This window comes from Notechis scutatus, chromosome 1 (genome assembly GCF_049901735.1).
Source record: "Notechis scutatus isolate UNSWTSFEM ecotype Mainland chromosome 1, rNotScu1.2, whole genome shotgun sequence".
In the NCBI taxonomy this organism is placed as follows: domain Eukaryota; kingdom Metazoa; phylum Chordata; class Lepidosauria; order Squamata; family Elapidae; genus Notechis; species Notechis scutatus.
Window position 1 is genome coordinate 190420779 of NC_142009.1, and position 72089 is coordinate 190492867.

A 72089-nucleotide genomic window follows, 5' to 3' on the forward strand; every position below is an offset into this window, starting at 1 on the left:
AAGAAATACATCTGCCTGCAAGCAAGAACTGGTGGGACCACAATATAGATAAGAATAATAGAAAATGGAGGACGCGGTGGCTCAGTGGTTAAGACGCTGAGCTTGCCGATCACAAAGATCGGCAGTTCGGCGGTTTGAATCCCTAGCACCATGTAGCAGAGTGAGCTCCCGTTACTTGTTCCAGCTGCTACCAAATTAGCAGTTCGAAAGCATGTAAAAATGCAAGTAGAAAAATAAGGACCACATTTGGTGGGAAGATAATAGCGTTCTGTGAACCTTCAGAATTTAGTCATGCCGGCCACATGACCACAGAAAAATCTTCGGACAGAGCTGGCTCTTCGGTTTTGTAATGAAGATGAGCACCGCCCCCTGCAGCCGGAAACAACTAGCAAATATGTGCGAGAGGAACCTTTACCTTTAATAGAAAATGAAGAAACTGAAGTTCTCTGGGACTTTAAAATTCAAACTTATCATGTATCTCCCCAGACTTAATGGCTATTGATAAGAAAAACAAAAAAAGTCCAGTTAGTGGACATTACTGTACCTGGAGACAGCAGAATGGAAGAGAAAGAATCAGAGAAAATAACAAAATATAGTCAATTGCCCAAATAAGTCTCGATACCAACAGAAAGAAATGCTCAACGTGAATAGAAGAGTCTCCCTTGCTAATAAAGTAAAAGTGAGAGGATTTGGATTCAGTAAACATAATATTGTAACAGGTTTATTGATTATTTTTTTTGCAAACAGTCTTCTTTGTTTATTGCCAACATTATTTCAAGCAACATAAATGCAGATTCTTCACAGACATCAGAATTACAACACTGTAATCAAATACATTGTATAATAAGAAATGGCAAATAAAATATCCAGTAAAGTATTTAAAACTGCAGGAGAAGAAGCAATTTTAAGTGTGAACAGCTCCATCTCAACAAATATGGAAAATTTGGAACAGGTCTGCGTGGCTTAGAGCTCTGAAAAAAATGTAAACAAGTATTCCCTTTTCCAGAAAGCCTTTCCTGGTCCCAAAGCTAGAAAATTGTTTTTTATGTAAGTCACAGTCTAAATATGTGCTTGTCAGCCTCTGTTCCCAGCCAGCCATGTTGAGGAAATACTGTTTTGAACTGGAATTTCCATCGGCCATTGTCAAGGCTGTACTGCTATCCCTTTGCTCTATTAAGCATGCTGCCCACCTCATCTAAAACACCAAACAGCTATCCTCTTCCTAAGATGTTGTCCTTTATGCAAAAATAAATAAATAAATAAAACCCACACAGTCAAGTTTAAATCAGCTCTTATGTAATCTACATAGCATCAATATCAGAAGGGAGATGTAAGTGCACGTACACATTTTTGAATCAAGACACTAATTTGCTCAGACAAGCAAACTTTTGTTTAAGATCTCACAAATAATAGAGCCATTTATGGAAAGAGAAATGTCACATAAACAAGATCAGACACAAGATCAGATAGCTAACATATTATGGATAAAGTAGGGCACAAATAATGCAACAAGGAAGTTTTATCTTTGCTTTTCTATCTCAGTAAAGTATTTGACTGGTTAGATAATTCCAGAATGTGGAATCTATTAAGGTTAATGATTTACCATAAAAGAAACTCTGTTAGGAAGAAATATTTAAGAAACAGAGTGATTCAAAATATGAAGGTAAAGAGATAAAAATGCATTTTGTTCCCATTAATCTATAGTGAATATATTATAAAATTGGAAAGATTGGAAGAGGTGACAGTTGGAATAAAACTGCTTGAGATAAACAAGCAACATCACTTTGTTAGCCAGAAGTAAACAAGACCTAGAAAAGCTCATTACAAAAATAAAACTGAAAACTTAAAATGCTGGGTTTACGTTAAATATTAAGGAAAAATTTGAACCAGCATTATGAACATTAGAGCTAACGTTGAAGAATTAAAGTAGTTTATTTCCTAGGGTTCAAAATAAATATGGACACTGTGCTGAAAAAATAGAAGACGAATCCTAAAGAAGAAGGCATTGAGAAATAGATAAGAATACAAAGGATAATTCATTGCTATGCACAGAAGATCAGCTCTTTAGGGAAAGCTTTAATACGAAAGACCACCAAATTAAGAATGGTGTCTTCTAATTAAGGATCTGAAGCAGAGGTGGTATTCAGCAGGTTCTGACCAGTTCTGGAGAACCAGTAGCGGAAATTTTGAGTAGTTTGGAGAACCGGCAAATCCCACCTCTGACTGGAGATTTTACAATATCCTTCCCCTGCCACGCCCACCAAGCCACGCCCACAGGACCGGTAGTAAAAAAAAAAATGAATCCCACCACTGATCAGAAGATAGTTATTCAGAATACTATCTTCTATAAGACGAAAAGAGTTAGTAAAGATTGTTACCAAATAAAGACTGATTGCTTTCTTGAAGTGATGATCAACAAGCAGGAAGTCACATATATGAGTGGACATGGATTAGAAAAAATTTGGCATGGTTAAGGGAACTAGAAGGGAAGAAATAAAGCAAATAAAGTGAGCAGGCTGTAAGAAATTACAGATCTGTCCCTGGAATAGCTACAAATTATTGTTAAAGGCAGGCTGAAGTAGTCAGCATTATTTCATTCCAAGAGCTGATTTGATGGCATCTAACTGTGGAAGACATGTTGAATAGTTTTTTGGAGGATAGCAAAGAAATAAATCAAGGAATTTCCTCTTATCACAAAGAATGGGAAGTGCAAAACAGGGTTTTCATCAAGCTATGGAAAATTAATGAAGAGGAGACAAAATTAAACTTTAGAAATAATAGAAGAACAACTAGAAGAAATCAAGTATAGAAAATATCCAAATCAACTAAGGGAGCTTAACTATTAAAATTTCCAAACTGGGACAGTTTCTAGGTCTGAATGTTGGAGAAGTTAGCAGGCCACAGATCCTATGATTCTAACCACAGCTGTCAAGTGTGGGAAAATCAGAAGCCCAGGGAATTCAAATGAATATAAAGGCTTATTCTCTCTACAAGAATATGAACAATAGTCAAAGCAAATTGACAATAAGATAATCAATGGAATTCAGGGTGAGCTGGACTTAGATCTCTACTTGGTACGAAGGGACTCAAGACTGATGATGCGTTTGACCCCTCCCTTGGCCTCAGCCTGGTCATCTCCTATATCAGCTCTATCACATCCACAGAATGCTACAGATATTGTTTCAGAATCATTAAATCCAATACACAAGGTGGAAAATCCCACCTGATTCTTCCAATGCCGTAGTCACAAATTATGTGAATATTTGCTAGTAAACATCAGCTTTTTTGAATATTGTGGAGAAGCGAATCTAGAATCAGGGTTGTGGTTACAATAGTCTTACCCTTTGATATTCACAGCTTTAGCAAGGTTTTAAACTGTTTGTTATTTCCTTGATTTCATAATCATATTCCAAGGACTCTCTCCATGGGAGAGAAGAACTGGCAGAGGATCAGACCCTACCATTTCTGTCTTCACTGTGTCAGCCTTCCCTGGTAAACTAGACAAGAAACCAGACCATATGACCTAATTCTACTTTCTTGTAAAGCTATATTAAAAGAACCTTGCGTGCCTGAAAGCACAAATCACCCGCCATCTCTTTTTGTAGCCTGAGAAGTTAGGGAGGATCTTTTCTGAATTTCTTTCTCTGCCTGTTATGCAGTTATGGGCTTCCCGCCCTCTTTTAATTGATTGTTTCCCAAGTAGCATCTCTCAATGGATGTGGATCCTTGATATACCCATTGCTTACCTGGGCCAGTTCTAAAATGGGGTTTGCCACCTTCTTCTAGCACAAGACCTGCTATACAGTCTGTCTGGTCCTCAAATGGCAACTTCTGGCACAGAATAGGTTCCTGGCCCTAAAATTATCACAGATATTAAGGACCAGAGACTGACTGTCCAGCAGGGCTTGCGCTAGAAGGTGACAAACTCCATTTTGAAGGTAAGCAATGGGTATAGATAGAAGGATTAGGGTCAAGTGAAAGGCAGTGCCATTCCTTTATGTTCTTGAAATATATGACTGGGGGCATCTTTTCTCCCCAGTTAGCAGGTTGCCTGGAGAAGTCTGCAGAAGCAGAAGCAGCAGATATGTGTAGTCCTTTTTCACTCACCAGATCAATACCAGATCTTTCCTGACTGGCTGTCAAGATAGCTTTGACTTTTTAAGAAAAACACCTGTGTGTAAAAAGGGGGGGGAGGGGAAAAATTCATTTACCTGGTAAACTAGTCAGCCTCCTGCCCTTTTTATTTTTATGCCAATTGTGCAGCTGGGATGAACGAAACATCCTTCCGATGCTTAGGAACTAATCATTCCATAAGACAGAGAAGATTTCAACTGCCTGTTTATATAAATACCACAGCATGGCAAACCTGTTAAATTATTCTAATTAGCAGCTTTTGCGCTTTTAGTCCTTTTGTTGCATTGCATGAGGCATTTTAATCCATTATTTGTTTGTGGAGCAGCTGCGCTTGACATGAAATTCCGGGGAAAAAACAGTGCATTAGTGACGGCACAAAGCAGCAGGTGAAGAGTCAGTCCCTGCTCTCCACCGCAAATCCCCAACTCTTTGTTAAAGCATCTTCTTTTGTGCCATTCTGTGGGGGGGAGGGGAGACTAAACCATCTCTTTCTGCTTCCTTTTGGGCCCCCTCGAAATGTAACAGTTGCTTTTTGAGATGAGAAAATTATGGAGGTCTTCCTGCTTAAGGGAACAAATGGCAATTGACCGTGCGTTACTAACACTTCTTTTTTTTTTCTAATAAATTTTTTATTAATTTTCAATAAACAAACATACACAAACAAAACACAAAACATGTAAACATAAAACTTCTTTTTGGAAAGTGGCTTAGTCCCGGGTTACATCTTTTTTATACAGACATAAATCAAATTCATGCTCACATTATATACCATTTCATATCTTATTTATCATTCTACATTTTCTATATAGCTTCTCTCCTCTTTTCACTCTCTTAATTCTATCTTATTTATTTCATCTCAGTTTAAATCATTATGCTTGTATCATTTGTCTGTTCTATTTCAATTATCTATTATCTTTTCTCATTAACACAAAATTTCTCCTGTAATCACTGATTGAAGTATGACGCCTTTATATCTTTCCCCTAAATTTAACACTTAAAGAGTTTATAGTTTTCATTCTGATTCTGTTTAGTACATTCTAAAGCTACGTACTATATTTTAAAATAGAAAAATGATAATTTTATAATATAGTTAAAACAATAATCCATAGCAAATTAAACTCTATCATTAAATCTTAAGCATTTTACACATTCCTTTTAATATTTTATCCCATTTTATAATCATATAGTGTTCCAGTTTTCTAACATTATTTCAAATACAAATACAGCAATACAGTCTTATGTACTTTTGCAGAATCTCTTTTAAAATTATATTTTTACCCATTATCTCTGAATAAATCCTGTTTCTTTACATCTTGTTTCAAACCTTTGTAACTTCTCTTCCTTTTCCCCCCTCCTTTCTTCTCCAATCTAGCCTTTTTACCACCCCCATCTCTTGATCTCCACCCTCTTAATCTCCACCCTCTTCTGTATTCCTCTTTTCTGTTGCTTTCTGACATTGTATCGATTTTTCACCTTATTTTTCCCTTTTTTGGTTGTTTTTTTTAAGTCTTAAATTCTCCATTCTCTTTCCCCTCTTTCCCTTTTCTTCCCCAGCTAAAGTGGTTTGTTCCTTAAAGATGGCTTCTTCTTCTTCATCCCGGCCTTCTTGTTCTTGTAATTGCTGATAGGTAGAAATCACCATTTCTAAAAAATGAAAAACAGATCCAGAAGAGCCCTTCCCTTCTTGTTCTTCTTCTTTCAGCTTTTTAAATTCCATTTTCAGTTCATCAACAAGTAATGCCATAGTGAAAAAGTTTTTAAAACAACCCAAAAGTTTTTAGTCTTTCAAATAATAATTTCCAAAGGTCCCAAAGTCACAAAGCAGTCCAGATACACACAGTCTGTTTCATTTAGCACTTTCTTCTTTTTATACTTTCTCTTCCTGGGGTACAGTTCAATTGCAAAGTTCCAAAATGTATCTTTTAGAAGTCTTGTTACAATTTAACTAACTAGTCTTATAAGTTCCAAGCAGCCTCCTCCAGCAAAAATCTTAATGATTAATTATTTTCCTCTCCCTTCCCACTTATAGCAAAGAGTAAAAAAAATTTTTTTTCTTTTTCAATGTTCAGAAATCTTTAATGTCCCCTTGGCTTTAACTTTCAAATTTAATTACCTGCTGATGCCAGAATGGGTTTTTCCGATTTCCATCTGCTATCACTGAAAGGAAGGAGAGTGAAAAAAAACAAACTTTCCCTTTTAACTTTCATCCGCCGCTTTTCCCAATCTTCTTAGGGACTGATGTATCTTTGACGAAATTGAAATTCCAGGGTATTTAAATGCTACTTATTATCCTGGTCAGCCAGAACTTTCACTTTTTCAGCTTCCTCCTGCACATTCTTATCCGTATGCAAGCTTCTTTGTGGCGGCCATTACTGACCGCCGCTCCACCGCCTTCGGAAAAGGGAGTTAAGCCAGCTGAGGAGGGGGGTTGCGATTCCCCCAGACCCCTGCTGGCTCTCCCCTATCTTCAGTTACCTTTACGGGGTAACTATTAGCCCCCAAATCCGACTGGATCGGGGGCACTCCAGCGGCGACCGCAGCAGAAACCGCGCACGATCGCGGATTCCTGCTGCCGCCGAAGCCTTACAAACCGGAAGTCCGTTACTAACACTTCTGAGTGAGGCCTTGTGGTGGTAGTAGGGACACTGGCCCAGCAGAAGAGGAATCACAAAAGTTGAACCACATCTGAGGCACATCTTCTTTTCTTATTTTTCCACCATCTTTTTACCCAATCATTTGGAATCATCTTTAGCTCTTAGTACTTCCAAGATTCATTATTTATTAAAATATTGTTTATATACCAGAGGGCCCCTAGTGGCGCAGTGGTTAAATATTGCACTATTGCAGGTAAACTCTGCCCACAGTCTGGAGTTCGATCTTGACAGGGCTGAAGGTTGACTCAGCCTTCCATACTTGCAAGATCGGTAAAATGAAGTTTCAGATTGTTGGGGGCAATGTGAAAACAATGCTTACATTGTAAACACCAAGGGAACAATGGAAAATATGTGTCTGAAAGGACTGATATTCCTATTACGCTACAATTTAAAATATAACTTTTATTAAATGATGTACCCTTTGTATATGATATTAGAAAAACTATCTAGAATATATAAAGGTATTTCAAATTTATGTTCAAAACGTGTAAAAAGAGAAGGGTAATTTTATTATGCTTGGAGAAGCTTGGTTTAAAAAAAAGCTAAAGGTAAATTTTTGAGTTCAAACATATCTAGTGATATTCTTAAGATTAATATTCAGCTGAAAAGATTTTTTTCTTGTTGGGACTATCGTAATATACAGCATTTGTAGTGAGGACTCTCTCTCTCTCTCTCTCTATCTATCTATCTATCTATCTATCTATCTATCTATCATCTCATATCTATCTCATATCATATATGTCTGTCTATCTGTCTGTCTATCTATCTATCTATCTATCTATCTATCATCTCATATCTATCTCATATCATATATGTCTGTCTATCTGTCTATCTATCTACCTACCTACCTATCTATCTATATCTATCTATCTATCTATCTATCTATCTATCTATCTATCTATCTATCTATCTATCATCTATCTATCTATCTATCTATCATCTATCATCTCATATCTATCTCATATCATATATGTCTGTCTGTCTATCTATCTATCATCTATCTATCTATCTATCTATCTATCTATCTATCTATCTATCTATCTATCTATCTATCTCTATCACCTATCTCACTGTCAAGCTACCCTGGGCATCCATCTTTCTTAGTGACTGGAAATCCCTTATGGAGTTTTTGCTGAAAATGGGGTGGGAGGAACAAAGTGATGATTTATGAATTTGATGATTAGAAAAAGTAGAATCTGGAAAGAAGGGAGCCCTGACGTAACCTTAGAAAGAAAAGATAAAATATAATTTATGTATAACTGCCATAAAGAAGATAAGAAGCCACTCTTGGTTTCTTTCTTTCTCTTTCTTTTCTGTCTTTTTTTCTTTTCTTTCTTTCTTATTTGCTTATCATGTTACTTTCACTTTGCTTTATTCTTTCTTCTTTAAATATCTGTCTTGTTTTTATATTGTAAAAATATATATTAAATAAAAAATAATTTTAAGAAAATTAATTAAAAAAATACCCAGGATAGGGTATACCTAGCACTCCTTCTTTTTCTTCTTCCTGGGACTGAGAATGTGTGTCAGGTCTGCCATCGTAAACGCTTCAGCCTGCTTCACTTTGCTGACATCCTGCCATTAAGCATGGGGAGGGGGGAGAATGGGGATGAAGCAGAGGTGGTATTCAGCAGGTTCTGGCCAGTTCTGGAGAACCGGTAGCAGAAATTTTGAGTAGTTTGGAGAACCAGCAAATCCCACCTCTGACTGGAGATTTTACAGTATCCTTTCCCCTGCCACGCCCGCCAAGCCACGCCCACAGAACCGGTAGTAAAAAAAAATTGAATCCCACCACTGGGATGAAGGGAGGAGAGTTAACAAGATGACAGGAACAGGAGGTCCCAATCTGGAACAGAGCAGTGGATCCAAGCATGAGAATGGAATGCAAAACTCCACCAAAGAAGCGCCAAAACTTAAAGCTGTTACCAAAACACTACATTTTGAATACTATTGGACACTTATGTCAAGGAGGGAGGGCCTGGGAGAAGGGGGAAAAGGCAGGCATTTGTGTGGGAATATTCTGATCCAGCTTTGCTTATGCTGTAACCCCTTGGCTTTAATAAAAATATACCTTAACTACACATAGTTGTTAAGTGAATCTGGCTGTCATGCCCTGGTGGAGACTGACTCTGAGGGAGAGGAGGAACAGCCGACCGGGAGTGGAAGTGTGGCTCCGGAGGTTGTGGAGGAGGCTGGGGAAGGGCAGAGGCCGCTGGGCAGTCAGAGGAGGACCCAGGCCCATCCCCTCTCCATCCTAGGGCACGCAGGGAGGAGAGGATAAAGGAAAGACATGGTCTACTGGGGAGGAGAGGGCCTTGATCCTCTTCATGGGCTGCAGCTGTGACAACTGGATAAGAGGACGGACATGTGTCTGGGCGAGTGCTGGAAACAAAGCGTGGAAATATTTCTAGTTTATTGTTCCTCTCTGAGTTTGGCGTCCTTCCCAGTGTGTGTTCTGATATCTGTGGATGTCTTCAAGCCCTTATCTTGCCTAGTTTGTGTTGTTTTTTACTCTTCATAATTTATAGGAATTTTGAGTTTAAATGGCATTTCCTCCTTCTTTTAACTGCTCGTGTGGGAGTTTTTTTGTCTCCAGTCAAGGATATTTGGAGCTTGGAAGCAATGTGAAGGAATAAAAGGGGCTTCACCTGTTTTTTGTGACTGTGTTTAGTTTGTATCCCACTCTGGGTCATCACACTGACTTTGCTGGTCAGAGAGGGACTTATATTACAATTTTGCAAAAGATAATCACATGACCGCAAGACACTGTGATCAATGAATCAGGGGAAAGCGGCTTGACATTAAAAAAGGGAAAAGGGAAAGGTTTCAATCATATTTGAGACTCTGTGTGTGTGTGCGTATGCGTGTGTGCGTGTGTGTGTATGTTCATCTCCATTTCCTAGCCAGGGGAGCCATGTTGTCTGAAGATGTTTCTGTGGTCATGTAGCCGGCATAACTATAGGCTAAGGGCAGTAGTGGGATTCAATTTTTTTTTATTACCAGTTCTGTGGGTGTGGCTTGGCGTGGCATGGCTTGGTGGGTGTAGCAGAGGAAGGATATTGTAAATTCTCCATGGCTTGGTGGGTGTGGCAGGGGAAGGATATTGTAAACTCTCCAACAGTGGGAAGGTTACTTCAAAATCCCATTCCCTCCCCACCCCACAAACCTGCTTTCCAGCTCCGTTCTCCTGTGCAGGGCAACCAAAGAAAAGCCAGTCGATCAGCTGGGACTCAATGGGAGGCAGAGAAGAGATGGGGTTGGCGGGACCAGTCAGAGGTGGCATTTGTCGATTTTCCCAACTACTCCAAATTTCCATTACTCCATTACTCTCCAGAACTGCTGAATACCACCTCTGGCCAAGGGGTACGGAACTCTGTTATCCTCCCATCGAAGTGGTACCTATTTATCTACTCGCATTTACATGTTTTCAAACTTCTAGGTTGGCAGTAGCTGGGGCAGGAACAGGAGCTTACCCTGACATCAAAAAGGCCCAACTTCCTCTCTTGCTGTTCCTGCTATAGCCGTCTGTGATTGCCGGGAGAACAGAGGAGTGAGAAAAATGGGGAATAACAGATCATTTGCTGCCCATTCTTAAAACCTAGAGAGGGGAACAAATGGGTGCTAGTGGGACTAAAATCAAATTAACTTCATTAGATTCAATGAACATGACTAGCTGCTGTATATTTAATCATATTGAAATTAAAGATACGTAATTTAGTAGCAATGAGAGGTCACCAAATGGCTGGGCAAGAATGATTATTTGTGCCTTCCTCTAATTCATTTAGATTAAAAAATTGATGGTCAATGAATCTTAGGTGTGGCACACAGACATTATCTTCAGTGGCTACAAACCAGAACAGCTACAAATTTAGTAGCTGCATTTGCATAGCATGCTAAGTATCTTTCCTTAGTTGTTCAATCTGATGTTAGATCTCATCCTGGTTCATTGGTTCATGATCAAAGGTGTTGTACAAACCCCAAAAGTAATTAATCCCTAATCTTTATGTTGACTGAGTGTGCCCTATTTTTTTCATTCTTCACCATGTCATGGCTGAAAAATCCTCTTCAAGAAAGTTGATTGAGTGATTATGTGGCATTAAGATCATATTGTAGCTTTCAAAACAACAACAACAACAATCCCAACAACCTTCTCCAACCAACCAACCAACCAACCAGGAGAAAAAAGATAAATGTTTTAACAAGCTTTTTCTGTACTGTTTGGTGGGGGGGGGAAGTGATGCCTCTATTTCAGCAAACATCAGAAAGATGCTTAAAAATCATTTATTAGTTTGAAATTGAAATAATATAGTTTTAAAATGGTTTGCGGGCTTGATCTAAGGTTCAATTTAAATACTTTTACATCCCAGTTATTTTAATAGAAGCAAATTATCTATGTTATATTATCTACAGTAAATTGCTGCATTTCCATAGGGGTTTTCACAGCTTTCTTTGAAATAAGGGAAAGTATGATTAGAGCCATGCAGAGGAGGTTGGACTTTTCCTATTGTCCTAGGTACACTGACAATGGGAAGGGAGGGAGGGAGGAAAGGAATTTTATCTCCCTAGACCAGAGTTCCCAAACCTTTCTAGCTTTATGGACCGATGGGGTGGGGGAGGAGAGGGGATGGTTCTTTGTAAGCAACCAGCAAGGACACATGCACAGTGCTCCATTTGCGCAAGCGGTAGGCATGTGCGGCCACGCCATGCAAATGGGGATGCGCATGTGCACTCACACGCCACTTCCGCGGCCCAGTTGCAAATAGTTCACGGCCCAGTAGTGGCCCACAGCCCAGGGATTGGGGACCCTTGCCCTAGACAATTCTATTGCATTTCACTGTTACACTGTTTTAGTCTTGCACAAAACTAATAAAGCTAGCACTGGCATGCAAAGCTACCACATATATCTGATAGACCACCAAGACAGCGGCCCAATTTGGTGCATCTTTTTTAAGGAAACAAGAGCAGAATGTGGCAAACGGAGCTGGCCAGGGATAGTACGGGATAGGTATGTGACATCATGAAACAGCCAATCACTGCCTCTTGGTTTCTATCCACAATACTTCTAGTCACCAGAGTTTGCTTTTGAAGTGATGGATGCTGAAGTCTGACCTATTTTACACATGTTCAGGCCCACCTCAGATGGGGTTGAAACAGGGGTGGGATTCAAAAATTTTAACAACTGGTTCTGTGGGCATGGCTTAGGTGGTGGACATGGCTTGGTGGTCATGTTATTGGCTGGGTATGGCCAACTCAATATCATTCACATTGAGGCATGCATCTCCTCGCCTGGCCTCTCATGACTGTGGGGATGCTGCAACAATCGTAAATGTGAAAAAGGGTTATTAATCACTTTTTTCAGTGCCATTGTAACTTTGAATGGTCACTCCACACAAGCAAAGTACCACCAGCAAAGGAGGGGTAAAAACTCCAGAGATTTCCTGAGACAGGAAGTCTAGTCCTGCCAAGAATGTAATAAGGGTTAACGGAGAGGCAGTTTCTGTAAGCAACACCAGAATGTTTCCTTCCTGCCTTCTTTACAGGATTAGGCCAGTAATTTCTTCTAACAACTGGTTCTCCGAACTGCTTAGAATGCTAACAACCGGTTCTAGCAAATAGGTACGAACTGGTAGAATCCCACCCCTGGGTTGGAATAATGAGGGAAAACAACATCATGAAATGAAAGCAATTCATTTATTTTCAAAGAAATAAAAAGGATATCTCCCAAGTACCTTTATGCCACGGTTAAATGCAAGCAAATACTCAGCTTTAGATTCAGTTCTGTTAAAGAATGTTCTATTTTTTTGGGGGGGATTATGGATGTTTAAGGGTAAGTAGCAAATATTTGCTACCTTATTTGCTGGGTAGAACAGGCCTGGGAAAGCAGCCTCTTCAGCAGGAGTCCCTACACTAAACTAATAAATGCTAATCAGTTCCATGGAAGAACCATATAAAACACAGCCTATTAAGTCTGAAGAGAAATTAATTCATTAATACGATACAGCAAGAGGGACTCCTGCCAAACTCATTAGTATACTTTCTTCATTCTTATTCAATGTCTGCTTATACTTATTTAAAAATTACAGCAGGCAAGCAATTTAATGTTCTCCTTTTGGGTATTAATTTTTCTCTAATGTAAAACTAACATTCATGTAATGTTACTTAATGCAACAATACAGAATTTTTCCTTTAAGCATTAATTAAATGGAGCATTTTCTGAGCATCTCACAGATTGCAGAAGTCCTCAACTGCCTATTAATGAAGCAGCAACCTTTGTCCTTGTAGGCCTGAATTCAAGTACACTTGCCTTAAAAAAAAAACAGCTAGAGCTTGCTTGCTATTCTTTTGTGTGAAAGGCTCAACTGATAAAGATTTAAATAAGCATAGATTTCTGAGAAGAAGAAAAAACAAAACAAAACTCAAAAGCCGCTACCAAACAAAATAAAGCAAGTGATGTGGTTCCATCTAGTGGAGCAACATTATTTTCCCCAAGTTGAAGAAACTGAAAGAAGAAATGTGCATTTAATGCCAGGGAATATTGAACTGAATTCAGGCCACCATAGAAGGAATTTTTTGGTTCTTTGAAGCCAAAGAGATGGTTTCTGGCCAAAATAGCCAGAACTGAATACTGTATGGAGTTTTCCAAAACCTAGAAAAAAATAATAATAATTCAAGACTTCAAGAGTCGGCAGAAAAGCAATTACAGGTTTAATGATCAAAGTTACAATGGCACTGAAAAAAGTGGCTTATGACAATTTTTCATCAGTTATGATCATTGCAGCACGCCCAAGGTACTGGGATCAAAATTCAGACACTTGGTAACGGACTCATATTGATGACGATTGCAATGTCCCGGCAATGGTGGAATTCAAAATTTTTTTACTACTGGGTCTGTGGGTGTGACTTGGTAGGCATGGCATGGGAAAGTTACTGCAAAATCCCCCATTCCCTCCCCACCCCACTAACCTGCTTTCCAGGTCCGTTCTCCTGTGCAGGGCAACAAAAGAAGGGCCAGCCGATCAGCTGGGACTCAGGAGGCAGAAAATAGATGGGGGCAGGGCCAGTCAGAGGCGGTATTGGCTGGTTCTCTGGAGTACTCAAAATTTCCACTACCGGTTCTCCAGAACTAGTCAGAACCTGCTGAATGCCACCTCTGGTCCCAGGGTCATGTGACCTTTTGTGAACTGCTGACAAGGAAAGTCAACGAGGAAGCCAGATTCACTTAACAACCTTGTTACTAATTTAACAACAGTGATTCATTTAACAGCTATGGCAAGAAAGGTCATACAGTTGGGGCAAAATTCACTTAACAAATGTCTTATCAGCAGAAATTTTGGGCTCAATTGTGGTCATAAGTTGAGGACTATCTGTATTTTTTTTTTTAAAAAAAAAAAGATTTTCCATTCCTGAGAAATACTAGTGTAAATTCAACTGGGTAACGATGAACCTCTACTGTATCAGTGAAAGAGTTTTTCCTGGCATGGCACCCTATTTATGAAATTCCCTCCCGCAAAAGGCTTAACTGACATCCACACCAGCATTGTTTTGGTACATGTGAAGGCCCTTCTACTTTTTCCAGCTTTTAAAATGGCTTTTATCATGCTTCAACTGCATTTTAATTTATATTGTTCTAGTTTTTGGACGACTTTGTGGCCGCCCAGATTATAGGGTATATTTATTTTATATTTTGTTGTGTTGTTTTTATTCTGACTGTATTTTTTATTGAGTTTTATTGTAAACAGTCAAGAGCTTTGCCTATCGGGCAGTTTAAGTAAATAAATACTCTGTGGATAAATGTTGACTCTTATTACAATGTATTGACTCATGCTTGCTCTGCATTTTATTTAATTTACACCCATCTAAGCAGGGACATTCAAGTTGCTTTGGTGGAGTGAATCTGCAGGGATAGTTTTCATGACTTGCAGCCATGCCTTATTTCTTCGAGACTTTATGACAAAAACCCGGATCTGACATTGTGTCCTTTTCACAAGAAATACGTTTTTCTTCTTGTGGTTGTTAAGGTCACCTTGTTACCTCTTGTCCATATATATTTATTCTGAATTACGTTGCATTCATTTGATATGATGGTTTAAGGCCGGGGTCAAGGCCTGCAGGCTGGATTGTGGCTGTTTTCTACCGTGATGGCCTCCTGCCAGCAAAAATGGAGCTTGGGGAGCTATGCACAGCCCCCCCTGATCTCCATTTTCATTGGCAGAGAGCTGCAGGCTGTTGCAGCCAAAAACAGGGCCTTGATGAGTGACATTCAGCTGGCCACGCCCACTCTGGCCACATCCATCCCAGCCATGCCCCTCCCCCGAGGTCAAACAAAATCCTGATGCAGCCCTCAATGAAATCGATTTTGACATCCCTGATTTAAGGGATCAGTATCACTATGTTTTTTATCTATGTGTGCACCCGGGATAATTTCATTTAATTTTCATATAGAGGAGCTGCTAGCTGCTAGTTCACTTATACATAAACACAAGGAACTGTGGGATAGAAATACACCTTTAAAAAAAGACTATGTTTGATCTTTCATACCCTCCAAGGCAAACATCCATTGTTTGCAAACAGATATTTGCTCAGACTACAACTTTAACTCTGCTAACGAGGGACAGTAGTTGCCACTTCAATAAACATAGAGCCTGTTATACAGGTAGAAAACTGCAATAGCAACTCTAGTGAGGGTAGAGATATCTCGCTAACCATTTCTGATGTTTTGGACAGTGTAGACCAGGGGTGTCAAACTCACGGCCAGATGTCTCACGTGCTGGCCCTGCCCCGCTGGTTTAGCGAAGGGGGAAAAAGTCCCGATACGTCATGTTACACCACGAGTTTGACACCCCTGGTGTAGACAGTAAAAACTCTGGAGGAAGAAACAGCATCACATTTGTAACGCCCAGCAGAATTAGAGGACGTTTCCTGATTGTTTTACATAGGCAAATGAAGCATTTGATAGGCCCTTCATGGGGTTCCTGCATGAGTATTGCACATATACTGAAGGTTGTGGCTTCAGGACAAGATGATGCTTCTAATTGGATTGTTATTGAGAAATTGGTATGTTTTGTCACTTGCATTTAAAGTCAATGTGAACATTGATAACTGGCAGGAAGAGAACTTTTTGCTGCAATCTGTGTCCTCCAAGATACATTCCTGAGTATTTTCAATTTCTTTGGAGTAGATGTCAGAGCAGAAACTTCTGCAGCAAAAGGAGAAAACCCACAAGTTTCCTCCCTCGTTTTGTCAGAAAAACCATCTTGTGGAATACTATCAAGGGATGCCGCTGTGTTCAGTACTCTTTTTAGGTGTTGTAATATATTACGAGTTGTGACCAGAGCACATTCAATTTTCTTCTTCCAAGCCTGAATTACTATTTGGTTGGTGAGACGAAGTGTTAATGATTGTGATTGCCTCCAAAATGGCCAGGACACACCTACCAATGTAGTCTTCATTTCAAATCTTTGAGAATGGCTGAAAAATAGCCTCAACTATTTTCTACAAGCTGACTCATACCCAATGTTTAACTGTGTAACACTTCTCCTTTCACTAATGTCAGTGCCCTTCTGGCAGGTTTTCTGATTAATTTGATCTACATCTCTGTATAAGCGAAACTAATAGTGACACATCTCTGTTTGCTGGAAATTACTTATGAAAGATTAATCAACATTCGGAAAACTTGCTCAATTTCTAGAGAAATCAGTTTTCCATAAGGATGCAGAAATGGGACTATGATTTTTCCCCCTTCCATTCACGAAATTGGGTGTTGCTGTTGCATGGGGATATCTGAAAATTTCTCTGAGGCTAAGTGATATTACTTCTCTATGGGTACAGAAACTCACAACAATTACTTGGAGATAGTCAGAAGGGACATAGAAAATACACTGCTCAAAAAAATAAAGGGAACATTTAAACAACACAATGTAACTCCAAGTCAATCACACTTCTGTGAAATCAAACTGTCCACTTAGGTAGCAACACTGATTGACAATCAATTTCACACGCCGTTGTGCAAATGGAATAGACAACAGGTGGAAAGCATAGGCAGACAGCAAGACATCCCCAATAAAGGAGTGGTTCTGCAGGTGGTGACCACAGACCACTTCTCAGTTCCTATGCTTTCTGGCTGATGGTTTGGTCACTTTTGAATGCTGGCGGTGCTTTCACCTGAGCTCCTGGTAGGGAGGTCATACAGGCACGTGGAGACCACACACACTACTGAGCCTCATTTTGACTTGTTTTAAGGACATTACATCAAAGTTGGATCAGTCTGTAGTGTTTTTTTCCACTTTAATTTTGAGTGTAACTCCAAATCCAGACCTCCATGGGTTGCTAAATTCGATTTCCATTGATAATTTTTGTGTGATTTTGTTGTCAGCACATTCAACTATGTAATGAACAAAGCATTTAATAAGAATATTTCATTCATTCAGATCTAGGATGTCTTATTTTTGTGTTCCCTTTATTTTTTTGAGCAGCGTATATCAAACCTGCAATGCCATATTAAGATCGATATTCCACAAATACCTTGGGGCATAAGCTGTTTGAACCTGTCTTTTGAATAAACACGAATATCATCATTTTTCTAGTAGGAAGGAAATATTACACTTAAAATGGAAGCATACTACATCTGTTAATGTTGGAGAGCCATTTACTGTACCTGTTGTTGGCAGAACACACTGTACTCCATTTTCTGCTTTTCAGAGCTAGTCATGATCTTGGCAATGATCTCTGCTCTCAGATGTGAGGGTGCATTACCACTACAATGGATCCCTTTGATAGGATCAGGAATAATGGAAAGCCAGACTACTCTTCCTCTTTCTCCCACCAGGATAGGAAATAGATACCATCTCTTAAGTAATGCTTTCAAGAGACTAAGCTGTCAAGTGTTATGCACATAATTACGTATGAGCAAAACAGAGTCATTGAACAAAGTTCTTGCCTACAGAATCTTAAGATAGCCTTCCATTCACCTGAGATTTTAAAATTAAACTTCTGGAGGGGCGGTAACAACTAGAAAGTCATATACATGTTGACATGTTTAATATTTGATTTAGAACTCCAAAATTACATGAAAAGGAAAGCCAATTTTTCAACAATATACATATTTAAAAGTATGTATTAACTATCTGGATTCAATTAACCTAAGGCTCCTTGCTCAAGGCCAATACTGAATAATCACAGAATTGAATTTGAAGCTGAATGGTATATGGTATAACATCTAATTTGCTAATAGCTGGGCCACAATTAAGCTTTTTTTAAAAAAATAAAATAAATATTTTCTGTAGAATTGAAGAACTGTGTCCTTCCAGAAATTGAAAATAATGTATGTGCCTGTGAAATGTTTTTCATTCCAAAACTGTGTTACAATTGTGTATTTACTCCTGTTCAGTTTTAATAATATGCTCACCGAATGATTAAAACCCTCAGAATTTATTGCCATTATGGAAGCTCCTTCAATACAACTTGTTTTACAAAAAAAAAGGTCAAAAATTTCATCTTCCTGTTTTTTGAGCCATGTCCAACATTATAAGGTTTCCTTTTGCTTTCTTCACAATACTTTTGACAGTGGGCTTATAAAGCAAAGTAGCAGAGGCTAGGTTTAGGTAAAAAGGGCAGTAGCTCAACAGAAAGATCTGCAAACGGGCAGATTTTAAAATGAGGCTGAATTTACAAGTCGTGTTCTGGAGTTTTTAATAAAACAGCTCTAGTTTGAAGATCTTTATACTGCTAAAATGTACAACTTGGAAAAAGTAAATACTTTTATCCCCTCACAATGTATTACCAAAATTCTAATTCTTGCAAAATACAAGAAAAAAAGTTTTCATATACTACAAGCATGAATTACTTGCTCATTTCTAAGAGAAGCAAATTTGTGGGGCGGAAAGTAAGCAAGAAAGCCTACTGAAGTCAGATTACACTTTTTTAAAAAAAATCCTCAATTTTGGCAGCGGACACCTGCATACCCTACCTTGATATTTCCTTTTTATTATTCTTTTTTTTTAAATATAAGCAGTTCCTTCCCCTTTCTCTACCCTACACCAAACCCATTGTAAAAATCTGGACCCTTAAGTCACCTTCCGTATATTTACAAGAACTCTGACAACAAAATACAAACTAGCATGAAAGTAATGATAGTTTGCATATATTGTTGTTGAATAAATATATCAACCCCAATCCAACCAATTAGTTGAAGTTATGATGATTCAGACACAGCCGTATCCGTGACCGAGGGTGCTGGCTTTTCACTGAAGGAAGTTATCCCATCTCCTCTGTCTTCACGAGACAATGCCTTGACAGCGGGAGCATTAGAAGCATCAGTAGTAACCATGGGGGGAGGAGGAACAGCCATATCCAGAATGAGTGCAGAGGTTTGTTCCACATTTACAGTCGTGCCAGGATTTGCAGGGAAGCTTGTTGTGATGGGAACAGAAGACAACAGATCTGTAGGCAGAGTGGGCATCTCATTGACCAATGGGAACTTGGCAAGGAATTCCGGCGACAGAGGTGCAATTCCAGACAGGTTGACTGGAGGCAAGGAAGGAAGTGGTGGCAATCCTAAGAACATCAGAAGACAAAACAAGCTTGCAGTCTACTTGTGTAAGCTATTAGTCTACAGAGCATTGTTATTTGTAAATTTTACAATTCTATACTGCATCTGCATATTGCAAGGAAGATGGTGGGGATATATACAATGAACCAAAGGGAAGACGCTTTCCATAAGGGTCCCTACAGATGTGTATCCTGAGCAAGATCTTTCTACTACAGAGATTAATTTTCTGGAGGTTCTCAAATTTTGCAGTTCCATTTCCTCCTAAAATAATAAATGGATGTCTGATAGCTAGTATACTTATTATTTCTTTAGGGTTAAGATTGGGCAAGAAATAAACTTGTAATCATTTAATCCATCTATGATATGAAATATTGAGAGGACCTTCCAAGTTAATTTTAAAAAATCATTTCATTGGAAGAAATAGTAAAACAACTTTCTGCCATCAATTTGCTTTGTGTGAGCAAGAAGCAAAAATGTTATTACTTTTATATTAAAAGTTCCTCATGACTCTTAAAGGATCATGGCCCACCACCTAAGGACTCTTTGTTGTCTATAGAGATAGCCAGGTCTCATATTAATTGGAACACAGCAAAGCTTTAAGACTGCTGTTAACTTCTTATGGCACAGGTATTTCATATAAGAATCGCCCCCCCTCAGAAAAATCACATTCGTTTTTGCAGCTTATAGAGTCCAAATGAATAAACAACCATTAGCCAAAAACATGCAGACAAACTAAAGGGCATATGATTCTGTTTTACGGTCCTCTGAATTCTGTCCCATCCAATATCTATTCATGAAGATTTCAGGAAAATGACTTGAATATAAAAAATCAATTTATATGCCAGGGTTCACAGAGCTTTTTGCATTTTTATGCAGAAAATGTAGTAGTGTACTTTGCATTTACATAGGAAGTCTTTTATTTCACAGTAATATTGTACCACTGATAATAATGCATCAAAAAGATTTAACATTACTTTCTATTCTCAAGTGTGCCAATAAAATATGACATGATGGTTGTTGTTAGTTGATGTCAAATCTAGTTTTAATTTTCAGCATACAAGAGCATCCTGATTAGCAGGTGAGGTGGCACTCCAAACAGAACAAGAATAGAAACTAAATTTAACTTAAAATAATTTAAATTTAAATATAATTAACATTAAATTAAAATATGAAACAGTTAATCTCCATCTATTTATTTCCCTTTTCCATATCAATTATACAGTGGCAGCAATTTTTGGAAGAAGCTAGGGACACAAATTATATAATAATGCACAGTAGTGTTGGGACTGCAAGAAAAATAAGAAAAAAGCATCCCCCTTTCTCAGGATTTCGGGGTTTTTTCTTCACCTGAATGGGGTCTAAATGTTACGATACTGAATTAAACTGTGCTACAGGCAAACACATGAAAGCCTTACTTCATTTATTATAAGCTTAAGATAATTTAGTGATTACATAAAGTCATGTGCAATTGGGCTGAACTAAAATCATGAGATTGAGTCATCAGAAGTCAGTTCAGAAATTTATCAAAACTTACCAGGTTGCCCAATGTCTACTAATCCAGGACCAGGGATTAAATGCGGAGCAGGTAAATTCAAGTTAGGGATGTTCCCCAGGTTGGGAAGTCCAGCAGGTAAAGCCATCAGTCCTAATAAAAACAAAATGCTAAATTTCAGAGGTTCATATTACTTGCAGAAGCAGAAAAAAGAAAAGTGACATTTATTGGGGGAACACTTTGAGTCAAAAACAATCACAATATGTTGAAGAGAGAACATTAGACACATGGATATCCAGGAGATATCCTTGGTCATGTGTATCACTTCAAGGAATGGGCATAGATGAAAATAACCAGCATGTACTTCCTTCCGTCACATAATGTATTAAGAAGCAGTCTTAATGACAAAAGAGACACCTATAGACAGTGAGTGCCATTTTTCTATAATACTTTGTATTATATATCTTTAAGCAATCTTTTCAGAGAACGGTTCTTCTATGATTTTCAAAAATGCATATAAATCCTGCACCAAATGTTACCGATAGGCAAGGAGCAAAGGTCTTGCTACTCATAAACTGTGAAGTATTTCCAATAGTCTTATAGGTTTGCTACACCAGTGCAGTTCTTTCCCTTTCAGTTCCCAGTTCCCATTTCTATTTGCTTTTGTCATGTTAGGGCAAAAGGCCATCTCTGTCTTTTTGGAATATTTGAAATAGTCCTCACATAAGGCTTTCCAGTTATACAGAATTTTCCTTTAAATTGTAAATTCTAACCTGCACTAATTTGCTGAGACTATACATTTAATTTCAAAGGCAGACACTATAGTATGTATTAAGATTGTGCAAAGATGCTCAGTCAAAAACTGTTAAAATATCCTCATCTAGTTTGGACCGCTTTGGAGGTAATCCAGTCAGGCAAGGTCTTTAGCGCTAACCTTGAGGTAAATAGTCATTATACTTAATTTTTAATTGTTTTTGTCTTGTATGAACTCATTTTTAAACAAATGAACTTCACAAAGAGTTTGGGTTGAAAAAGACAGCTTGCTATTGAAAAGTTCATTTCATGTCAGATTCTCTTTTAGGGCTCATATAAATAAGATATCAAGTGAATTGTGTACTAAACAGACTATGGAATGTTTTATTTAAAAAAATTCTTAAAATAAGACTATCTTGGTTCTGGTATATTCATATCATGTCTGGGTATGCGCAAATGTGTGTGTATATTTGCCTTTAAGTAAGTGTTGACTCCTGACAACTGCATGGATTATTCCCTGCAGTTTTCATGGCAAGATTTTTTGCAAGTGGTTTGTCACTGCCTAAGGCTGAGAGAGACTAACTAGTTCAAAGTCACTCAACTGGCTTTGTACCTAAGGTGGGACTAGAACTCAGTCTCCCGGTTTCTAGCCTGGTGCCTTTAATGAACTGGTCTCTATATTCATATAAGACGGAATGAAAATATATATTTTTTACATTTTAATTTATAATTATCTATAAAAAGATGGTTTTCAATTTATTGAAATTGTATATTTAGCCACATACATATTAACTGAAATAAAATTAACATAACTGATTTGGCTTCTACTTCTCAGGATATTCTTACATCATCTCTTCGATATAAACAAATGAAGATTTACTACTAAAACTATGTTCTTGGAACTGTGTCTGAAGATTAACCAATGATACAACACAATTCAAATATTTTTAAAAGGTGCAGTAGTTAATGAAGAAAAAAAATTCAGACTGTTTTCTACAGTGAATATATACCCCTGTTAAAAATGTCAGGTTTTTGAAATGTAAACAAATCAGATCAAGATAAATCACTTCAGAATATTAAAGGTGGAAAAAGTTCTGAAGTGATTTATCTTGGTCTGACTTTTTTACACCTCAAAAAATTGGCATTTTAATAGGGAGGTTGTAGACTTTTTATATCCACTGTATTTGAAAAACATCCTTTTCACTATTACACATAATAATGTTCATCCATATTTATATCTCATACCTGGTAACGGAGCTGCTGAATTAATTGGAGGAAGAGACTGATTTGCTTGGGGAGGCAATAATGGTACTGTAGGAACACCTAATGAAAAATCAAGCCATGTTATTTTTCAAATGCTATTTTGAACATATCCAGCAAAATTTCTAGACTTAGCCCAACCTATCTACCTTAAAAGTAGCTTCTGTAGTTTTCCAGGAAAAATCTTTATTATTTTTTTAAGATAGAGATATCAGAGATTAGGATCCTTTTGTGCCAGAGCATGTCTCTCAATGTTGAAAATAAATTAAAAAACAAGCCCACCCTCAGAATCAAATTACTACAGGTTCACAAGACTAGCAGTAAACAAAAACCAACAAAAACCAGAATAAAGATGGCAGAATTCTATTTACAGAAACTGAGATTTTAATATCTGCCCTCTTCCTCAAGAACCAGACCCTTCTCCACCCAGCCCTCCAGTAATGTGCCATTTTGTAGCTACACAGCACATTAGTGTACCTGACATGTAAATTAAATAGACTGTCACTTACCCCTGATATAATTACATTTAGAAAACAGAACACTGGTATTAGGATTACACAAAAGACAAACCTGTACTGAGCACGTTAGGGACAGCAGGAGTTGTGTTAATGGAAAGACCAGCCAAGCCTTGTTCTACTCCTGTAGTTCCAGGTGGCAATGAAGAAGGGGGATTAACTGAAGACAGTTGCACCTGGTTAAAAAGAACACTTATTTTATCAGAGATCTGCTGCTTTGTATAGGATGTTACAAGAAATAAATGATTAGAAAAGAACACACGTTTAGGAATAATGTTACAAAACAGGAATATTATTCCACCAGAAGTGGTTGGGAGAGTCACACTATAGGCTGCAAAAGAAAAGGATGACAACTTACTTCTGTGAAGCCATCTTTGAGTGGACTAATAGGTGTACTGGACAACTGCCCAGGAAGAGAAATTTTCTTTCCCTCTTCAAAAGGGCGAGTAGGTATTCGATGCAGGTATCCGTAGCCAATGCCACATCCTAGGCTTTAAATACAAAGAAAGAGAAACAGAACCACACTAGCAAATTATTCCTCATATATTCTGTCTGTTCAAAATGCAAATGGGAGTTCATGGGTAAGCAATATATCTTGAAATACTTAACATAAATTAAGCCTATGAAAAATATTTACATTGTCATTGCATCTTCCCAGTTTGGTACATATCTGACTGGATGGAAACTACCCAGAAGCAGTACCAAAATGATCAGTTTAATCACATTTCATATCTCTTTGAACAAAATCAACTTACCTTCCCTCTCCACCCCATGCAGTATTTGGAGTAATAATGACTTCTCGGCAATTATCAGTATCAGTATTGTATACATAAAGTTTTAATGGCTTGCTTTCATGTGTTTCAATGAGAGAGAATAAATCTTCAGACTAAGGAAAAAACATATTTAGTTGGCACTTCAATTAATTTTAATCAACTGTATTTTATTTATTTTATTTTAATGTTCTGAAATTCAGAATGAGCTGAAATGCTCATTTTAGCAGATGAGAACATTCATTAGTTTATTGCTATTGATAAGTAAAAATAAAAAATGCATGCATGCACAAATTCCAAAATAAACTTTCCCTGCTGTTTTCACTTGTTCTTTCTGCTCATCTTTAAATTAATAATAAATATTAATTTCTAAGTTATGTATGTCTGCTCAAAAATAAAGCTCAACAATGCTTATCACAAAGCCAACTGCAAATAATTATGAGCAACCTGAGTTCAGTTTAAAACAGCCAGAATCTTGATTTTTTAAAATAAATAACGTATTTACCTCATTCATGACAGTATCTGCCCCAATGATGTAGTCACTATGAGGTCTAAGACCTGCAATTGCAGCAGGAGAATTTGGTTCAACTTCCTAATTACAAGACATAAATTTTTTTCAAAAAGTAAATGCCTTAACCAGACCAAGAAAAGTACAAAAGATAGATTAAAAAATTAAAAACTCTCAAATCAAGTTCAACTACTGAAGACTACATGGTCACATGCACACTGTAAGAAGAGATTGGACAGCCATTTGTCTGAAATGGTATAGGTATCTTGTTGAGCAGGGGGTTGGACTAGAACAGTGGTTGCCAACCAGTGGGCCGGGGACCATTGGTGGTCTGCAAGAAAATTTTGGTGGTCTGCAGAGAAATGTCACCCCCAATGTACACCCCAAAGCAATTAATCCAGGCTGTGCGAGAACACATGGTTTGTGTTGCTTGTGTTGCTCTTCTCACTACCTCATGTGAACAACATGAGGTAGTGAGAAGAAAAAGGCAGAGAGAGGAACTTGCCCCATTCGCCCCACGCGCCTCGCCTGGCCACTGGTCTGCTTCTCTCCACTTCTTTCTTCTTCTGCTTTTGGCTGCACGCAAGGAAAGTAGCAAAAGTCTTTCTTTCTCTCCCCCAAACTCCGCCAGAATAAGTCTTTGGGACCCTGCAAAGCATCCTGCTCCAAGAGGCTGTGTTGGTGTGACAAGTCTCACAAAGACTCATTTCTGGCGGAGTTTAGGGGAGAGAAAGAAAGACTTCTGCTGCTTCTGCTGCATTCCTTGCATGAAGCCGAAAGTCTCTCTCTCTCTCTCTCCCCTTGAGAATGGAGCTGGAGACGGTATCCTGTGATCCCAAATAAAGAATGATCGATCGGTAGGAAAATGGGGTGGGGAATTTTCCTGCAGACTTTTTTGGGGATTTTCCCAAGGTCTCTGGTCTGCAGGATTTAAAATTATGAATTTGGTGGTCCCTGAGGTCCAAACGGTTTGCGACCCCTGGACTAGAAGACCTCCAAAGGTCCTTTCCAACTCTGTTATTCTGGTATTGTTAGTTTATATTTGGAGGGAGGGGAGAAAAAGAGAGAAAATGAAAGCCTAGGAATTAATATATGACTTTGGCCATATAACCACTAAAGTATTTTTCAGTTTCCTTAACAAATGAAATGTGTACTTCAGGAAAAAAATGCACTGTCTTCAAGATAGAGAAGTAGTTGAAAATGTGTATATAGAGGTATGTACAAAAATATTTGCACATTGATTGCAGTTCTGGAGAGAAAGGGGCAAATCCCATTTTATGAAATGCATTGCTGTCTTGGTGAATGTTATCTCTTCCTAGTTTTTAAAAAAATACCCACCAGAAACATATAGAAAAGCTTTATTTCTAGATATGCAACAGACTTTATGATAGCCATCTCACTTTTTTTATGGATACAGATTTTAATTTAATGAAAAAAGTGCAGTAAGGGAGAGATATGCAACTGATTTTTTTTTCTGTGCCACTTTGGGTGAATTCTTATTGGAAGCACATAGACAAAAGGAAGTTAAAGCCAGAAGATTCTCCACACAAAATGAATTTGTTCTCTTTAAAAAAAAAAAAAAAAAAGAGCTTCTACTTACCAGCACGTGCCACACATTCTCATTGGCGCCATCAAAGCTGCAAAACCGAATGCTCACGCCCAGCAAGCCCTGCCCTCCCCACATGTTGCTGGGGGTTACGGATGTCTCTCGGATCTCCAGGGTTTTGCTGCTATAGACCAGCATCTTAACAGGCTTTTCCACATTGGCTTTCAACAGGTCCTTCAGCGTGTCATTGTCTTTATTCTAAGGAAGGTATAAAGATAAGAAATTCGCTAATCTCATTTGCAGCTATGCTCACACTATGGCAATATATCAACATTTCAAAGTACTTGATAGAAAAACATTTTGGATAGGACATTTTGTGCATTCCTAGCATTAAACTTAAGCCTTTCCTATTGTACCCAACTTTCAACTTTCAAAATGGACAGAAGCATCGTTAGAATAGTTGTTTGAAGAAGATGATTAAAATTATAAGAGCAGAAGCATTAATCATCCTCTTCTAACAACTATTTGTTCCTCAGAACAAACCATATGCAATGTATTAACTTTCCCTCAGCATCTGCATATAGACTGGACAACACTAATCAACAATAAATTAACGATACTCCAACTAACCTCCCGATCCCCAGACCCAGGAAATCGGACAGTTTTTAAAAACTTTCTGAAAAACCAGTGTTTTTTTGGCCAATCACACTTAATATGTACCTCAACCATGCATATACATTTCACAGCTGAAGTGGAGAAGCCAGGGATTTCATACATGGCACAGAAAATCCTCAACTTACAAAAGTTCATTTAGTGACTGTTCAAAGTTACTATGGCACTGAAAAAAGTGACTGATGACCGTTTTTCAGAGTTACAGCCTTTGTAGCAGCCCCATAATCATGCAATCAAAATTCAGGTGCTTGACAACTGTTTCATATTTACGATGTCCCAAGGTCATGTGATCACCGTTGGCAATTTTTTGACAAGCAAAGGCAATAGGGAAGCCAGATTCACTTAACAACCTGGTTACTAATTAACCACAGAAATTCACTTAGTAACTGTGGCAAATGGGGCAAAACTCACACAACCTATCTCTCACTTAGCAACCAAAATTTGGGGCTCAATTGTGATCATAATTTGAGGACTACCTGTGTTTCAAAAGGCATGGCAAACCCAGGTACCATAATCTTGTCCTCTCAGGATCTGATCTGGGTCGGCCACCAGGAGCAGGGGGTTTAGCCTTCCGAGCTTCCAGACTCGTCCTGGAGCCCATCCTCACAGGACTTCTTTTGCTTCTTGGAAAAAAAGTTTCCTGAGGATGGGTTCCAGCACCAGTCCGAAAGCTTGGAAGACTAAATCTCTCGTCCCAATAACTGACTCAGATTGGATACTGCAACATTATCCTGGGACACATATATTTATTTGCCTTCATTCATCATATAACCAATTCATATAACAGGTGCCAAGGTAGGAATTAAACCAAACTTAAAGAAAACAGCCTATTTCTTCTTTCATCAACAACCCATCAGCAGGAATTTTGTATCACAGGAATCTATGCCTGGAACAATGTGTTTCCTTTTACCAGCTAAACTTCCCAGAGGAAACAGATTTGCTTGTACAACCAAGTCTCAAATTATTTTTCCTAAGTCAGGAGCTCTTTTCAACTGGGAAAAGTTTATTACCTTCCCTCCCCACATAACTACATAACATTGTATTCTAAAGTTATAAATCTGGATTTGTGTTTTCAGGTACCCGTAAGTTTTACTTTGGGGATTTACTTACCAGCCTGGAACCATTAATAGAAACAATAAAATCAAAGAATGGCTCCAATCCAGCTCTATGTCCTGGTGAATTTTCTTGCACCTAGAACATAAACATTACATGGAAAATAATAATAATCAATAATCAGTAGCAACCGCAGCGCTATCATTCCCAAACCTTAATAAAAACCATAAATGCTGTCATTAATTAAAGCCAAAGTTGAAACAAACTTTTAGGGAGTCGAACCAATTTAAAAAGACAAATATATGTCAACTCTTGGAAATAACAGATAACAAGTCCTGTTAACTGTGGATGTGTCTTAGGAAATCCAGTTGTCACATAGGCAATTGCAATTTAAGGGCTGCAGTCTTTGAAATGAGGTTTCAATAACTTTCCAAAGTTTCTGATTGTGTGAGCCTTTTCTCAAAATATACAAGCCAATCTCTGCACAAAAAGGTCTATTACTATGAATTCACCTACAAATTTGTTTTGAACACAGCTACATTACACATGGTAAGAAGTATTACAGTTATTATTTTTAAAAAAATAAGAACAAGATTATAGCTATGAAATAAACAGCTATTAATAGCACAGAAAGCTAGAGTTCCTAATAAAATGGTAAAATATAATAAAAAGTAAGATAAATGGCAAATATGTATATCATATTTTAAATATCACAGTTAAAAGTAGTAATAGCTCAAAAGGAAATTCCATTAACAGGTTGGCTAAACAGCTTAGAGCCGAACAGAAATGAACAGAACAAAAACAAATTTACAGACACTAGACCTGCAATTTTTGGATTTGAGGCAAAAATGTGAATACAGATGAAAAGGGAGTATCTTTCTGTGACTCATTAAATTGGTTCCATCTTGTATCAAGATTGTATAGCTGCCTTGCATAGCTGCACCGTAACTCAAGGAAACAACACCTTTGGTTTAAGGAATTGCAGGTAGTTGCTATGTATCTTTGCTTTCCCACACTCCTCTCTGGTTCACAGTACACAGTTATCTATTTCCTGTGATTATCTAGAGATCAGGTTATTTTCAATAAGTACAGTACTTGAGGAAGATAGCTTAAACAAGAAATCTGCAAGGTATCAAAATTATAACAAGACAAAATTATAACAAAATTATAACAATAGTTTTTAAAAAAACTATTGAGAAAAACAAATGACTGCTTTCTTTCTTTTCAGTTAAACACAAAAGCCTGAGACCTTTCTGAGATCCTGAAGTCTAATAACTAAAGATGTTTTTAATGTCATTAATTAATAATATGTATATACAGCTATCTACAAATCTCTTTGGGGATATCATTTAGTTCTTTTACGGTTATTTTGCTGGAACTATATTTCATCACAATCATAAAGCTATGGAACCCCAAATTTCTGTAGCTAAGCAAGACAGCTATTAACTGAGTAGTGCCCCTTTTTACGATCCTTTATCTGTATACATTACAGGTAGTCCTTGATTTACAAACATTCATTTAGTGACCGTTCAAAGTTACAACGGCACTGAAAAAAGTTTTTCACACTTACAACTGTGTGATGCAGCATCCCCATGGTCACATGATTAAAATTAGGACATTTGATAACTGGCACATAGGGGAAGCCCATTTAACTTAACAATTGTGTTACTAACTCAACAACTTCAATGATTTGCTTAAGAACTGTGCCAAGAAAGATCACAAAATGGGGCAAAACTCACTTAACAGATGTCTTGCTTAGCACCAGAAATTTTGGGCTCAATTGTCGAAGATTATCATATACCTCTCTTCTGCAAGCTGCATTGGTGCCAGTCTGCTTCTGGGTCCAATTCCAGGTGTTGGCTTTGATATTTAAAGCCCTTCATGGCATAAGCCTGGTTTAGCTGAGGAACTGGCTTTCCCAGATTACATCTGCCTGCCCAATCAGGCCTGACAGAGAAGCCGTACTGCAAGTCCCATTTGTCAGGGAACTTCGTCAGGTGGATAAAGTCCCAGGAGGTGGGCCTTCTTTGCCACATCACTTACTTCCACTCCCTGGAAGATTATCCATCCCTCTCAACATTGTCCAAGTCCTTCAAGACCTGGCTATGTTATTAGGTCTGGGGAATCCCAGAGGACTGAGGACATTTTGTGATGGCTTCCATATTCTTGTTATCAGCTTCTCCTGTTTTATATGTCTTTTTTTATATTAAGTGTAGTTGTTTTTATACATTTGTTTTTTTAATTAAGTTCTGTATGTACACTTCCCAGAGTCACTTTCAGGGAATTGGATGACTATTCAAAAATGACAGATAAATGGATAGATAGGATCTGCAATGTGTGTGTGTGTGTGTGTGTGTGTGTTCTGTTTTACATATATATGCTACCTAACTGTTAAGCCTTACTTTACAATAACATGTGTTAATCATCTATTTTAAGGTTTGGTAAAAGTGGTATTCAGACAATTCCCTACATCCCCTATCTGTAACTGCTCCAATTTGCAGATATATTTGGAAACAAAGGGAAGCTTCATGTTCTGTTTTTTACCTGACCACAAATTGGTCTGATCACCAACGGTCTTGTGGAAAGAATCCCTCAGGGAGGGAGGGAACCATTAAACAAGACTGTTCAGCTGCATTCTGCCACTATGCAGCCCATGAAGACCTATTAAACTTTGAGAAGGACCATGTATTTTTAAATTTGTTTTAAAATATTGTATTTTATTTATTATTGCCTATATACTCTTCGTGAGTTATTTTAAGATTTTTGTTATGCAAGTAGTCCTCAACTTACAACAGTTCATTTAGTGACCATTCCAAGTTACAATGGAACTTATGATCTTTTTCACGCTTAAATTGTTGCAGCATTCCCATGGTCATATAATCATAATTCAGATCCTTGGCAACTGATTCATATTTATGATGGTTGCAGTGTCCTGAGACCCTCTGACAAGCAAAGTCAATGGAGAAGCTTAACAACGGTGTTTCCAACTTAACAATTGAAGTGATTCACTTAAGAACTGTGGCAAGAAAGGTCGTAAAATGGGGCAAAACCCACTTAACAACAGAAATTTTGGGGGTCAGTTGTGGTCATAAGTTGAGGACTACGTGTACTGAACAGCAGGACTATCAACCTACTCCAGGCAAAGTTTTGGAAGAAGAGTTAACCTTCTCATCTGCTGTCTTATAGATCACATCCCACACATATTAAATCAAAATTTGATTTAATATCCAATTTCTAGTTTTATTTAAACCACAAATATGTGATCTGATGATCTGCAATTATAAGAATACATGAGAGGAAAAAAAATCTAGACTCTTGTCTTCATCTGATAAATTCTAGTTGGCAGAGTAGCGGTACAAAAACTGACCTGGATTTATAAGATGTGAGTAAGTTTTACATATATAATTTGATAGATGACAGTAACAACTAACACAGATTAATTCAAATAGCTTACATGGATTTGTAAGTCATTTTTCTTATTTTAGAATTTTTAAAATTCCATAAGTACCTAAAATTTAAACTACTGTGGATATCACCTTCAACCCAAAAAGCTTAAGAAGAGTTTTTGATGAGAAAGACTGCAAAAGTGGCAACCAGTTTATCAACTACAAAATGCTGAAGGCAGAATTTTTTTGATAGTTCAGCAGAGAGATAATGTAATAAAACATTTCAGCATACAGTCTGCATTAAAGGCTATGCTTCAGTTCCCTCCATTAAAATTGATCGAGCTTCTTTCCTTTTTAATTGGCTACAAGATTCCACTGAACTATTCAGAAACAACTTTCTTTTTCAGAGAAAAAGCTCTAAGATCCAACTGTTACAAGAAAACAAATCACTTACACTGACGAGGCTCACAGCACAAAGCTTTTTGACTGTTTTAGGGTACTGTAGTACCATTCATTCTACCAGAGTTATAACCAAACAGGCCATAAAAAAGAAAAAAAGGACCCCCCCCCACAATCATCTAGAATCTTATTGCTAAAATTCAATCTCAAAAAGGTTATTTAACATGCAAATAATTTTAGGTAACAATACTTTCCTGCTGTAAGTAATATGGAAAGTTCATAAGTGTATAATTTATTATTACTATATGAACCATGACAATCTCAGTTTGCTTTCCAAATATATTTGCAGAAATGTGTATAATTAGTCTATTCTGTAGTTAAATGTCATAAATATATTCTTTGTTTATTTTTACCTTACCCAGTAGAAACACTGCCATATCTAAATTCATGCTTTAGATCAGTGGTTGCCAACCAGTGAGCTGGGGACCACTGGGGTTTGCTAGAAAATTTTGGTGGTCTGCAGAGAAATGTCACCCCCAAAGCACCTATCAAGGCAATTAATCCAGGCTGTGCGGGAACACACACAAGCAATGCGTCGCTTGCATTGTGAACAATACGAGGGGGGAACATGAGGGGAGGGGGGGAAAGAGCGGAGGGGGGGAACTTGCCTCACTTACCCCATGTGCCTGGTCTGGCCACCAGGCTGCTTCTTTCTTTTGCTTTTGGCTGTATGTCATGACAAGTCTCACAATGACTCATTTCTGGCGGAGTTTGGGGGAGAGAAAGACTTCTGCTGCTTTCCTTGCATGAAGCCAAAAGTCTCTCTCTGTCTCTTGTCCTGAGAACGGAGCTGGAGACAGTATTGTGCGATCCCAAATAAAGAATGACTGATCAGTAGGAAAACAGGGTGGGGAATTTTCCTGCAGACTTTTTGGGGGATTTTCCCAGGAGCTCTGGTCCGCGGGATTTAAAATTATGAGTTTGGTGGTCCCTGAAGTCCAAAAGGTTGGCGACCCCTGCCTTAGATAACCTCTAGTTATCTATGAGAAGTTTCATCACTTTGTTCAGAAGCAAACAAGGACGATGGAATGTGCTACCAAGGATCTTGACAAGGACAGCAAATACTTACATTTTAAAAAAAACCCTTGTAAATCTCTGATTTAGTTCTCCATTAACATAATTGCTATTAGATGTACTAAAGAGTTCAAACTTCCCTGAGGTTATGTGTCTCTTTGGGGTCTTAAAACACACAGAATTTATTCTAAATCACTGCCTGAGGCAAAAAGTGTCTTTAAAAAAAACACTAACATGCAAGTTATATTGCAAAAGTTAAAACAGACAAAAATGTTAAGAAAAATTAGTTTAACATGTACACAGGCAAAGAACTAATAGATTCTGTATAAAAGATTGTAAATTGTTTAACCAATCTCACATTTTTATTTTGGTCATAGATTAATTAGCAGATCTTTCCAAAATATATGTGAGAATGAACTACATTTTATTTCATTTAGCTGATGTATCTTCTGCATGATTTCCCCTTTTATATTCTTAATCTAACATTTACTTAATTTACATCTCCCCTCTAACAGATAATTATATATACAGCCAATAATACTATTTTAAAAGGGACTCGGTGGCTCAGTATGGCTAAGACGCTGAGCTTGTCAATCAGAAAGGTTGGCAGTTCGAATCCCTAGCACTGCGTAGCAGAGTGAGTTCCCGTTACTTGTCCCAGCTTCTGCCAACCTAGCAGTTCAAAAGCATGTAAAAATGCAAGTAGAAAAATAGGGATCACCTTTGGTGGGAAGGTAACAGCGTTCCGCGCGCCTTTAGTGTTTAGCCATGTCGACCACATGACCACAGAGACGTCTTCGGACAGCGCTGACTCTTCGGCTTTGTAACGAAAATGAGCATTGCCCACTAGAGCCAGAAACAACTAGCACGTATGTGCGAGGGGAACCTTTACCTTTACCTAATACTATTTTAAGTATAAACCTGATATAATGCTGTTTCCTCTTGCATATTGCAATATATTCTTGTATCCAACGTATTTATTCATGTATATTTTCCTCAATAAATCTGCATAGGTGAAACACTAGACAGATAATCCAGACATTTGAAGCATCTGCTTTTTGAGGTTTTCCGTCACAGTCTTAAGATCTGCATATCTATATCTCCAATAAGAAATGCATGAGTCTGACTTTCCTCTTTTTATGGGTCCTTCCTAACTCCAAGTTCCACTGATCTAAAGTCACTACTAGATCCAGGGTCAGATTTAGGATAAGTGATGTCAAAAGTTTCATATTCCACTAGTTATTAACTTCATTCTACTATCCCAGTTTGTTTCATTGACCTGTAACTAAGTATTTTTCCTGATTTTTTAAAAAATATTTAATTTGTTAATATTCTGATACAAATTAAACTATGCAGATGGTGCTTCCTCTGTCACATGCCTTCTTAAGTGGCAACAGGAATGTCATAAGCCATGTTCAGGCATTTGCTTGAAAGCAGAGTACTTAAGCTGGATACTTTGATGAGGCTCCATGCAGTATTTTCTTTTTGCTTTTCCCTATCTCCTTGGACCGATTCAAGAGATCCAAAGGGAAGCTGTACTGTATATGAGTTTACCTGAACTAGATGGCTTCTATCCAAGGCATTCAAAATACTATTTATTTGGCCCCAGGTTGTATGAAACTTTTAAAACTGCCTTCAAACAAGCACTAATACAGTTTCCCTTTCAAGAGCTAAACGGATTGGGAAAGAAAGATTATGCTGGATGGAAGATGTGGCCAATTCTATCTGGTTCTGACCCTCATGTGAAGAACTGTGATGTTTGTCAAATTTGAAACACAGCAGAATCTCCTAGCTTTCTTGCTAAATAAATGCAGCTAGTAAGGAGTACCTCTACTTAATGTTACGACTAGAATGCAAACAAACAAACCAGAAATAAGGACTGAATTCTATGTCTCCAATTCATAGTAGCAATTTGCTATGCTGCCCTTAGGCGTGTCAATAAGTTACTGAACTAAGTTAGAGAAAATTGGGATAACTGCGAATGTAGCAAACAGATGGCAACTCACACCCCATTTAGCCACTTAGCAGTATAACAATCTAACCAAGAAGGAACCTACAAATATGCTCATTAGAAAATCCCATTGTGATTTCAAACAATAGCGTTTACTATATCATATGACTTTACTACCTGGTAGAAAAGTATTTTTTAATTGTGAATGTCTTACAGCATTTCATACTGGGGAAACCCAGTAAAAGTATCTTCCATTACTATCAATTTCTGTGAAAAATGAATGACCAAGGAAAAAAATATCAGAGAAAGGAGGAAGAAGATAAGTCAGATTGCCATAAATCCAATGCCTTTATATATGAGAGACCTTAATACATAATCTAATGTTTTTTATTCAGTAAGAACTGCCTCATAGCTGCCTAAGGAGTCTATGTAAATAGTTAACTTTCTAATCAATGGGTATACAACATACACTGCACTCTTCATCGCTCCCAAGTGTTAAACTACCTGATCATCAGAAAAGTGCCCACTCTAAATAAACAGGTACTTTCAAAATTATGACATTGTTGAACAAAGTTGACAAATTACAGACTTTGAGAAACATGAAATTTCAAACCAGCCTATAAAAAATAAACTCACTCTTGAAGATTTTTGAAGATATTGAAATTTATTATTAAATTTATATGCTCCCTTATCTCACCTAAAAAGTACCTTTTTTGCCACCTAAGTAAATATTTTACATATTAAATATAATACATTCTGTTGTTTTATTGTATTTTACTGTTTAGCATTTTTCCATTACTTTCTAAAAACTTATTGTTTTGAGTGTATCAGAAAAAACGTGATGTATAAATGGCCTAAAAGAAATACAATTAATACAGTTTCTATGACACAGAGGCATTGCTTTTCATTTGTGTCACCTTTTATTTCTTCAACGGTTAAAATACAAAGAGTATAAGTTATTTTCTATCTTGGAGCCATCTGGTGTAGTGGTTAAGGCACCAGGCTGGCAACTGGGAGACTGAGTTCTAGTCCCACCTTAGGCACAAAGCCAGATGGGTGACTTTGCATCACTGACTTTCTCTTAGGCTTTAGGAAGAAGGCTTTTGAAAAACCTTGCCAAGAAAACTGCAGGTTTTCAGTCTCTGAGAATCAGACATGACTGAGTGGGAGAAAAAAAGAGCTGTATATCAATGTAGACTAAAATGTTAAGGAAGCACTACTACACAAATCCAATCTCTAATTATGTTTATGGAGAAGAAGCTGACACAAATTTCCTCTAGGGCTACTGTTAGTTTGGAATTGATCGAACTTGTAATTGACAACCTGATTAGACTTTCTGGTATTTATCAGTTCTTAAACAAAGTATTTCATATCTCTTGCCTAGAAATTGTTAAAGTAACAAATTACTGAACATTTTTGCCTCTTGATGCTTATTTAAATGGAAAAAAGTTATTTGAACCAACTAAAACTGTAATAACTCTGGAATCAGATGATGGAATGAAGAAATCTCACTAATGTGTAAGTTTTGACATCCTGACAAGCTGCCATGTATTTTTGTGGAATTCACTTAAAGAAAATACAACAAAATTGCTCAAACTGCATCATACACTTGCTTTTTAAAAAATAAGGGATATTACTCAAAACAAGAACACTTCCACCAACATATAACAGGACTAACATGAATCCCAAAAAGTTGCCAGAAATTATATATGTTTTAGGATATGTGAAATTAAGACAATGGAGATCAATTCTCCACTTGCATCTGCTAACATGCTTCAATAGTGTAATGGCTTAACACACATCAGTTAACTGAACTGCCAACATGGCTTATTTCACAATTCTACTGGATTAAGTTTATTGGCTGATTATGCGTTGGAAGTTCATCTTCTGTTTTTAAATTAAACAATCAATCATTTCTCCAAAAGCAGGAAAGACAGACTACATTTATAGCGCAGAAGTGACAAGACCCTTGATTTTTCCACAGAAGAGATTCAGATACTGCACATCACATCTTTTATATGCACTCATAATATATGTGGTTCTATGCATAGTTTCGTACTTATTTTTTTGGTCAGATTTTATGTAGCGTACATTGGAGGTGGTGACCCTTTGAGAGCTGTACGCAACCACATTTCATTTTAATGTGTGTCGATCAAGCCTGCATCCAAAGTGACAATAAAGTTATTCTAAGTCTTGACTATTGGCAGGTTGAGAAGTAGTAATGCCACTGCCCCACAGGGTGGCTTGTTCCGGCAATACCAAATCAATACCGTGCTGGAAACCAAGGTCAGGGAGACAGACCATCATGAGATAAACTGGTGAAAATAAGATCTGTGCACCAAGCTTACTGGATTCAAGCAAGATTTGCTTGCCGAAACACATTCCCCGAAGTCGCTCAAGCCCACAGTTATTGGGAACGGGAACGCGATTTTCCTCGGCCGTCCCATATAAAGAACCAAAAATAAAAACCCGGGCACTTCCTTCTGCGTTTCTCTTACCTCCTTTAAGAGAGGCACTAAGTAGCAAAAGTAATTTGGGGAAGGTTTAGGTGGCGGGGGAGGAAGAGCAGCTATATCCATCCCCACGATTAATATTTGTGGATGAATTGATCCTCAAAGTCATAAACCCCCCGCCTCTCTTTCCACGTCCGGCAGGTCTTGGAAGTCACCCGTGGGACGTAGCCGTCGGGCTGCTCCAAGGCAGCTCCGATCCCGGCATTCCCGCATTCCTGCACTCTTCGTCTGCCCAGATGCCCTTCTTCCTTCCCCCCCGAACCCCATCTCCGTGCACCGCCTTCCCACGTGCGCTCGCCCCCTTCCCCGGAGTCACCCTGCTCTTACTCTCAAGACGTGATAGCCTTCGGTTCCTCCGCCGGGTATCTCCACGCTCTGCGACGAGCCCATGGCTCAGGCCCAGCGGCGGACGACCAGGGCGCCGAGGGGTGGCAGCGGCTTCTTCGGCGCGCAAACGGACGCGCGACGAAACCGCCCCTCCCGCGCCAGCCAGCCAGCCGACGTTGCCCCGCCGCACCAAAGACGTGGCACTCCGTCGGGCCGGGGCGGGGAGAGGACGCTCGTTGCGCACGACGCTGGGATACGCCAGGCCTCCCTGGCGGCAGTTCCTCGACAGCGCCCCCTGCTGGACCCAGGGCGCGTGAGCGAAAGGGCGAGCCGGGCGAAAGCGCTGCGGCGCATGCGTACCGGGAGGACGCTCAGGAAAGTCTCACACACACAAAAAAAAACCAACCCTCCCCCTTTTGCTCGCGGTGCCTTCTGGGTTTTATAGAGAAAAGGCGGAAGGAGAATCATCAGAGACGTGGGTCCTGCCTCGTAAGTACTTCGACGGAGGCCCGCGAGGCACTAAATTGGTGATAACCGTCACTAATGCGGTATCGCTTCGAGGTGCCTGGTGCTGCTCTCTGGCGGTGAAGAAGGGGAAGGACTTGTTGGGTCATTGGCCTCTACCCGCGGCGCACGTTTTTGTGAGTCGCGTTCAAAGCCACACCCCGAAGGCGACCTTTTGCAGGGCTTGCAACCTAAACAGGGTTGGGGGGCCGTTAGGAAATGCCAGGCTGTAGGCTAGATTGAGATTGGAGGCAGGGGGGGGCGGGACTTTCAGGAAAGAAAGCAATCTCCGTACAGTGGCTAAGAAAACTACAGGTAGTCGTCGACTTGCAACAGTTAATTTAGTGACTGTTCAAAGTTACATTGTCACTGAAAAAGAGTGACCTATGACTTATTTTTCACACGTTGCAGTATCCCCATGGTCACATGATCAATATTCATGGCAGTTGACTCATATTTTCATACAAAAAGATCTTGACTATGTATCAGAATGGTCAAACAAATGGCAACTTCAAATCTCAACAAATAAATGCTCTGTCTTACATATTGGCAAAAAAAAATCAGAAAATAAAATACAAGCTGAATAGTCAAGACCTTGTTGATGATCCAACCTCTGTAAAGGACTTTGGAATACTCATCTCTAATGATCTAAGTGCTAGAGCCCACTGCAACTACATAGCCAAAAAGGCATTAAGAGTTGTTAACCTAATCCTACGTAGCTTTTTCTCTGGTAATATCACACTACTAACCAGAGCATACAAAACATTTGCTAGACCAATACTCGAATACAGTTCATCAGTCTGGAACCCACATTACGTATCTGATATTAGCACAATTGAGAAAGTCCAGAAATATTTCACAAGAAGAGTTCTCCACTCCTCTACTCGTTGTAGAATACCTTATGCCACCAGACTTGAAATTCTAGAACTAGAAAACCTTGAATTACGCCGTCTTCGGTCTGATTTAAGCATGGTATATAAAATCATACATTGCAATGTCCTACCTGTCAATGAATACTTCAGCTTCAACCATAACAACACAAGAGCACACAATAGATACAAACTCAAAGTTAACCGCACCAAACTTGATTGCAGGAAATACGACTTCAGCAATAGAGTGGTCAATGTCTGGAATACTCTACCCGACTCTGTAGTTTCTTCCCCAAACCCCAAAAACTTTAACCTTAGACTGTCTACTATTGACCTCACCCCTTTCCTAAGAGGTCTGTAGGGGGCGTGCATAAGCGCACCAATGTGCCTACCGTCCCTGTCCTATTGTTTCTCTTATTATTCTTTTATTTTTCTTATATGTACCCATTTCATGTATTCACAACTATGTATACACTTATACTTATTATCTTGTAAACAATTGGCAAATCAAATAAATAAATAAATAAATAAATAAAATATTTATGATATGTGATCACCATTTGCGATCTTCTGACAAAACAGTCAATGGGAAAGCCACCTTCACTTAACCGTGTTATTAACTGTAATGATATACTTACCAATGGTGGCAAGAAAGGTCATAAAACATGGCAAAAAACTCACTTAGCAAATGTCTCAACAACATAAATTTTGGGCTCAGCTGTGATCATAACTCGACTACCTGTATATGGCGTAGAAAGTTATCACCCATCCCAGTGGAAACCACAATGTTTTATTGGGAAAGCTGCTTGGACTTTTACACTTCAAGCTGCAAGTTTTTTGCAGGTGTGTTCCAATACGTTTTGAGGACTCTGCCAATATGTTGAGCAAACTACCATCTATGGCAGAGGGTGTCTTGAGAAACCTGAACAATTCAGTGTATTGACATGAACCTTAAGATGTGCCTGTCTGGGGAACCATGTCTTGTTTAGAATCCCATCTGGCTTTTAAGATCTGCAAAGACTTCTTGAAGATGCTCCACTGTGGAATTTCCTGCTTAATAAAACAGCAAGCAGGCCAAGTACACCCCAGGGTTTGTCAATGCTCTCCTTCAGTGGTGGGATTCAAATTATTTTACTACCGATTCTGTGGGCATGGCTTGGTGGGAGTGGTGTGGCTTGGTGGGCATGGCAGGTGAAGGATACTGTAAAACAGTGATGACTAACCTTTTCAAGGTCACGTGCCGAAAGTGGGTGTGGGTGTGCATGCACACAGGACTGCACCCATAATGCAACACAAGTGCAACCCCCGCCCCACTGCACATGCATGCGTGATGCCCTGTGCATGCTGCACATCTCTGAGCATGTGTGCGTGACCCCCCCACGCGATGCACTTCTGAGCCCCTGTGTGCGACCCCCTTTGTGTTCTGCATGCCTCTGCTCATGCGCATGCATCTCACGTACGCGCTCCATCTCCATCTCCTGCTCATGCACGGCAGATACCCGACAATCAGCTGGCTGTCGGGAGGCGCACGCACATGTGCAGTGCATCTCTTCTGGCCGATGGCTCACATACTGGCAGAAATGGCTCTGTGTGCCATAGGTTTGCCATCATGGCTGTAAAATCTCCATTCCCACCCCACTCCGGGGGAAGGTTACTGTAAAATCTCTATTCCGTCCCCACCCCACTAACCTGCTTTCCAGCTCCGTTCTCCTGTGCAGGGCAACAAAAGAAGACGCAGGTGATCAGCTGGGACTCGGGAGGCAGAGAAACGATGGGGGCGGAGCCAGTCAGAGGTGGTATTTGCCAGTTCTCCAAACTACTCAAAATGTCCGCTACCGGTTCTCCAGAACTGGTCAGAACCTATTGAATACCACCTCTGCTCTCCTTGTCTTCTATTAAGAGATAAGTGAAGGACTGGCAAAGGCTTCCTAATTCCCCACAAGCCTAGAAAGTCCCTCTGTGCCTGTTTTTGAGGGGTCCTTGGTGCTCTCTGAACTTGGCTGAGCAAGCCACTAGAACAGAGGTAGGGAACCATAGCCCCTTTATGACTGGTGGACCTCAACTGGCTCAGAAAATCTGGGAGTTGAAGTCCACCAGTCATAAAAGGGCCATCGCTCTCACCCGTCACTAGAATATAAACTGAGAGCAATTTATATTCTAACCAGAGGTGGTATTCAGCAGGTTCTGACCAGTTGTAGAGAACTGGTAGTGGAAATTTTGAGTAGTTCAGAGAACTGGCAAATCCCACCTCTGACTGGAGATTTCACAGTATCCTTCCCCTGCCATGCCCACCAAGCCACGCCCACAGAACCAATAGTAAAACTTTTTGAATCCCACCACTGATTCTAACACATTAGTGGCACTGATGATATTACCTAGTATGGGTAATGAAATGTCTGCAAGAAAATGAGCTCAGTAAGCACCAAAGTGCCCCTTATTTTAACCTTCACCTACAAATATTCTCCTGTATAGGTACCTCTTTTTCTTTGGGAGCCTCCTGATCCAGCTCCATCTCAAGAGACTTTAGACTCCTCTTCAACCAACAGCTCCTCAGCTGTGTAACACTGCCACCTTGTCCATTTTAGGATCATCAGCCACCAGCATTGCTCTTACTAAAACCAAGAACAAATCAAAACAGTGAACACTGTTTAGTTCCATCTGTGGTAACCAGCCAGTACATCTCATATTTGTCTCTTCTTATATGAGAGAATTGTTCCTACACGAAGTAGTGTTGTCTTCTCTACTATCAGGCTCTACAAAAGAACCGGCTGCTTGTTTGAGGACGTGCCGTGCACCGATGATAGATTCACAGGTTACCATGGACTTAACGTTTGCTAATGGCTTTTGCATTCTGATTTAGAGAAAAAAGGTCAGCTATACATGGAATAAATATTTTATCCAACAATTTTACAATTTCCTTTTTAGCCTACCTTGTTGTATGATGCCAAAGAAAATATGTTTTCAAACATATTTTCTTTGTAAAAAAGAGAGGACTGCACTATTAGTCTTTGTCATTCTGGCATGTTATCTGCTATTCCTGTTTTATTTTTATTGCTCCATATTTTTATTTGGATCGTCTGCTCTGACAGCCTAAGCTGAAAAATGGCTAATAAAGAATTGAAATTAACACTTGCATAATATCAGAAAAATTATAAAAGCAAACTCTAGAATACAAACAATATTCATAAGAATACATGTTCTAGATTTGCATGATGTACATATTGATAGTTGACTTAACTCTGTTTATTCAATTGACATTTTCTGAGTTTGCAGGACACAACCATGAATTTAGCACACAACTGGAGTTCACATAAGACACTAGTTAAAGACACTGGAGTTCACACAAGACTCTAGTGCAGGGGTTCCCAACCTGGGGTGCTCGCACCCCCTGGGGGTGCGAGACGATATTCCAGGGGGTGTGAGAAAAGTCCAGGTAAATAATAGGATATTGGCTATACGTTGGCATTTTTATTTATTATTTATTTCAGGGGGTGCGAGGTTCGAGTGAAATTTCTTTAGGGGTGTGGGGCGAAAAAAAGGTTGGGAACCACTGCTCTAGTGTTTGGTAGTTCATTTTATTATGTGAACACAATTGTTATATATCTAATAAAAAAAAAAGATTCCCATCATAACAAACTCATCCTTGCCATACCTACTCAAAAGTCAGAATATTGAATACTCTTGTTTGCTCTCATTGTACCTGAGCTTAAATACAACCAATATTTAGATACATCCCTGCTGACCCAACTTCAAAAAGGGGTGGAATTGGGGATGGAGTTTCCGTGTGCTTTCATAGTTCAGAAAAGAAAATTTCAAAGGATCCTGCAGAAGTGGGGGAGGGGGCAGTTTTTCTGAGTCATAAATCACAGCCTTCAAAACTCTGAGGGCATAAGAGACTCATGACTCTCAATCATGCTTTCCCGTGATCATAGGATGGCATAAATGTATTCACAGCTTATCAAATAAGAATCTTAAGACTTTTTAAAATATAAGACTAGCTAATTCAGGAAAGGAGCCTGGAAAGTGAAAGATTAATTAAACCCGCACTCCTCGTTCAACTTAGGTGAGGCCACTATGTTATGAGGGGAGGAACAAAAGTAGTAGGGGAAAGGCAAATCTCATAATGCTTTTTGAAAGATGATTGGTATTTCCTCTTTCTAGCCTACAGCTTTAAGAAAAACCTTGGCTTAGAGGAGAATTGCTGATCATGCATAATCAGGCCATGTTGATGCAAGGCAGGGGTGGGATTCTACCGGTTCAGCCTGGTTCAGGCGAACTGGTATCTCCGAGGTTCAGCTGGGAGCAAACCGGTTTGATTTGCTCCGACAATCAGCTGTTGGACCCACCCGCCCGCCTGGGCTCTAGGCTGTGCTTTATATCCTGTTTTTCAAGCTCAGCTGATTTGCACGGCACAGCGGATTGCTGCGTGTCAGCTGTTTAACACACGGGGATTGCTGGAGAAGGTCAGTAGCAAACGTTCTGCACACACGCAAAGCACGCACTCACCGAACCGGCTGCTACATCGGTTGAATCGCACCCCTGATGCAAGGGAAGGATGAAGCTCTCAGAACCAATGGCATCTGCAGCAAACGACGATGTTGCCAAAATCATGCACATGTACATACCACGTCAGAGCATCTCATCTAAGTATCCAAGCAACAGTCTTGGTATGGTTATGGCATCACACAATTAAACATTGGAAAAGTTCTTACTATATCATCAAACAAGTGTGGTCATTTATTACCCATCCCGTTACCATGCCATCTTGGACCTGACTCTACAAGGGTCAAGGCATATGAGATAGCAGAAATGTGGCACCCTGTGCTCTTATTTTCAATACCTTTATACAGGCAGATATTGTTCACATTGTAATCTTCTACATAGCTTACCCATAGCTCAAGAAAATAGAAGAGCAGTCTTATATTTTATTCATCAGATCATTAAATATTGGAGTAAAAAAGAGAGGACTGCACTATTAGTCTTTTGTCATTCTGGCATGTTATCTGCTATTCCTGTTTTATTTTTATTGCTCCATATTTTTATTTGGATCGTCTGCTCTGACAGCCTAAGCTGAAAAATGGCTAATAAAGAATTGAAATTAACACTTGCATATTTTTGGTAGGATATTCAATTACTGATAGGGTTGTTCACAGAGTGAGATTATAGATGTTGCTATAGTAAAAGTTGTTATACTGAATAATATAAAGGCTATGCAGTATATAAATATCTGCAGCTGATAAGGCAATAAAAATAAAGATGCAAACTAGAAGAAAAATTAGTGTGGGCTGTTATTAAAATATCTGTGGAGTAAAGAATAATATGAAGTAAAGATAATATGTGAAAATTTGATGCAGACTCACTTGAATAGGATTTTTCTTCTTTTTGTTGCTGTAGAGAACTTATTTTTTAAAAAAATAAAAGGTTTATAAAAAAAAATCTGGTCAGCTTACTGTGAATATTAAATATCAAAATAAGTAATACATACAATGCACAGACAATAGGAAATGTAATCTAACTATAAATAATAGGCTGAATTACTTTATAGTTAGATTACATGGGACTTCTCTTGAAGAACATTCGTAAGCTTCAAATGATGCAGAATGCAGCTGCATTGGTAATTAATGGTGTCGGTTATTCAACACATTGTGATATCATTGGCTGCCAGTGGGTGAAATTCTGACTGCTAGTTATCACCTTTAAAGTCCTTCATGCCATGGGACCAGATTACCTGAGGGACCATCTTCTCCCAGCTATCTCTCCCCCATCCAATTTGGTCCAGCAAGTTGGGCATTTATGGGCCCCATCAGCCAGGGAATGTTGGCTGGTGGGGACTATGAGATGGGCCTTCTCTGCTGTAGTCCTGCCTTCTGGAACCTTCTCCCTTCAGAGATTAGGATGACCCCGATCTTGTTAACCTTTTGTAAGGCCATGAAGATCTTGCTGTGTGTCTAGGACTGGGTCCCCCAGCATGTTAAAGACCCCATTTCTGGGCTATAGTAAATCCATGGCAAGAATTTTACTTGGCAACCATATATATTTATTTGTATTGTTTTAATTGTTTTTTATGGCATACGCTGCCTAGAGTTGCTTGTTGAGATGGGCAGCAAGATGGATAGATGGATGGATGGGTAAACAGACTGCAGCATTTTGAAGAAGGCAAGATCAGATAACCCATCAGCCTTTCCAAAGTTAGATGTAAGCAGCAGGACAGCTAAAGCAGCATTGCCCTTTATTTCTCAGACAGGAAAATCATATGACATATGGATTAGTGTAATTTTTATCCTGACTATTGATTAGTTTTATATCTGATAAAACCAACCAAATTGACTATTTCATCTCATTGTTATTTTTTCAGTCAAAACTGGGCTAATTTGATTTTGGAGTTTGGGTTGCCTAATGCCTTTAATACAAAGACAATAAAACCTTTCATTTTCCCATACTTCAGGAGTGCTTTCAAAGCAAAAATCTGAACACTGCTTGCTGGAGGACAGGGGAAAAGAGTGAGGAGACACGGAATAATAATAAATAATGATGTTAAAGAGGAAAATATCCAACACTGTCCTGTTCTCAAAGAGTGTTTTTAAAAGGAGGAATTAATAAATAGGGACCTATGTACATGTATCTGAGCAGCTGCATTTCAGGAATAATTAAAGTTAATGAGCAGTCGTATTTGGTGGAACCATTAAACCTTAATTGCTGTAATTAGTTTTGAATGGGCAGGTGCATTTACTGGAGTAACAGCAAGGCATCATCCGATAAGAATAATAATTAATTTCACAAATAGTGCCCTTTAAAAATGTTAATAAAATAATTAAATGGAAAACATCTCTATGGAAATAAAGAGTTAGTTTAAAAATTATACACGATCTGTCTAATAAGACAGATGGTGGAACAGCCTTCTTGAATGTTGAGCAATTGTTGTTTTCTAAAAAGATCCTATCTGCAGATCTTGTTGAAAAAGATGTGCTATAGACAGATGTGGTTCCTTTAAGGAATCCACTAATCAAAGTTAATCTGACTCTTTAAAATAATTTTTCAAGCTTCTAAGAGGGGGAAAAAACCTGGATTGTTTTAATGAATAACAGAAAGATGCTGCACTTGCATGGCATTGGAAGTGTTTCTTCCAAACCATTTTTGAACCATGTTCTACTTAAGGTGATCCAGTGCAAGTTTATTAGAAATAAGGCCAATAGAATAGACACTCCTATGAGAGTGTTCACAGGACTGCAACTTGGCTTTCAAAAATAGAATAAAAGCAGTGGGGAATAAGCAGACCCTTATTCCTTCTGAACATTTTGTAAAATATTAATGCAGTGCCAGCAGGAATAAGGATGGAAGAAAACAAATCATGTGCAATTAAAAAGGAAGATCACTTGCCTCACTATTTGACAAATGACCTCTTGGAGTTACAGAGCTCAGGAATGAAGATAGCTATAACTTGAGGATTTAACTATGGGAGGGCATCATCCACATAATAAAAAAGGGGGCGTTACAGAGCTGGAGCTTGCCTTGGTGTCTAAAATCAAATTAGGATCCCTAAGAAACAATAGGGAGCTCTCAACGTGCTCAGGAATAACCTTCTTTTTGCAAAAGTTTGGGAAGCCTGTAATGCAGGACATACATAATTGCTCCAAATCACCAAATGCAGGCTAAGCAGACACACTGAAAAATGCTGGGAAATGAAGATGGATAGGTTAAGAATTAGGGTTAAACTAAGATATTCTTTTGCTGAGCCATCAACTACAGTGATGAGTTCATACATTATTATAGAACAGAACAGAATAGAATAGGAGCTGGAAGGGACCTTGGAGGTCTTCTAGTCCAGTCCCCTGCTGAAGCAGGAGAACCTATACTATTTCAGACAAGTGGCTGTCTAGTCTCTTCTTAAAAACCTCCAGTGATGGAGTGGCCATGATTTCCTGAAGGCAAGCTATTCCACTAGTTAATTGTCCTCACTGTTAAGAAGTATCTCCTTAAGTCCAAGTTGCTTGAATCAAATCGTATTGTGGTTTAGCATAATGTGTGAACCTAGGCAGAGGCAGAATTGCCAAGAAATCACAGCTGATCAAAATCAATGAAAGAAAAGCGTGCCTTAATGCATACTGCAATAGCACTAGAATTGTTTTTAACAAGAGTAGAATCTAGTCTAAATAAATAATATAGCTAGCAAAAGTATGGTAATTGATTTAGAACAGTTTTCTCAACCTTGGGTGACTTAAACTATCTGGACTTCAACTCCCAAAACTCCCCAGCCAGCATGGTTGGCTGGGGAATTCTGGGAGTTGAAGTCCAGATATCTTAAACTTGATTTAGAACAGTGGCCCCCAACCTTTTTTTGTGCCAGGGCCCGGTACTGGCATCACAAAATGATCCGCGGCCCGGTACCTGCATCAGCACGCATGGCAAGGCGAGCCAAGCGACCGGCCAGCCAGCCGTCCCCCGCTTCTCCCCGCCACCTTCAACTCCTCCTTTGTATCTTTGTCGATGGGCTTCGGGACGGCTTCGGGATGGTCGCTCGGCTCGCCTTGCCTTGGGTGCTGAAAGAATCCTCGCGCCTTAGTTTTGTTCGAAGCCGCCCCCCCCCTTCGATGAAACTAAGGCGCGAGGATTCCTTCAGGACCCAAACGCCGCTTTCCAACCAGAAAAGCTCACCGGAAGCACTTTCTCATCAAAACAAGATGGCGGCGCCCAGCAAACCGACGGCCCGGTAGAAAATGTTCCCCAGACTGGTACCGGTCTGGGGCCCGGTACCGGTCTGGGGCCCAGTGGTTGGGGACCCCTGATTTAGAAGATAGAAATGTGTGGCTTTATTCCCCCCCCTCAGCATGAGTAGATAATAAACACAAACTATGCAAATAGTATCTTTCCTTAAAGTGTGCTTTAATGTCCAGAATTCCCAATTGGGGTAGTCATTGCTAAGAATTCAGCGTATTGAAGCCCACACACATTTGGAAAGCATCATGATTGGGAACAGCATTCCAGGGCTTGACTAAGATTCTGATAAAGCTCTTGTCTTATTTTAACTAGTCATGATTTGATCAGAATTCATTATGGAATACTTTGAGCAAAAATTTAATCCTTAAGGGATTGAATGACAAACTTTTCTTTCAAATCACACTACCTGAGGTAGACGTTATGGTTTGTCAGGATGAAAAAATATATAAATTGAAGAAGGGATTAGTTTATGTAGATAGCTATGAAAGAAAAACCAGAAAAATGATACTGAAGAAGCTGGAAACTTCTAAATTAGCATGTGTCTATATAAACTCCATTAACTTTTACAGGAGGCCTTTGACTTATAACAGTTCATTTAGTGACCATTTAAAATTATAACAGCGCTGAAAAAAATGACATAATGACCATTTTTCACACTTATGACTGTTGCAGCACTCCCAATGGTAACAAGATCAAAATTCAGATTCTTGCCTACTGGTTCATATTTACGACGATTGCAGTGTCCTGGGATCATGTGTTCCCTTTTTGTAACTTCTGACAAGAAAAGTCAATGAAGAAGAAAGATTCACTTAACAATGATGTTACTCATGTAACAGCTGCAGTGATTCACTTAACAACTGTAGCAAGAAAGGTCGTAAAATGGGACAAAATTCACTTCACAAATGTCTCACTTAGCAACAGAAATTTTGGGCTCAGTTATGGTTGTAAGTCGAGGACTACCTGTAGTTAAATTATTACACACACACACACACAGAGGAGGCCTTGACACACAACCATTTTAGCAACCATTGAAGTAACAACAGTACCGAAAAAGTAACTTATGAATGATCCTCACACTTACAACTGTCATCGCATCTCCATGGTAACGTGATCAAATTTTGAGAACTTGGCAACCAGCAAATACTTCTGGTGGTTGCGGTCATCTGAGCCATCCCTTGAGCCTTGCCCAGTTGGCTTCCAACAAGCAGTCAATGGGCAAAGCCATCCAACTCACCTCACACTGCAAAAGATAGGCAAGATGGGCAGTATACAATTTCAATAAATAACTAAATTATCTTATCTGATTAAATAGAACAGTAGGTTTAGCATGTTGGGTATAGAGAATTCTGCCTCTATAGTGCCAAGCATTTCAGTGAGTGTCCTGACTAAATTGATCTTTTCTTAATTCTACACTGAAAGTGAATTTCTGATTTTGAAGTTTAGATATTTACCACTATTTTACTGACAGACAAATCTTCTTCTGGTTACTGGCTTTAGAATTCTAGGAAGAATTCCAACTAAAAACACTAATGACTACGTGGGAATATATAATATGTTAAGACAGAATAAAAGCTAAATATTTACTAAGGTTTTTTTTTTAACATGTAAGTTTTGTATGCATGGCACTTTTTCAAAAGATATAATATTTAAAACAACATATACTGTCGAGTATGGATTTACTACAATGTGCTTAAATGGCCATTTTCTGTATAAATTAACAAGCGACTGAAAAATAGCTCCTAAAGGGAACCCTGCCAGGATTAATTGTGGAGGCTATTCAACCAACAAGAGAAATTAGAACTAGATTAATATAGTGATTATTATCTGAGGTGGCAGCTGGCCTGGACCATCTCAAGACAGCACATCTAGCAGGTGAAGAGGGAGGACACGTAAAAGGGGTTGAATGACGCTTTTTACTCACATTGTTCAATATCATGCCATGTTTTTTTTTTTTTTACTGTGATTGTCTTTGAAGGAAATATCAGCTGGAGGCTTTCGATTCACATGTTTAATGGACCACCTCCTACAGCAAAAGATTCTAGACCAGATTTGGGTTTTAGGGGGAGTATACTCTGTAAGCACCTTTTCATACAATACGATGAAACTAGTTTGAGTCTTAAGTTCAAATATTAATTAGAAGCTGGAAAATTGTGAATAGCAGACGCCTATTTGCAAGCAGCTCCTTTTCCTTCTCCTTCCTCTTATCTGATGCATTGATTCTGCCACATTTCTTAAAGCAGAGTACGAAGTGGGTTTCGTTTTTCCTTTCACGGAGAGAAACTTACAAATTTGGTAGCTAGTGATGGGAAATGTTCTGGGAGATGACAAGCTAAAAAGAACAAGTGCTGCTTCTAACAGTCTGTGTCCCCCCGCCCCCAGCTGCATCAAAGCTGATCTGCGAAAGATTATCAATATAAAAATGCCATTAAAATTATTATGAGTGCATAGAAGCACAACAAACCCATTACCGTAAAAAAAAAAAAAAGCAACTCAATATAAACTCAGAACTATGAAACTGATCTATCAGTGCTTTGAGATCATATTTACTTTTGATTGACTGATTATGTCGTTGCACCACCATGTTGTCAGTGGATTCCTGGCTGGGTGAAGCATAGAACATACCATAAAGCACAAAATGAACATTACACAGTAATTTCCTAAATTACCAGAGTTATATCACTATGGGCATCATCTCCCAGTAATAAGATTTAGCTATTGAACACTCTCTTGAACAATTCCATCTTCAGTACCTTCCTAAATATTGGAGGGATGGCATCACTTGGCTCTCTGCACGAAGGCTGTTCCAGTGGGAAAGGACAACACTCATTCCCAGTCAGAATCAACTCATCACTCTCCTCACATACCAATATCTCCACGACATTCTTCATACAGGTAGTCCTCGACTTACAACCGTTCATTTAGTGACCGCTCAAAGTTACAACAGCACTGTTCTGACCCATGCCCTTTTCCAACAAATCAAACACAATCCAAAGGGAACAGAAACCTTGTAATGCTTCTGCAAAATAATTAGCTGTGATAAGCACAAGCCTTGCCAAACTATGCGAGTCTTACCAAAAGATAACAGACAAGAAATAATTTGCAATACAAGAATACAAACTCAGAATACTGGAATGTCCACGAGGCTGGAGTTTCAGAACGTCTTTGCCTTCTGCAAAGAATGTTCGCTTCACAGCTGGCTTTTATCTTCTTGAAGGAGGAGCCATTACCTTTCAGCCTTACTCCCGAGTCACCTGTGCTGTTGTAGCTGTTCTTGCCTGAGGGCAATCCTGCGTGCACGCGCACTTGGCACAGGCTCCTCGGGAACCTCCTCATCACTGCTGCCAGCCCCCACAATCTCTGAAGGCAGCAGTCCACTCCCTAATGGTCCTGGCCCGTCATCTGAGTCTTCGCTCTACTCAGCCGTCCGTACCTGCTGATGGCTAAGCAAAACAAGCACTGAAAAAGTGGCTTATGATTGTTTTTCACAGGTATGACTGTTGCCGCATCCCCGCGGTCACGTGATTTACATTTGGATGTTTGACAGCTGGTTCCTATTGATGATGGACAGTTGCCATGTCCCAGGGGTCATGGGATCCCCTTTTGCAACCTTCTGTCCAGCAAAGTCAATGGGGAAGCCAGATTCACTTAGCAACTGTGTTGCTAACTTAAGAACTGCTGTTGATTCACTTAACAACTGGATGTAAAATGGGATAAAACTTAGTTAACAAAGGTCTCATTTAGTAACAGAAATTTGGGGCTCAATTGTGCTTGTTAAGTCAAGAACTACCTGTACATAGAATGAAGAAGAAAAATAGTAGCATAAGAATTGCTTTTATGGACCCCCCTTAAGAACAATGGGGAGAAAATCTGTTTCCATCGCAGTGTTTTCAGTCCTCCAAAAATCTTCGGATGAATCGTTGCAAGGGCCCTCATCCTTGCAAGCACCATGACCAAAGTCTTAGCTCAACTGAAACAATTTTATTTAGCCTCTGGGAAAGCTCTTTTCATCCAGGCTTCCATTTTCAGGATGGGGTTTATCTGTGACATGGCCCCTGAAAGATTTCTTCAATAGGTATTTTTGAAGTGTTTCCCTTCTGTATTTTCTTGAGGGAGGAAATAAATCACAGCCCTTAACTTTTCTTTTTGTCTAATATTGTTGGCTTTGTGAAGCCTATGATGATTAATTCTGTTCTGTCTCACTGGCTGATATAGCTTCCCCCCCCCTCCCCCTCACTCTAGACCTGAAGGGGAAGAATCCCTTTATCTTCCCCTACAAAGCTGGCTATTTATTCTCTATTAAAAAACAGACTATTTGACATTTCACTGATCATCATCACATCCCTCTAAGGCAGCATTGCCTCTTCTGCAAATTGCTATAGCATCTTTTTCATGCTCCAAAGAGTGCTTTTTCCTCCCACCTGTCAAACAAAAAACGAACCACCCCAGGATCTAAAATTCATGGCCTGTTTTCAACATGTGATTTAGGACTGCGTAACAGAGCCAATGCTTTCTCCAGTTAAATCCCCAATGTTCCATTTCAAATTGCAATTCATAAAGTGAATTTTGGCTATTCAGCCCTGGCTTCATTTTCTCTCTCTGATATAACCCGATAATTAGTTGTTGTGTCTGCCGATGTATTTAATTTTCTGAACAAGACCATTCTTCTCTGTTCTCTAATATGATGATGATTGATGATGATGATGATGATGATGATGGAGGAGGAAGAGGAGAAGTAAGAGGAGTAGGGAAAGAGGGAAGGGGAAGGGGAAGAGGAGGAGGAGGAGGAGGAGGAGGAAGAGGAGGAGGAGGAGGAGGAGGAGGAGAAGAAGAAGAAGAAGAAGGAGGAGGAGGAGGAGGAGGAGGAGGAGGAGGAGGAGGAGGAGGAGGAGGAGGAGGAGGAGGAGAAGGAGAAGGAGAAGGAGAAGGAGAAGAAGAAGAAGAAGAAGAAGAAGAAGAAGAAGAAGAAGAAGAAGAAGAAGAAGAAGAAGAAGAAGAAGAAGAAGAAGAAGAAGAAGAAGAAGAAGAAGAAGAAAAAGGAGGAGGATAAATCCATTCAGTCGTGTCCAACCTTTGGTGATTCTATGGGCCAGGTGCCTCCACATCTTCTGATCCTGCACTATTTCTTTAAGTTTTTTCTATGCTCCGGCTGGTGTCAGCTTTGATGGTATCCTCTAATAAGTTACAGTACTGCAGCACATACCAATGTAGTTAGTATATTAATAGCTTACCTTTGATGCCTCTGTTCTGATGCAAACTTCAAAAATTCAGAAGAACTTAGAAGCTGATTATAGGAAACATACTGGGTCAATGCTTAAAGTTCAACACTTCAAAGTCCTGGTGATTATCTCAGAATTCTTAAAAGATTTGGGAATTAGAAAATGAAAGAATGATCTCTTCTTATAGGAATTAGCCCAGATTTTATATCCATTATCAATGTTCCTCTTTCATATGTTGCTACATTCTGAATGGCTGGAAAAATGACTTACGAGGGCTTTTTGGCAACTGTGTCATCCTTTGTTCGAAATGGGCACATGTAAGATATTTGTTCTAATCAGAATAACAGAGTTGGAAGGGACCTTGGAGGTCTTCTAGTCCAACTCCTTGCTCAAGCAGGCTGAGAGACACTTGCCAAACTAATGCCTTTTATCCACCTTTGAGTTGTGGTGGCGCAGTGGTTAGAATGCAGCATTGCAGGTTAACTCACTGCTCACTGCCAGGAGTTCAATTCTGACCGGCTCAAGGTTGACTCAGCCTTCCATCCTTCCGAGGTTGATAAAATGAAGACCCAGATTGTTGGGGGTGGGGTGGGATAATATGCTGACTCTGCAAACCATTTAGAGAGGGTTGTAAAAGCATTGTGAAACGGTATATAGGTTTAAGTGCTAATGCTCAGGTCTTCTTTTTTTTTTTTTAAGCAAATTTTATTAATTTCAAAGACAAACAAATCATCATCAACCATTACATATTTGAACCTTTTTCCATTATAAATTTTACAAATCAGATAAAACCTTATTTTATACAATACAATTCTATTTTAAGCCATTTCCATATGAGCATAAAAATACCTCTTATCCAATTTCTCTTTACTTCTCTTTACTCTTATTCAATTTCACTATTATTATTTCATCTATTTCTTTCTGACTTGAATACCATTATTTTCATTCTGTATTTCTACAAGGTTTTATTAATACTCTCAAAAACATAAACACACAACAAACAAACATATAAAAAATCTTTTAGGAAAGTAACTTGGCCCCAGGTACCTCTCTTTATATGGGCTTCAATTATATTCATGCTCACCTTACATATCATTACCTATTTTGTTTACCATTCTATATCTTCTATATAAACTTCTCCACACATTTCACTCTTCATAATTCTATCTTATTTAATCCATCTTAATTTAAATCATTATATTTGTATCTTTTGCCCATAATAATAAAGAATGCTCGGGTCTTCTAAAGGTGGCCCTCGAAACCCGCTTTAGCGGGCTTTTCAAGTGTAGAGGATTAGAACATTCTATTCCACTACAGCTTTTATGCTGGCTCTTTGATGTTGTTTTTTTATGTTTCAGTAAGCCAAAAGGCAGAGAACAATAAATATTCAAAATAAATTAATGATTGGCAATATAAGGATATCTGATCACTCCAGGGAGGAGCAATCTGACATCTTCCAGGTATATTGGATGTCATCCCTGGCCATTGGACTGTCTATATAGGGCTCACAATATTATTGTCCAAAGCATCTTGAAGGTAATAGGCTGCTTGTACCTCCTTTAAAGCACAAGCTGGTATGGCAAAAAAATTGCCGCAGAGGCCTTCATATTCTCTTATTCCACTCTTCTCCTCCAGGGTCATAATCACCTCCATAGCTTGCTTTACTGTCAGAAGTGACAAACTACGGTTAAAATTATAACAATTTATGTTAACCAAGTACAGATAATACTTGAGTTACAATCATAATTGAGGCCTGTGCTGTCCGGACAGTATATAGTTAATTGGGAATTGGGATAGTTCGTTAGGAATTTTGATCTGTCCCCTTAAGGGAATGCATCATAGTAAATGTAGTTAAGGCATCATGGGAAATGTAGTCCATGTCATGTGGTCATATCTGTAATCATGATTGGTCACTGAATTGACTCTCGGTTGGGTGGGGGAGAAGCCCTTTGTTCCCTTTCCTTGCCTGGACCCAGCAGCATGCTGGCTCCCTCTGCTCCATTGTTATGGGATGAAGAGAACTGTCTCTTTACACTATGAAGTCAGCTGTGCAAATAATTGGACATTAGATGAATCTCGACGTAACCGTGAGTTATATTTGAGGATGCCTTGTGAACCAATAAAGAAACTTTGTATGGAAGCCTTTGTAGAGTTTAATCTGTCCGTCTTTATATTCAGCCAGTAATTAAAAGACAGAACAAGGCCCAAATTTCTATTGCTAAGCGAGATGAAGCTTTGCCCCTGTTTTACAACCTTTCTTGCTACAGTTCTTAAAGTGAATCAATCATTCTCATTTTATGAGTCCCCATAATCCCTTGCAGGGTGGAGTCTGGGCAACTGACTGGAGCTGAGTGTTTATTGGCCGGATGCCCTTCCTGTTGCCAATGCGGAGTTTTATTCAGCAGATATATTCTCATTGTGCCCAGAGAGAGAAATATCTGCCTCTACCTAGGATCGAACACACAGCTTCCTGATTGTGAGGCGAGAGCTCCACCTCTAGGCCACCGCACTGCACATTCTCTTATGTGAATCAGTGCAGTTGTTAACAGGGGTGGGATTCAACTGGTGTTACTACCAGTTTGGTGACTAAATCAGCTGTGCCACCCAGACAGCTGAAAAGCGCTGCGTGCGAGTGCGCAACGTTTGAAAAGCCTCTTTTTTCCTGCTTTTTCAACTTTAGCTGTGCCGCGCAAAGCAGCTGAGGTTGAAAAAGCAGGATATAAAGGACAGGTAAGAGCCCGGGAGGGTGGGTGGGTCAAACAGCAGCAAACACAGAACGGGTTCGGTATCTGCTGCTCTTCAGAGCTACCGGTTCTATAGAACCGGGCAGAACTGGTAGCATTCCACCCCTGGTTGTTAAATCAGTAACACTGTTGTTAAGTGAATTTGCTTCCCCGTTGACTTTGCTGGTCAGAAAGTCACTAAGGTGATCAAAGGACCCCGGGACACTGCAACCATCATAAATATGAGCCCGTTGCCAAGCACTTTGAATTTTGATCATGTGACCATGGGGCTACTTTGTACGTATGAAAAATGCTCATGTCACTTTTTTTCAGTGCCGTTATAACTTCAAACAGTCACTAAATGTAAGTCGAGGATTACTTGTGAAAAGAGAGAGACTTCTGTTTTTGTTCCATCTTTCTGAAAATTTACCTAGGAGGACTATGGACCATTTTTTTAAGAGGCCTGGTCACACAGTGGTTCTTTGTTGAACGTATTGATTTTTAGCACCTCATCAGAAAGCAGTGTTTGTATTTAATATGGTGTTTGGTTTAGTTTAATTTAGTTTAGTTTACTTTATTGTCATTGCACCTCGTACAACGAAATCAAACACCATCTTCAGTGCACATCATGACCATGAAAATAAACACAAACAAACATCCTTCAGCCTCCACACATTGAACCAAAAACCCCTGACACCGCACCAACATTGCAACACCAACTATACAGCAGAACTATACAGCAGAATTCAAAAGAGCTACTGCCCTGGGATAGAAGCTGTTTTTCAGCCTATTTGTCCTTGTTTTTATTATTCTGTACCATCTGCCAATAGTTCAAAAAAAGGGTTCCCAGGATGAGATGGATCTTTGCGGATGTTTTGAACTTTCTTAAGGCAGCAGGAGCTATAAAGCTCTTCCAAAGAGGGGAGAAGGCAACCAATAATATTTTGGGCAATGACATTAACCCTCTGGAGTGCTTTCCTATCTGCCATTGTGTAATTAGAAAACCATACACAGGTGCAGTAAGTTAAAATACTCTCTATGGTGCAGCGGTAGTAGGTCACCAGCAGTTTTTTATTCAGTTGTTTTCTGAGAAGTCTCAGGTAGTATAATCTCTGCTGGGCCCTTTTTAAGTGTCTCTTTTTACAAACTTGCTGCATAGGTTTTTATCACACAAACACGCTGCGATTTCTTTCTTCATATTCTTTGTACTATACAGGAACTTTGGGGCTCCTGCAAGTCTGCTCATATTTCCGCTTTGCATAGATGGTCTTCATTAAACAAACAGCATCGCTTGCTATCTGAACACTAAAAACAGAGGAAATGGAACCAAACCAAACAGCCACAAGACCAGATCAATCGAAGCAAAGCAATAAAATGCCCAGTAGCAGAAAATGAAACCATATAAGGATACTTTCTTAATACAGAAAGGTCCCTATCACTCTGCTAAAAATCGACAGTTTCTAAAACAGATGGGAGAAAATGCCATGTATGTTCTATATTACAGGGCACTTCCACCGAAGCCGCTATTTTCCGAGTCCCTGTCAACTGTGGTAGAAATAATTTTTTAAAAGTAATGGGTAAAAAGTGCTTTTGAGTATTCAAGAGCCCTCTATAAATGTTAAGCATGATTATTAAATTGTTCCAATGCTGAGAGACGAATGCCTTGTTCTGATTCCAGGAGCCCATTTTTCCCTCCTGCAACAAACTGTGGAGCTTGATAATATTTCATTAAGGGTAATTACTGACATTGTGAATATAAGTTTCCATCAGACTTTAGAAGAAGGAAAATTGCCACAATTACTTGTCTATTGATTCCTCCTGTACTGCAGATGTATTCAGATGAGGGTAATTTGGTAAAGGGCTTTGAATTTATTCTAACCCAGATGGGTCATAAGAGAGAAATCCAGGGGGGAAGAAAATCGAGCCAAGACAATAGTCTCCCTCCGAATGTGAATAAACATATACTATTGCACTCTCAGGCAGATCTTGCAGGAACAGAAAATGTTTTTCATGAGCATCTGAAGCAACAAACATGATTTTTTTTACATTTTGCGGGTTAACTTGATAAGAGTTTCCTAAAGATAATCAAGTAGTCTTATAAAGTATTTGTATAACTGTTTAAAAGAAAGGTATTTTGTATTCCAAATGAAATTCAAACAGGATACACTTTAAGGGAGTGGGGTTGGGTGGGGGAGAATGCCACACAGTACAGAGGTACAATCTGAAATATCAAATGGCTGTTCAACCTGATACATTTAAGACTCCTGTTCTGAAGGATCAGAAAGAACCAGTTTCAGTGCTGTAAAATCAAGAATCCTTTGTGGTCCTCGTAGAGTTAAACTGAGAATCAGGCAAAAATAAAAGTTTGGAGGGATTTTTGTTTTGGCGATAGATGTGGTGTGTGTTTTTTGAAGTTGCAGTAAGCTTAGATGCAATAGCAACCTATATACAAAGAAGAATATGTGTTTTGGGCATGATAGAATTATATGATTCATTTCATTGGATGAATGCCAGTGGGGTAGAAAGAGCTGATGAAGGGGGAGGGATGTTTTAGTGCTCTGAGCCTTTGTGTACCTCTGTTTGCAAAAGAGATAGTTTGATCTTGGAGAGGCCTCGACTCTTTACCTTCCTCTCTAAAAATGACACACTAGAACTGGATCTGGCTTGTGTCTAAGAAAAACCCAGGCATCTTGGAAATGTGGCCTTCCATTATAATCAGAAAAAAATATGTTTCACATTTAAAAAAAATAATTCAGAGGACCTTCCTTGGTGATATGAAAACAAAACATGCAAATAGTAGTAGAGGTAGAGACAGACAGACAGACAGACAGACATGAAAGAAATAGAGGAGATATGGACATATACATATATGTTATGTACAGATCAAAAGGACTGAAATAACTTGATTTTTTTCTTTTGGATATCTTTGGAATAAGACAAGAAGAGACCATGTTCGTAAATATACTTGATATGATCCAGGGTTGTTGTTTTTTTTTAAATCTTTTAATGATCATCATGCTGGGGCTTTGGGATATAACTGTAGGAATTCCCCTTCCCCAGAAGAATGAAATATTTTGAGGAATATTAAAAAGGCAGGATATTATATTTCCTCAAAGGGAGAAATGGAGAAACATACTCTTAAAGGAGACAGAAACCAGCCTCAGTTTTTCTGCCCCAAACAGAAACTAAGGAGGCCAGCTTTTAGAAATGCAGATTTGGTAATCCATTCAGAAACACTGGGCCAGACATAAACTCCAGATAAGCAAAACAATAACCAACACAATTAAGCCAAGGGTTGATAAAATTAGCTTAGACAAACACTTAGGATTTGCATTTTCTCTTTTGCCTATGGAACCAGCTATGACTCCTATTTGACCCCGCTAGAAATCCAGAAGGTATAAAACCCCACCCATTCTAAACTCCATTTGGTCAGTTGCCCCAGAACCGTGGTGGTTCTGTTTCATCGATAAACCTTTCTTTCCAATCATCCTCCATGTTGTTTCCAGCATCTTCCTCCCAGCTTGGAACTGAACCAGATGGCTATTTCTTCTGACATAATCAAGCGATGCAATGGTTAAGTAACATGTCATATGTTCACATTGAGTTACAATGTCAGTCCCAGCTGCTGTTACGTGAATCACCCACAGTCATTAAGCATGATAACACATGACGGTGACTTCCTACTGGTTTCCTTATTGACTTTGCATGTCAGAAGCTGGTTGTGAAACTCGCAAATGGTGATCAAGTGACCGCAGGAATGTTGCAACAGCTGCATCTTTGAGGACCAGTTGTAAAGCTCCTTTTTTAGGGCTGTCGTAACTTCAGTCACTGAATGAGTGATTGATAAGCGAGGACTACCTGTATAATCATCAAAAGTGAGAAGATCTGCGAGTTCAATTCCCAGTAGAGGGTTTGAACCACCTAGCTGTCTACATCTGAAGAATCCTAATTAAGAACAACACTGGTCCCATGGTGCCTCCTTGTGGTCAATGTAACTGAAAAGTATTATCTGTTGTCTTAATAAGACTTAAAAATGGTACAGTAATTTAGAATATTCCAGAGTGCCTCACAAACATTTTCACAATAGCCTTGTATAGCTTCTAGGGGTGTGTTCCAGCTCAGTACTTCACTCAGTAAGGGTGAATTTAGATGTGTGTGTAATGCTCCAGTCCAAGGTGTCCAGTCTCAAAGATATAAGAGATCATTTACTGGATTTCTTACCTTGCTCTTGACAAGCTTTTACCTTCAAGACAACCAAGAATTCGCATATGCCAGTTTCGTGTTTTGGAATTGAGACTGTTTTGACAAATGTCCAATATGCAGCTGCCAGGGACTTTCAAAGCAAATGACTTACAAAAAAAAATGGTTTTTCTATTTCATATATGTTCTCTCTCACCCCCTTCATAAATGACACCCCAGGTTAAAAGAAAAAAAAAAGTAGCCTTTTTCTGCCAGTGTAATTTGTTGCTTCCTTTTTTATAAAATTATCCAAATTCCTTAAAAAAATTCCCTGCTGTGTAATGTTTAGGGGATGTTGTTGTGTATCAACAATACCTTTTTGGCCTACTGCGCCTCCTATATTTTGAAAGGACTGGACTTTGGGGAAGGACTTTTGACAGAATTCTTTACAAAAAGAATTTAGACAGTTCATAAAATTGTGTTTGGCTTTTGTGTGTCACTTCGATTCTTTGCAGTACAACTACTGTGTTCAAAGAATGATGGTAGAATTTACAGAGAGCTGAAAGACCAAGAAGAATTTAACTGCTCTTTTTAGCAAATGCTCACTCTTTGACACCCAGAAGAGATTCTCAGGGCTTTTTATATTAAACGAAACAGTTGCCCTTTGATCCCTAGAGGAGTTTCATACTGCCTCCCATGGTTTCCGTATTCCTGAAGCAAACAAGATAGCCCTGAGCAAAAAACTTTCCATGGGACCCAAACATTTGCTATGATAGCAGCGCTTATCGTTCCTGTTTGATTCAAGTTTGAATATTGATATTCTCCAGATGAGCTGTTCAGAGCATCCATTGTTTGGGGTGATGCTTCTGTCGCTCGTTTGATAGGCTGGGCTTTAATTGAGAGGACGCTTCTCCTCTTCTTCCACAGGACTCCTCCCTAGCCTCCCCAGTTTTTGCTCAGCCTTCGTGGATATAGGCAGCTTAATTTCCTTTCCCTTGGCCGGAACAGCAAAGGCTTCAAAAGGAGTCAACAAAAAGGTTTGCTTTTAAACTCTATACAACTCCTTTAAGGCTTTTAGTTTCAATGAGTCAAGCAGCTCCCTACGATATATAACTCGAGCCAAGGGAGCTCACCGTAGCTTCAGATAATGATCTCTCGCCCCCAGGACGATCGGAGGTGATAACGCCTCAGCCGCATGGCTAACAACTCACATTACGATCTTTTCAAGCTGAGCCGGTACGATCGCCACCGCCCACGCCTGACGGGAGAGGCTCCATTTTAAAAGGGTCCGAGGCTTTTTTCTCTCCCCTGGGAACACCGTCTGGGGTGGGGGCATCAGCGCCCATCTGCCCCACCACGCCTTTTTATTCAAGGGGAAACTCTGCAATATCGACTCCCCACAAGGCATGGAAGTGCTGCTGAGCCGATTTAACTCATTACGCACCTAAAGAGATAATGGCTGGTGCCATTGCAGACTCACTAACCATGCGGTATTGATCTGCATTTTATTTCTGGAACTGTGAGAGGCTTTTCTTTCCCCAAGCAGGGGTCTCCTTCCTGGAACCTGAGGGAAATCACCCTAATACATATGTGTGTGTGTGTGGATAGATAGATAGATAGATAGATAGATAGATAGATAGATAGATAGATAGATAGAGGGAAATCACCCTAATACATATGTGTGTGTGTGTGTGGATAGATAGATAGATAGATAGATAGATAGATAGATAGATAGATAGATAGATAGATAGACAGACAGACAGACATGGATATGGATATGGATATAGATATAGATATAGATATAGATATAGATATAGATATAGATATAGATATAGATATTCAGATATAATTATTCTATTTTGGACTCTTATTCATTAAGGAGGAAACTGTTGGCTGATGCCCTCACAGAATTAAACAGCAGCCCCACAGCGAGCACCAAGGCCCGTGTCCGCCTGTGCAGGAAGCTGTCGCCGGCCTACATCTTATTTCAACAATTCCTCCTTTCTAGGCCTATGAGGTGTTCCAAATTTGGCTAATTTGGAAATAATAATATTGATAACAAAATAATAATAACGATAATAATAATAGGAATAGGAATAAGAATTCAATATTCTTACATAAGATTATACAAAACTGGGGAGCATTGTTTTAGGGTTCCCTGGCCATTGCTGGTTCAGGCCCCTGGGCGTGCCAACCGCCCAACATTTCAGCCTCATTAACAGTAAAATTTAATAAGCGGTCACAATGGCAAGCGGCAGTAGCTCAAGAGCCATGTCAAAATTCTCAAACCTCATCTCCTCCAGACCTACTTTGGCTCCAATCCCCCTCTGCAACCACCCCTGAATCTGTCTGTGTAATCCAGATGCAGCGCAGCTGTACAAGATCAGGTAGCCCATCTAGATCAGTACAAGTGACTCGAAGTGCCTCTGTGGCCACATTGCTCCAACAGTGGCCAGATTCTGTCAAGATGATGACTTACCGAAAAAGATCCCCGCAAAAATGAGACTGTGGATGGAATTAGCAATACGCCAATGTATCTCTGCGGGGGTGCAGCATACTGCTCTGAACAACAGAGCGTTCCTTCTGACTGGAATTCCCTATAACTCCGGTCACTAAGCAGGACAGAGCATCCTTACCCTCAGGTATCTCTCCACATGAGATTCTGTAGTTTCAGATATATTCCCGCAAGGTATATAGAAGAAGCAAGGGCTATTGATCGGGTGGAGCCAGAGGACTCAGAGTTCTCCTGCTCAAATTCTCAAATTCTAGTTAGATTCACATTGGCTCACATTAACAGGTGATGGTTGATGCTACATCTTGATGACTAAAACAACACCAGCATCATTTTGTTTATAAGAATTCCATGGCATTGTCTGTTGAGAGGCCACTTCCCCTTACAAGGATCTCCGTGAGGGTCCAGGGGACATTTATGCCGGTTATGGACCTCTTTCTGAGGTTGATTATCAGACTTTCTTTTTAAGTTGGCAGCCCTCACAGAATTCTAGCAGCACAGTAGCAGCGAGCGCCAAGGCCCGTGTCCGCTTGGGCAGGAAGCTGTTGAGGGCCAGTGACTGCAGGATCACCCAATTGCAATACAGGTCCTGAAAGGTGTTCTCTATTTGGCCTCACAATTTGATTCCATATTCAGTCATCTAATTATGAGTTTGGTAACAGCACAACAGTTTATGTTAGTAGCTGTGCACAGATATAACAAAAATATTATCAATAATAACAATATTAATGATATCAATATTATTATGAATAATAACATAATAACAAATTAAATTTACCAAAAAAGCGGGGGGAAGCAAATATCAAGCGGATTCCCTGCCTCTGTTTACATCAATCCTCTGAACCAGTCAGCAGTCCATTAATATTGCATACACATATAGATACATACATATAGATATCTCACCTTGTGGGCTTTAGATCAGAATCTTCAAGGGTAACCAAAAATACCCCCAGAGGACAATAAACCAACTCAAAGTAGGTCAAAATGTCCCAGACAGACCTCTAAGGCAACAAAGGATGCCAAGAGACACCTGTTAAGTTTGAGGCATGGTTTTAATGAACGGAGACCAGACTGTAAACCGTGAACTTCAGCTCTTTATTCACAAGCATAACAGAGACAAAAAACCCCCGGCTAGCAGTCACTCTTTTATAGAGTAAGCTGCTATCCGGATAACCAATGGATAGCGTTATAGCGTTTGAATCTTGGTGCGGCCCGCCAACAGCCAATCAGATTGCTCGGAATGAACCAATCATAACTTGCCATTATATGGGCCAATAGGAAGTGCAGGATTACGATCCTGCTATGCACATGAATCTTTATTAAATATATTTCTTTAGTTCACAACACCCCTCCCCCCTGGGTTCCGTTTGACGGTCGTGGTGACGTAATCACGCAGGTATGCAGGTCGTTTTACCTGCCTATTTGATTTTTGCTGTTCCACCGGTTTTTGTTTAAAGTTCGGTTCCGGTGGAACGCAAGGCTCGTCTTCGCACGGGGTTGATTCCGCGGTGCTGTTTTCGATACTATCAGGGTCCCTTAAGTCCACTCCTGGATCGGGCGGGCATGTTTCCACTACAGTGTTCCTCTGCGGGGAGGATGCCCCCGATCCCGGACCTTCTTCAGGTGGCGCGAGTATTCGGTTTAGCGGCCGTCTGTCCTCGATTATGTCGTCGTCTATACGGCCTTCGTCCCCCTCAGTATTCCCTCCCCCTTGAGTTTGGAAGTCCGGGGGGTCGCGGATATTGGGTTGTAAACGAGATCAAAGTTGATCTATGTGGCGTTTCCATATCTTGCCGTCTGTCGTTTTAAGGCGGTAAGATCTAGGGCCAGTGAGGTAGACTACGGTGGCTGGGATCCACAACGGTTCGCCGGAAAGGTTTTTGGCATAGACCAAGTCGCCTACCTTGAATTGGCGATACGTTCCGCTGGATCCACAAGGTTTCTCTGGCGAATAAGACGGGTGTAATCGGTCGAGGTGGGAGCGAAGCTTCCGCCCCATTAAAAGTTCGGCTGGAGTCTTGTTGGCAACACTGTGGGGGGTAATGTGCTGTAGTAAGAGTATTTTGTTCAATCTAGCGTCGATGTCCCCAGGATCCATTTTTTGTAGTGTCTTTTTCACGAATTGGACCATCCGTTTCGCCCTACCGTTTGCCGCAGGGTGAGCCGGCGAAGTTAAGGCATGGCGGATGCCCCGGTCCGCCAGGTATTGTTCGAAGGTGAGGGCTGTGAACTGGGGTCCGTTGTCGGAAACTAGAACATCCGGGAAACCGTGTGTTGCAAATAATCTATCTAGTTTTTTAATAACGGAGTCAGTAGTCGTGCTTTTCATCTTGTGGATTTCGAGCCAGTTGGAGTAAGCATCCACGGTTAGAAGAAAGGTGTGTCCTTTAGTGGGTCCTGCGAAATCAATGTGGATGCGGGACCACGGGCCTCGAGGAGTTTCCCATTCGGTGGGAATTGCTCTCGGTGGGGCATTGCTGACCTCTTGGCAGTTTCTACACGTGGTTACCCAGGCTTCAATTTGTTTATCGATGCCTGGCCACCAGGCGTAGCTTCGAGCGAGAGCCTTCATGCGGATAATGCCCGGATGTCCTTCGTGCAGGGTTTGCAACACGAGTCGCTGTAGTCTCTCTGGCACGACGACTCTATCTCCCCATAGGATGCAGCCCTTCTGGGAAAATAGTTCTGTTTGCCGGTGTTTGAACGGCGCAAAAGTGGCGGGGGTTTCTTCGACTGGCCACCCGCGTTCGACCCAACTGAGAACTCTTGCGAGGATAGAGTCCCGTTTTGTGTCGGCGGCGATATCCCTTGCCGTTAGTGGCGGTGAGTTGAGAGTTTCAATTTGCAGTGTAGTGAGGGTTGGAGCTGGGTTGCTGACGGTTTCCGGAAGTGGGGAATGGCTCAAAGCGTCAGCGTGGGGAATGGCTTTCCCCGGGCGATGCTGCAGTACGTAGTTGTAGGCTGCTAGGAATTCTGACCAGCGAGTCATTCTAGGCGACAATATATGCGGCGTTGGTTTATCACCTGCTAAAATGTCAAGTAAAGGCTTGTGGTCTGTAACTAGAGTAAAGGGCCGCCCGTAAACATATTTGTGAAATCGCTTCACGGCCGATACAATAGCAAGAGCCTCTTTGTCAAGTTGGCTATAGTTTCGTTCAGCCTTTGATAATGTGCGGGAAAAGTACGCAATGGGAGCCTCATTCCCGTTTGGTAACACGTGGCTCAAAATGGCTCCAACCCCAAACGGTGACGCGTCGGACGTAATATTTAATGGCAAAGTCTCGTTGTACTGCATTAGCACAGCGTCGGTGGTTAATAAGTCTTTCACCTTTCTGAAAGAGCGCTCCTCTTTGTGACCCCAAACCCAACTAGCTTTCTTGTCGAGAAGTCGATGTAAGGGTTCAGCTACTGTTGCCTTGTGAGGCAAGAAGATGTTATAAAAATTGATGAGTCCCAAGAAGGCCTGGAGATCAGCCTTACTTTTAGGTCTTGGGGCGTTTTTAATTGCTCTGAGTTTGGTCTCGGTGGGGTGAATCCCTTGTTTATTGAGGAGATACCCAAGAAACTCCACCCGCTCAGTACACAGTTGACACTTATTTTTTTTTACCTTGAGGCCGGCGTCTTTAAATCTATGCAGAACCAGTCTGAGACGCCGTTCGAGCTCTTCTCTATTAGGGGCAGCAATTAAAACGCCATCAAAATACGGCACAACCCCTTTTATGCCTTGCAAAAGTCTCTCCATTAGACTCTGAAATATCCCTGGGGCTACACTCACTCCAAACTGGAGTCTGTTGCATTTAAAGGCACCTCGGTGTGTAACGATAGTCTGTGCCTCTGCGGTTTCCGCATCAATGGGTAGTTGTTGATACGCTTGCGCTAAGTCCAACTTTGCGAAGATCTTCCCGCCGCCCAGGGAGTGGAGAAGATGTTGAACCACTGGCACCGGATAAGCGCTCTGTTGGAGTGCGTGGTGCAGGGTGGCGCGGTAGTCTCCACAAATTCTAATCAACCCATCCGGTTTGATGGGGGTTACGATTGGGGTTTCCCAATGGGCATGGTCAATAGGCTCCAACACCCCTTGGGCTATTAACTTATCAAGTTGCTCGTCAATCTTGGGTTTAAGGGCGAACGGCACCCGACGAGGCTTAAGGCGGATAGGGGCTACTTCTGGATTGAGGCTAAAGGATATAGGGGTCCCCTTGTACTTGCCTAAGTTGTCCGAAAACACGTAGTGGAATTCCTGGACGATGCTCTCTTCCCAATCGTCGCTTCCGGCCCGGTGAATGCCGGCCACCTCGATCCCGAGTGGGGCGAACCATTGTAGGCCTAGTAAACTGGGCCGGTCACCATCGACAACAGTTAATGGGAGTGACACGGCACGATTTTTGAAAGATACTTGGACTTGACTCACTCCGACGACTGGGATCATGTTCCCTTGGTAATCTCTGAGGATGATTTTCTGTGTCCTGAGGTCTTGACGACGGATGGCAGGGATCAGCTGTTTAAGGGTCTTCCAGGAAACCATCGAGAGGGACGATCCAGAGTCGACTTCCATCAGGCAAGGTTGGTTCTCGATGGCAACTTTCACTCGGATCTTTTGTTTGTCTAATGACGAAGCGTGGCCGATAATAATAGTCTGGTGTGCCTCTTCTCGTCTTGCTGGAAGAGCAGATGTTTTGCTGCTGTAGGCATGGTTGTTCCATTGGTTATTCAAATGATCCCGATTTGCAGGGAGGTTCCCTGTGGTTTGGCGGAGGTTGTTCTCCTTTCTGTTTGTGTTGGATTCCCTCTTACTTCTGCAGACCCGTGCGATGTGGCCTCTCTTCCCACAGGAACGGCAGATTGCGCCGAGGAATTTGCAACCGGATCGCGGGTGGTTTCCCCACAACCCGCACATGGGCGCTGAAATTTTAGAGTTTGTTGATCTCGTTCGGCCCGAAGTCTGTTAACCTCTTCTTCATCACTCTCGGACTGGGACTCGAGGTCCTCATGGTGCGCTGTTGCTGAGTGTCTTTCTAGTTGAGGCGAGGCTTCACGGGTGAATTGACGGAGCGGTGCGTTGGTGCGGCGCATTCGAGCGGCCGACTTTTTGGTTGCCTCTGCTGCAGTAGCATCTGCAATGGCATCTGCAAGACCGATGTCCCCCTTTGCCATGATCTTGCTCTGTACTGTGTGGTCATCTAATCCCAGAACTATGCGGTCTCGCATAGCTTCTTCTAGGTCTGAAAAACCACAGAGGCCTCCCAGGTTTCTAAGGTCAGCGATGAAGTCTGCAATACTTTCACCCTTCCGCTGATCCCGTTGATAAAATCCGTGTCTCCGGACCAACGTTGGTACGGCGGGGGCATAGTGAGCCTGTAGGATAGGTTCGAGGTTGTCCCAATCCATTGATTTCACCTCAGCCGGTTTCGCGAGCGCTTCGCCATCTTAAAAATGGCCGGTCCACAATGGGTCAAGAACACCGCCCGCTTCTTTCCGGGTGTAGCGTCTTTCAAATTGTTGGTTTCTAGAAACATTTGAAACCGATTCATATATGACTCCCAGTCTTCCTTTTCCGGGTCAAAAGGAGCGGGTGGTATAGCGCCACCTGACATCCTGCCGATTTAGATGCGCTCTCAGCCACGTGCTTCGGTTGGTGCTCTGTAGGGTTTAGTCAGCTCTATTGTCTCCGCATCCCACCTTCGTCGCCAGTGTTAAGTTTGAGGCATGGGTTTAATGAACGGAGACCAGACTGTAAACCGTGAACTTCAGCTCTTTATTCACAAGCATAACAGAGACAAAAAAAACCCGGCTAGCAGTCACTCTTTTATAGAGTAAGCTGCTATCCGGATAACCAATGGATAGCGTTATAGCGTTTGAATCTTGGCACGGCCCGCCAACAGCCAATCAGATTGCTCGGAATGAACCAATCATAACTTGCCATTATATGGGCCAATAGGAAGTGCAGGATTACGATCCTGCTATGCACACGAATCTTTATTAAATACATTTCTTTAGTTCACAACAACACCAAAATGTGTTAGATGAGTATATCTTAAATTTAAAAAAAAAATGCATGAGGGAGGTTGAACAGAAGTCTCAGTCCTCTTCCCCAGCCAGGCTGGCCCCAGTTCCAGAGTGCTCGCTTCAGCAGCACATATGCTAAAATTGGAATGATACAGAGAAGATTAGCATGGCCCTTGCGCAAGGATGACACGCAAATTTGTGAAGTGTTCCATATTTCACCTTGCCTCGATCCCTGGATCTCTCAACCCCATCCAGGAGAGCCTCAGAGGGACCGGTTCAACCCAGGCCTTCAGCAGTGCTACTTGCCTGACAGACAATTGTGGGACCATGCCAGAATTTCTCCTCCCAGAGGATATCCCTGACAAATTGAAGGCCTGGAGGGACATGGCAACTTGAAGAGGCATCGCAGCTGGGGTACAGTAGAAGTTGATGGCTAGGCAGCCTCCACAATCTGACCTCGATTCTCACTCGATTTAGTTGCTATACAGAATAGACCTTCATTACCAGCAGGTACCTCCTTCAGGGGAGTATTATATAATCCAGTTACACATTCACATGATGCACAGGATGAGGGAGAACTAGAGACCAGATGGAACAGGTTGAGGAAGGGTCTACTCACAACAGTGACCAAAATCTGTCAGAGGCAGATCCCCTAAAAACAGGGGCATGTCAAACATTGAAGGCATTAAGCCAGACCACCGACCTTCAGGTCTGTTTCACCCTCAGACTTTTTTCAAGTCTCTGTTGTTTCAAAAAAACAAAACAAACTACTGCCTGTCTTGATATTCCATTCCCCTCAGCCCAACAATCGTTACTGTAAGGGGCGTCAGACGATTTAATCTTCTCCCAACCAATAATGTAAGAGGAAGTCATAACTGTCTCACAGAGGATCTTGGACCTCGTCCAGAAACAAGGGGTCTCTTCAGTGGCGTATACTCCTCTTACAGCAGTGGCCCCCAACCTTTTTTGAACCAGGGACCGGTTTTACGATTATTTATTCTTCCACGGACCGGTACCTTCTACTACTAGTCCCTAAAGCAGCACGGAGCTGCTTTAGCCGGGCTTCTCTCTCCCTTCTCAGTCTCTCTCACCTTCCTCAGTGACCTGTCGCCCTTCTTCTTTCCAGCCTCGGGCAAAAAAAAAAAAAAAAAAGACTTGGCACAGCCGGCTAGAAAGCACGCCCAAATTCCTCGCAGCTTCCCGCCTCCGCCTGCGAGGAAGTGGGCGGCGGGGGGCCCAGGGGTGCAAGCGTGGGCCGGGAAGCGCGACTGGTCAAGGAATGACCTTCCCCGGGAAAGTCGGAAGCGCAGCCTCCACCGCAGCTGCTGCTGCTTCTTTGCGCTCTGGCGACGGATGCCGTGGCGCTCTTTCAGCGCCTGTGCTCAATCTGTTCCTCCGGGTCGTGGTGCAGCAGCAACAGCAACAGCTTTATCTGCACGTGTGCATGTGCGTGGTTGACGGGGGAGAAGGAGAAGGAGAGGAAAAGGGAGACTAGCGCTGGGCATACCGTAGCGCTCTTTTCTCCCTCTCTCCCCCTCGCGGCGGCCAAGCTTTGCGGCCCAGTAAAAAATGGTCCACGGACCGGTACCAGTCCGGGGACCGGTGGTTGGGGACCCCTGTCTTACAGGATATGATAGAAAATTTTTAATTTGGTTTTCTAATTCTGCTAAATTTCTCATCACCACGATAGTAGATAAAACAATAATGGCAATTATCATCCACCTCTGCAATTCCAACGGAAGCAGAAGAGGCTCTCAAGTGAAAGGATATACAGGGTCGAGTTGTCTCCATGTAGGGCATGTCGATCTGATGTGAGGGCCATAAGAGCGGAGTCGGCCGCATCCCCCCTTTTTTTACTAGATCGTCTCTCAGGTTGCTCCGCCATCTGAGGGAGATTATCTCAAATTCCAATATCAGGGCACACAAGGACGCCGCAAAACTCTATTAAATTATCTGCTCAGGCCAGGGCATCTCAGGTTACTCCTCGCCTACTGCTATGGCTCAGACATTGGCAAGCAGATATCACACAACTAATGGAAGCTTGCTTCCTCCCCAATATATGGAGATAATTTGGTTGGTGGTGCCCCGACCTATCTCTGATAGAGACTAGAAGCAGAAAATAAGTTCCCCTCTTTTCATAGACCCCAAAATAGTCCTTCCTAGCTTTTTGGAGGTTCCTTCGTTCCCTCTACCAGGGACTTTTTCCCTCCAGACTCCAGGGACCGTCTGGACACATGAACCACCCACAGTCAGATAGTTTCCGATCTGAAGATAGATATTGAAGGGGAGGGCAGAGCAAGAGAATCTCTTGAGGAACATGAAATAGAGGTCTCTGAGGCACAACATAGGCCTCACGACTGTGCCCCTATTGGTGGAAGGCTCAAGCCTTTCATGGACAGATGGGATGCCTCTACCTCTGTTTCCTGGGTTAGAGATATCAGAAGTTTAGGCCTGGCTATAGAATTTCCATCCTCTCCCTGGAACCTTTGCATTACTTGCCCTCTCTCTGGGGATCCCATTAAAGGGAGCGTGATGGAGACAGCTATTATTCATTTATTGGAGATCCAGGCAACCGACCTGTGGCACCGGATCAACAGGGGCAATTTTAGTTTTAAAATGACTTAATCGGTCCATAGTTCATAGGAGGCTTAAGATGAGTATACTGAACTCCATACTTCTGAGCTTCAGAAGGGGCAATTTTCTACCCTCCATTGACTTAATGGAGGCCCATCCCCACATTCTAATTAGATCCTCACATAGCAAAACTCTTAGTTTTTGTTATAATACTCAACGTTTTGAATACATTGCACTGTCCTTTGGGTTGTCATCTTCCCAAGGTTCTTACGAAGGTTCTGATGGCTCTGGCTGTCCATCTCAGGGGAACACCTGTTAGACGGCAGGGTTATTTAAATGACATTTCATTATTATCTTGTTCATATAAACAGGCAAAGGGGAGGCCTTAGCATCGGTCATCACTAGGAGAGACTTGCAGTCCATCTCTCATCACCCACTCATATGCAAGTTTCTTGCACGGGGCTACAATCTTACGGCCTCCTCTAGTGCATTGATATCACACGTGGGACCTCAACAAGGTCCTTACCACACTCAAGAAAACTCCCTTTGAGCGCATGTAGACCATGCGTCTCCATTCCTAACATACAAGGTGGTTCTCTTGGTTGCCATTACATGGGCCAGTTACATCTTGGATCTAGTAGCCTTGTCAGTTAGACAGAAGCTCTGTATTTTTCACACAGACAAAGCGGTCCTTAGTCCAGAGCCACCTTTCACCCATAGATACATTTGGGTTTCTACAGACCATAGGAACTGATACTCCCGTACATTTGTCTGAAACCGACATAAAATCTGGCACAACAATGCCACAATCTAGATGTAAGGCGAGTTTTCTGCATATATTTCAACTGCACAATGTGTGTTAGGAAACAAAGGTTCTCTTCGTTTCTTTTCAACCACCCATCATTGGGTGCAAGACCACTTCCTCAATGACCAGTAAGTGGCTGAGAACACAATTCCTAAGTCCTATGAGACACAATCTCTTCCTGTACCCAGGGGCATCACTGCTCATTCGACCTGGAGTGCTGCGATGTTGATAACATGGGCCACAAGCGCCAAGAGCGAAAATTTAGAAGGCGATAACATGGGCCTCACCATCACCTTTTATTTAGAAACTATTAGAATGATGTCTTTGCCTCTGCGGAGGCTGCCTTTGACAGGAGAGTGTTACAAAGGGTCCATAGGGACCAAGAAAAAGGGGAATCCGAACCAGACGGAAGCCCTCCCGTAGGACACGCCA

The 72089-nt window shown here is 40.4% G+C and overlaps 1 protein-coding gene and 1 non-coding gene across 2 annotated transcripts; one reads left to right on the forward strand and one right to left on the reverse strand.

The window, feature by feature from the left end:
• Positions 1–17812: 17812 nt before the first annotated feature.
• GORASP2 (golgi reassembly stacking protein 2) lies at positions 17813–37694 on the reverse strand. The gene is made up of 10 exons (XM_026677723.2): positions 37555–37694; positions 27962–28042; positions 26234–26437; positions 24631–24717; positions 24111–24241; positions 23714–23846; positions 23411–23531; positions 22826–22903; positions 20870–20980; positions 17813–19340 (listed from the first exon to the last, which is right to left on the reverse strand). The coding sequence occupies exons 1-10, from the start codon at positions 37615–37617 to the stop codon at positions 18979–18981; spliced, it is 1371 nt and encodes a 456-aa protein (XP_026533508.1). The 5' UTR covers positions 37618–37694; the 3' UTR covers positions 17813–18978.
• A 30695-nt stretch (positions 37695–68389) lies between these two features.
• LOC113418722 (U6 spliceosomal RNA) lies at positions 68390–68496 on the forward strand. The gene has a single exon (XR_003371796.1). It is a non-coding gene; the product is annotated as a U6 spliceosomal RNA (small nuclear RNA).
• Positions 68497–72089: the final 3593 nt, after the last annotated feature.

Bases quoted from the DNA above. Each gene is read 5' to 3' on its own strand.
- GORASP2 (XM_026677723.2), bottom strand. From the start codon at position 37,617: ATGGGCTCGTCGCAGAGCGTGGAGATACCCGGCGGAGGAACCGAAGGC. The intron at 26,438-27,961 runs GTAAGTAAATCC...TACCTTCCTTAG, and splicing joins CTATTAATGGTTCCAGGCTG to AATAAAGACAATGACACGCT. The intron at 24,242-24,630 runs GTAAATACGTTA...TTTTTTCCTTAG, and splicing joins CAGATACTGTCATGAATGAG to TCTGAAGATTTATTCTCTCT.